This window comes from Tamandua tetradactyla, chromosome X (assembly GCF_023851605.1).
Source record: "Tamandua tetradactyla isolate mTamTet1 chromosome X, mTamTet1.pri, whole genome shotgun sequence".
NCBI lineage: Eukaryota > Metazoa > Chordata > Mammalia > Pilosa > Myrmecophagidae > Tamandua > Tamandua tetradactyla.
In genome coordinates, this window is record NC_135353.1 from 96,680,885 (window position 1) to 96,752,973 (window position 72,089).

At 36.5% G+C, this 72,089-nt stretch overlaps 1 pseudogene; it reads left to right on the top strand.

The window, feature by feature from the left end:
- The first annotated feature begins 2,094 nt into the window (after positions 1-2,094).
- Positions 2,095-43,102, top strand: LOC143670971 (ETS translocation variant 1 pseudogene; annotated as a pseudogene).
- Positions 43,103-72,089: the final 28,987 nt, after the last annotated feature.

Here is a 72,089-nt window from a genome sequence, read left to right on the forward strand (position 1 = left end):
CAGGGTTATGCCTCTACAGATACAAAGAGGAATTGTTCTACGCCTCTTGGTTTCTGATGGTGTATTTTCTTAGTGGCCACATTATGTTCTCCTCATGTCCATGGGGAGTCACTAGTCAGAATTTATTAGGGCCTGCCCAAATACAGTTTATACTCACCTTAGTTAATAATACCTTCAAGTGTCTTATATCCAAATAGAGTCATATTCAAGGGATAAAGGGTTAGGATTTGAACATGTCTTTTGGGGGACGCAAACAATGCATCATAACATTCAACCATTGAGCCTCCCAAAGTGCATGTGGTTTCCATGTGCAAAATACACTCTATACCAACACCCCAAAATTTTAAGCCATCAACCATCACATAAAGCCCTCTGCAATTCCACCATGTTCACATAGTGTGCTGAACTTCCACCCAACATCCAGGAGTATACCTTGAAGGCTCCACCTAGAACCAACTTTAGCACCTCCCGGAGAACAATTAAATCACAGGCCAATTCTTTGAAACAGACATTATAAAAATTGTCATCATTCATTATGAATTGGATATCAAATGCAATATCTCAAAAGATTTAACACTGACATATTAGTCTAAATGTACAGCACTTGGAAAAACAGACTTTGGAGATCAGAAAACAGTATTTGATGAAAGAATCTATGTCCATTTCCAACTGGGAGGGATATCGAGGAGCTAGAAGTCATGCTGCTAGGAGAAAGTAAAGACTGCAGTTTCAGTGTGTCCTCTGTGAGCTCATAGCTCTTTTATGACGCTCTTTCGGGTCAGTTGTCCATCATCCCCTTTGAAATTATCCAGGTCCTGTATATAAGAATGAGACATTCACCACTGACGAGGTACACAAGAGCCACTCCTTCTTTACCAAAGTCTCCTTAAAACATTCTTCAAAGGAGCTGAGAAGTGTGCTTTGGCTTCCCTCAATGCACCTGATTTTATCTTTGCAAAAAGATCCCAACCACCTTACCTCGCATATTTACATGTCACACAGAAACAGAAACATACCTAACCGTCCCATAGTGGCAGGAGACATACAAAGGATCTGACAATTAAACATCAAAGTTAATTCAAAGACACTGCCAGGTCAGCAACTGATCAGCAAAAAGAGAATAGCAAATTGATACAAAGTTCAAGTTCTAATACAAATACATATATTCTTGAGTATCATGATGATCATGGTGAATCAATGAGATGACATTTGTGACAAGCCAGGTTTTCCTGGTGACCTCCATCAGCTGTGAAGGCAGGCATAAAATGGTAGCTACTCCTGTCAAGGGTATGAGACATTAGGAACTAGAAATTTTACATGAACACTGAAAACAATACTTAAGCCATCATGTACTTCACCTCCCAGCACACGTGCATGAAGGTTGTTCACAAAACAGCTGAGAAAGATATTGAGAGATATTTAAAATGGGTGAGGAAGCAGAAAACATAATTCCCATGTTCGGTACCTGAAGAACACATACTCCAACCTGATATTTGGTTGTCATCATCCAGCTGGAAAATCCAACTTATACCGAAGTGTAGTGAATGGGGACACGATGGTGGGGATGGCCATGTAGTGTGCACAGAAGAACATGCAACAGACCATGCTGGAGATACTGCCCAATGACTGCATGAAGATCAGTATCAAGCCCAAGGGCGTCATCAACATCCTGCTGCACCAGGGCAAAATCTGGTGTTTCAGAAATCTGTTTTCTTTGTGGGGAAAATCTTACACATCCACCCGCTGCTGGAGACAGGAAGAAGCCTTTGATTGCCATCATCACAGGCAGAATGGAAGCACTCCCTAATGTCTATTGCAGGATTGACGAAGTTACACCACCATTCATGATCTGGCTACCAAGGTGCATGTACTCCTCATCCAGTTCTACAAATCTAAATGCTTCAGGCTAAACTGTATCATCTTCTACCGTGACGTCTCAGAAGAGCAGATTCATCCAAGAAAATTGCATTGAGCTAGAAAAATACTACCAGACAGGGATTACACTTGTGGCTGTACAGATGAGGCACCACAAAAGACTTTTCTGTAATAACAAGAATAAGCAAGACAAGACAAGTAGAAGCTTTGTAACAAGATATGGTTGTTTCCGGTATCCAAAATTACATTCAAGATTTCCTTCAAAGGCATCCCAAGATTATTTAAAAATCACATTTTAGCAACATTTTCATACTGATTGATGTATTATCTATGACAATATACATTCTCTCTACATCTTTACTTACTTCTGAGTCATCATAAGAATTAATGTATAATGCCCATTTTTATCAAGATTCTTCAAGACAAATTCAGCTTTTACTAAACAGCACTTGAAAATTCTTCCTGCCTGTATTCATTTGTTAAAGCTGTTGGAAAGCAATATAAAAGAAATGGAACAGGGTGGGATACGGTGGCTCAGCAGGCAGAGTTCTCACCTGCAATGTTGGAGACCTGGGTTCGATTCCCAGTGCCTGCCTATGCAGGGAAAAAAAAAAAAAGAAATGGAACAGCTTTTAAAAGGAGAATTTAATAAGCGACAAGTTACAATTCTAAGGCCCTGAAAATGTCCAAATTAAGGCACCAACAAGAAGTAACCTTCATTCAAGAAAGGCTGTCCAGAACACCTGTCAGCTGTGAGGGCATGTGGCTTGATTTGGCTGCTCTCTTGCTCCTGGATTCCATTGCTGTCAGCCTGTTTCCTGTGGATTCCTCTCAAAGAGCCTGTGGGCCTTCACTTAGCCACTCCAGGACACAATTCTGGGTTCTGGCTGACTTAGTATCTCATGTGAAGGCATATGGAGAGGTCTGCTGGGTTCTGCCAGTGTCCAAGCATCTGCTCTCTCTATCAGCACTCCAAGCATCTCCAAACATCCTTATCTCTGTTAGCAATGAAGCAACTGTTCTCTCAGAGTCTGCATCTCCATTTCCAAGCATCTGTATTTGCATCTACATCCGCTCTGAAGTTTCTCCAAAATGTTTACTTTTAAAGAACTTTAGTAAATTAATCAAAACGTCATACACACCCACAACTGTGCACTCCACAACTCTGTGGAGACAATCTAATCAAAAGTTTCAGGCATGTTGGATAAAGGCCCACCCTGATTCAGATTGGCTTCATCTTAATAACACCTAAGAAATTCACATTTACAAATGAGGTGATACCCACAGAACCAGGTACTAGGGTTTGAAAATGTCTTCAAATGGACATGATCCAATTCATAACAATCCACAAGCTAGACCCCCAAAATACATGGTATACAAAATACATGGCAAATTTATGTAAAATCTCAAAAATGTCAAGAAAATCAGTTATCAGTATAGCTTATACCAGGGCAAAACTACTGTCTTTGAATCTGTGAAACCAAAAAAACAAGCATTCATCGTTCAAAATACAATGATGAGACACGAATTGGATAAACACTTCCATCACAAAAGGGAAACACTGGAAGGAAAAACAGGGATCACAGCATCCAAGCTAGTTTGAAGCCCAGCAGGCACAACACTCTTTTCACTTAGAATAAAGCATCCAAAGTACAAAAATATAGTACCATATACACTCTACTTCTTTCCATTTCATTAATTCCATTTTGTTTATCCACTCATCAGTTAACAGACATTTGGGTTGCTTCCACCTATGGACTATCATTAATAGTGCTGCTATGTACATTTATGTACCAGTTTTATTTTGATTACCTGTTTGAATCCTACTGGGTATATATCTTGCTATAGAATTGCTGGGTCATATGGTAATCTTCAAATTTTTCGAGAAAAAAACCTATTTTCTATAATAGTTATATCACTTTACACCCCCAACTATATTCATGGGTGCCAGTATCTCCACATATGTACAACACTTGCAATTGTTCTTTATTTTTATTATCACCATCCTAGAAAATCTGACATGGTATGTCATTGTGATATTGATTTGGCTAATGTTGAACAATTTTTCAACAATGTTTCTTGGCTATTTGCATATCTACTTTGGATAAATAACTGATGTCAGTTCTCTACACGTTTTAAATGGGTCGTCTATCTTTCAATGAGTTATAGGAGGTTAGGTATATTAAGACTCTTTTCAGGTATATAATTTAGAAATATATTCTCCAATTCTGTGGGTAATCTTTGCACTTTCTTGATAAAGTTCTGTGACTCATATTTGCATTTTTAAAATATCCCATCTATATTGGTTGTTGTTGCTTATGTTTTTGTTGCTATAACTAAGAATCCATTGACAAATTAAAGGTCAGAATATTTACACAATGTTTACTTAGGAGAATTGTATGCTTATAGATTTTATATGAGGATGTTGATCTAGATTGACTTACTTTTGTATAACTTGATTTTTTGAATGTACCTAATTAGTTGTCCAAACATTTGTTTAAAAACATCATTCTCTATGCCATTGAATTGTCTTGTCACCCTTGTTAAAAATGAATACACAATACATGTATGAGTTTATTTCTGGACTCTGCATTCTATTCAGTTGATCTATATGCCTACCCTAATGCAAACACAACACTCTTTGTATGATAGTTGCTTTGTACTGTGAGGAACTCACCTTTCCCTTTATGTAGGTTTACTATAATTACTTCCACCAATATTTTGGAGATTGCATTATGGAAGTTCTGCATTTATTTAAAGTATTCCCAACTATGTGACTCTCTTTTATATATATAATTACATATTCAATTTTCTCAATTTTCTGTTCAGATGTTTCATTGCTAGAAACAAAACTGACTTTTGAGTGTAAAATTTATACCCTAAACCTTTCCAGGATTCATTAATTAGCCACAGTGACTTTTTTGTAGATTTTTTTTTTCTGTCTACAAGAACAAGTCACCTTGAAATAGTTGTACATCACCTTTTCCGAGAAAGATGCCTTTTTCTTCATTTATTGAGATTTTTCATATTACTGATTCAACCATTTCACTTGTTATAGATCTCTTGAGATTTTCTATTCAACTTAGAGCCCATTTATGTCATCTGAATGTTCTGAGAATGTGACCATTTCATCTACATTATATACTGTTCATAAGCAAGTGTTAATACTATTAAATTGTAAGCTTTTTATTCCTATAATATCAGTAGCAATGTCTCCATTTTTGTTCGGAAAGCAGTTACCTGGACCTTCTGTACTTTTTTTCCTTACCAGTCAAAATAAAAGTTTTCACTTAAACTTATCTTAGGAAAGATTCACCTTTTAGTTTTATTCTCCCACTTGATTTTCTATTTATGTCTCCTTGAATTTTTCTTCTGTTAACTTTAGGGTTTCTTTCCTCTTCTTTTGGTAGTTCCTCAAGATGGGAAGTCACCTTACTAATTTTGGATCTTTATTCTTTTTAGTTTTGCCATATAGTTATTAATTTCCCTTTGATCGCTGTATTTACCACATCAAATAAATTGTGGAATTTTGCATTTCCATTATCTTTGTCACATAGTATTTCATGATCTCTCTTATGATTTCTTCATTGCCTCCCTAGTTAGTATTTATAATTTCTACATGTTGGGGAATTATTGAGTATTCCTTTTTTGATAAACTTCTAGCATTATTCCATTGTGATTGGAGGTGTTTTCTATTAGAAATACTTTATTTTGACTTTATAACCTGAAATAAGATCTATGCTGAAGAATACAAATGGACTTCTGTAGAAACTTATATTCTGCTATTCTGTGTGATCAATTCTATATTAGGACAAACAGGTTTTAGTGTTGTTTAGTTCCTCTACCTCCTTAACAATCTCTATCTAGATATTCCATCAGCAAGGAACGTGCTTGACGTCTATAACTATTATAGTTGAGCATTAAATTTCACCTTTCATGTCTGTCAGTGATGGCTCTGTGTATACTGGGCATTTTAATGATGCTTATGATTTTCATATTAACTTGATGAACTGATGATATTATCAATATATCCTTTTTTGCTCTGATAACTGTTTAGACACAAACTATTCTGATTAACTGTAATAGAATTACACTAGGTCCTTTTCATTATTATTTTTGTCATTATTTTGATGGAATATTTCTCCCATATTTTCTCTTTCAAACTACTCCTGTCTTTGAATCTAAGACACCTTCCATATAGCATATTATTATATAACATTTTATCTATTATGCCAATCTCTGCCTTTTCATTGGAGAATTGATTTAAAGCAACAATTCCAAGAGAGCTGATGTGTACCACTTTGGTATTTTTGTCTTATAAATGTTATACCATCTATGTCCATGGTTCCCTCTGTTACTACTATGTTTTGCATTTAGTTGATCTTTTCTAATGACCCATTTTGATTCTCTTATCCGTTTCCTAATCTGTACATTTTGTAGATACTTTCTTTGTGTTAACTGGGAATACAAATTAAGCTGTTAAAACTATAACAAACACTTTGACTTATTGGTTTGGTGTATTATATTAATTGATTTTCTTGCACTGAAAGAGCCTTGCATACCTGGAATAAATTTCACTTAGTCATGGTGTATAATTCTTTTAATATGCTACTATATTCGATTTGCAAGCATTTGGTTGAGGATTTTTGCATCTATACTCCTTCAAAATGTTGATCTGTAATCTTCTTTTCTAGCAGTATCTTTGGCTTTAGTATTAGGCTGATGTTGGTTTCAAAGTTAGGTAGCTTTCTCCCATCTTCAATTTTTTTGAAGACTTTGTACAGGATTGCTACTAATTCTTGAATGTTTGGTAGAATTCACAGGTGAAGCAATTGGGTCCTGGATATTTCTTTTACAGGAGTTTCTCTCTCTTTTTTTTTTTTTTTTTTTAACTTTTTTATTGTATAATATAACATATATACAAAGCAAAGAAATAAAAAAAACAATAGTTTTCAAGCACTCACTCTTCAACAAGTAGTTATAGGATAGATGCCAGAGTTTATCATGGGCCACCATACCATTTCAGATTTCTCCTTCTAGCTGCTCCAGAACATTGGAAGCCAGAAGGAATATATATATTTATTTTTTACGATCACTTTTTTTGTCTGAAAAATAACATATATACAAAAAAGCAATAAATTCCAATGCACAGCACAAGAATCACTTGTAGAACAGATTTCAGAGTTTGGTATGGGTTATAATTCCACAATTTCAGGTTTTTACTTCCAGCTGCTTGAAGGTACTGGAGACTAAAAGAAAAATCAGTATGACTCAGCAATGAAACTTGTTTGTTAAACCCTACCTTCTCTGTATAACTCCACCGTGACCTCTGATCTCTAACTCTTTACAGGTACATGGGCTGTGCCCATACTGACTTTCTCATGTTGGAAGAGCTGTAAATAATAAGGGGTAGTGAGATGGAACTAGCCGATATTCTGGAAAGGCTGGCACCTCTAGGTTTCAGGACTTATCTGATCCAGGGACCCATCTGGAGGTTGTAGGTTTCTGGAAAGTTATCCTAGTACATGGAACCTTTGTAGAATCTTATATATTGCCCTAGGTGTTCTTTAGTATTAGCTACAATGATTTTTGGTTGGGGTTTGGAAAGTTATGATAGGTAGTAACGTCTAAGTGAAGCTTGCGAAAGAGTGACCTCCAGAGTAGCCTCTCGACTCTATTTGAACTCTCTGAGCCACTGACACCTTGTTACACTTCTTTTCCCCTTTTTGGTCAGGATGGCATTATTGATCCCATTGTGCCAGGGTGAGACTCATCCCTGGGAGTCATCACCGATGATGCCATTTCCACCCCTAAATGTCATGTCCCATCCAAAAGGAGGGTAATGATTTTATTGGCAGAGTTGGGCTTAGGGAGAGTGAGGTGACATCTGAGCAACAAAAGAGGTCCTCTGGAGGTGACTTAGGCACACCTATAGGTAGGCTAAGGTTTTTCACAACATACATAAGCTTCACAAGAGCAAATCTCAAGAGCTTGGCCTATTGATTTGGGAGTCCCTAATGTTTCACACTGTATCAGGGGATTCACTGGTGGTAAAGATTCATAGTTCCATATTTTCTCTCTATGGGAGCTTCCTCATGACTGATTCAATCTCTTTACTTGTGACTGGTTTCTTGAGGTTGTCTATTTCTTCTCAAGTCAATGTTGGTTGATCATGTCCTTTTAGTAAACTGTCCATTTCAACTACAATGTCTAGTTTATTAGCATATAGTAGCTCATAATATCCTCTCATTACTGTTTTTATTTCTGTGGGGTTAGTGATTATGTCCCCTTCTTCCATTTTTAAATTTTTATTTGCATCTCCTTTTTTTCCTTATCAGTCAAGCTAAATGTCCATCAATTTTATACGCAATTATGTGATGATACTGTGAAATACTGATTATATATGTAGAATGAAATGATCATATGTTAAGAATGTTCGTGTTTCTTTCTTGTCATATTTTTTTTAATTTAAAATTTTTTTAAAATTAAAAAAATAAATGTCCATCAATTTTATTGATTTTCTTAAAGAAACAACTTCTGATTTTGTTGATTTTCTATACTATTTTCATATTCTCAATCTCATTTATTTCTACTCTAATTTCCACTATTTCTTACATATTGTTTGCTTTGGGGTTGGTTTACTGCTCTTTCTCTAGCTTTTCCAAGTGTACCATTAATTCCATAATTCTTATGCTTTTATTTTTGGGGGTTGCATGGTCTGGGAATCAAACCCAGGTCTCCGGCATGGAAGGCAAGCATTCTACCACTGAACCTCCTGTGCACCCTATTTTTGTTTCTTTTTAATACAGGCATTTAAGGCAATAAATTTCCCTCTCAGCACTTCCTTTCCTGCATCCAATAAATTTTGTTATGTTGTGTTTCATTTTCATTTGCCTTGAAATGGTTTACTGATTTTTCTTGTAATTTCTTCCTTGACTCACTGACTTTTTTGAGCGTATTGTTAGCCTCCATATGTTTGTGAATTATCTGACTGATTTCCAACTACATTCCATTACATCCAAAAGTATTGTGAATAACTCCAATCTTTTTAAATTTATTGAGACTTGCTTTGTGACCAGCATATGGTCTATCCTTGAGACTAATCCATGTGTGATTGAGAAAAATGACTCTCTTGTTGTTCTGGGGTGTAATGTTCTGTAAATGTATATTAAGTATGTTTCACTCATCATATTATCCAAAGTTCTCTTTTCTTATTGATTCTCTTACTAGATGTTCTATACATTGATGAGTGGGGAATTTTCATCCTAAACTATTATTGTATAGGTGCCCACTTGTCCCTTTAGTGTTGTCTGTATTTGCCTCATGTATTTTGGAGCACTCTGGCTCAGTGCATAAAATATTTATGATTATCCTAGAAGGATTTAAACACTGAATAAAAAAGTATTTGCAAAGTCCCCTTGGAGTAATGGTGAGAAAGAGGGAAAATTCAACTTCCCCAAGTGGAGAATTCCTGATATTCTCACAAGCAGTGCAGACAACCAAAGCAGTAGGCTGAGCCCCCAATCTTGGGGTTTGTTCATATGAAACTTAACCCTGCAAAGGATACGCTAAGCCTACTTAACAGGCAGGCCGCTTCCCCCCTTCTTCTTCTGGTTCAGCTGCGTTCTCTGGAAAATCCCCAAATCCCCTCTCCTGACCTTCAGGAATGGGTAAAACCGCAGACAAGCGAGAAAAGACATGTTCCTGGGATAGAAACCCCCTCTCCTAGCCTTCAGGACTGGGTAAAACTGCAGGCAAGTGAGATAAGACCTGGGATAGGTACCCTCCCCTAACAGATCATCTGCTTCTGTAACCTGTTTTGCCCCTTAAACCGACCAATTGTTTGTCCTTTAACATTGCCGGTCACCATATTAAGTTTACCTTATCTCTAGCATGTAATACAGTCTATAAAAGCTAAGGTTGCCTTTTGTTCGGGGCTCAGACTTTCAGAGGCTACTCGGATGAGCCCTATGGCCATAGAAAATAAAACCTACTTCCTGAAAAATAAATAAATAAGGCCTAAGAGTCACCTCCAAGAGAACCTCTTTTGCTGCTCAGATGTGGCCTCTCTCTCTCAGCCAACATCACAAGCAAACTCACTACCCTCCACTTCTTTACCTGGGATGATTCCCAGTGGTGTGAACCTTTCTGGCAACTTTTGGACAGAAATCCTAGAATGAGCTAGGACTGAGCACCAAGGGATTGAGAAAAACCTTCTCAACAAAAAGGGGGAAGAGAAAAATGAGGCAAAATAAAGTGTCAATGGCTGAATCAAGGGATTGAGAAAAACCCTAGAATGACGTGAGACACAGCATCAAGGGATTGAGAAAACCTTCTTGACCAAAAGGGGGAAGAGTGAAATGAGACAAAGTATCAATGACTGAGAGATTCCAAACAGAGTCGAGAGGTTATCCTGGAGGTTATTCTTACACATTAAGTAGATATCACCTTGTTATTCAAAATGTAGTGGAGAGGCTGGAGGGAACTGCCTAAAAATGCAGAGCTGTGTTCCAGTAGCCATGTTTCATGATGATTGAATAATGATATAGCTTTCACAATGTGACTGTGTGATTGCGAAAACCTTGTGTCTGATGCTCCTCTTTATCTATCATGTCAACAGATGAGTAGGACATATTGAATAAAAATAAATAACAGGGGGAACAAATGTTAAAATAAATGCAGTTTGAAATGCTACTGATCAATGAAAGGGAGGGGTAAGGGGTATGGTATGTATGAATTTTTTTCCACTGTCTTTTTATTTTTCTGTATTGAGGCAAATGTCCTGAGAAATGATCATGATGATGAATATACAACTATGTGATGAAAAAAAAATGTTCATATTGTATGTTGTTTGGTTTTATTATTAAAAATTAAAATATATTTATTTGATTATGTCTTCTTATTGAACTGTTCCTTTCATTAATATATACTGTCCATCTTTACATCTTGTTTTACATTTGAACTCTAAACTGTAGGATAATTAGTACAGCTTCTCCAACTCTTTTCTGGTTGTTCATGTGAAGTATCTTTCTCCAGCCTTTCACTTTCAACCAATTTTTCCTTGCATATAGATGGACCCTGCTCTTTAATACATTCTGCCAGACTATGTCATTTTTTGGGGGATTAATCCATTAACATTTAATGTTATTACAAGGCAGTACTTTCTTCTACCATTTTGACTTTTGTCAATCACATCATAGTATAAGTATTTTACATATACAGGATTATTTTTTATACCACTGTAAGTGGAACATTTTTCTTAATTCTCATTTCAGATAGCTCTGCTATTGTATTAAAACACAACTGACTTTTGACTATTAATCTTGGAAGCTCCACTTTGTTTACCTTATTAGCTAATAATTATCATGTGGATTTATCATTGAGATTTAATATGTAATGTGTCCTTTCTGAATGGAGATAGTTTTCCTTCCTCCAATCCAAACACAGGTACATTTTATTTTTCTCATCCCTAACTACAATGCACAGAACATCCAGTAAAATGGTGAAAACCCTCATTGTTTATCTTGTTCTTCGGCAGGGGGGCGAGGGGGCGGGGGGGGAGGTTTGAGTCTTTCATCAGAGTATAATGTTGGCTGTGGGTTTTTCAAAAAAGGCTAATCATAAGGATGGTCCCTTGTAGTCCTACTTTCCTGATTGTTTTTGCAATAAAAGGACGTTAAATTTTGTTCAATTCCTTTTCAGCATTCTGGAAATAAACAGGTTTCTACATTATTTATATGTTGAAGCACACCTCCATGACTGGGACAAATCCCATGCAGTTATTGTATAGAAACTTTTTATTATTTGTGGATTCCAGATCATGAGTATTTTCTTGAGAATGCAAGTATTTATATTCAAAAGGGATATTGATCTGTAATTTCCTTGTGCTTTCTTTACATTGTTTTGCTATAAAGGTAATAACGGCTTGACAGAGTGAATTTTAAGAGGTGTTCCTTCATCGATCATCTACTGTTCTTTGATTAGGATTGGATTTATTTCTACTATCAATCTTTGATTGCACTGCACTGGCCAGTGCAGGTTTCTGCTCCTGGTCTTTTCTTTGTAGGCTTCCTTGTATAGTATGTTGAGGCTTTGTATTCTTTTTTTTTTTTTTTTTTTTTTACACATGGGCAGGCACCGGGAATCGAACCCGGGTCCTCAGGCATGGCAGGCAAGCATTCTTACCTGCTGAGCCACCATGGCCCACCCGAGGCTTTGTATTCTTGAATACGTTTTAGTAACTTACATAATTTTTTAAATTATCCATTCATCTATATCACCTAAATTCGATGTGCAATTATCATAGAATTCTTCAAATATGTCATTCATCTGTAAAATCGAGACATTCCCACTTTTTTCAGCTAGTCTAAAAACTTGTCAAAATTTTTAATCATTTCAAACAACCAAGTTGTTACGTCATAATTGTCAACTGTTTCTCTATTATCTATTTCATTCATTTCTGCTGTATTAATATTTCATCCTTCCATGAACTTTAGGGTTTACTTTCACTTTTCGGTCATTCCTCAAGATGTGAAGTTAGTTTATTAATAAATATCTTTCCTTTTTCAACTGTACGATATTACAACTATAAATTCCACAGAGCACTGGCTTTGCTGACTACCAAAAGTTGTGGTATGTTTTCATATTCATTTACTGTAATGGATTATCGAATTTCCTTTGACTCGACAGTGGTTTACATGTGTTAATTTCCACATATTTGTGAAATTCCCACTTTTCTTTAATAGTGATTTCTACCTTCATTCTCTTGTTGTCAAAGATATATTGTATGATGAACACGCAAGTATGTGTTAATACTGTGAGCCTCTGATTGTATACTTTGGATGGGTTGTATGTGCACGAAGGAGCGCAATAAAATATTTTTAAAAATTACTTATGGTACTAAAAATAATATTGTAATTTTTATTTTTAAAATTATGAATTTTTTAATTTCAAAAATTACTTATGGTTAACTGTTTAGAATTCATTGCTTTGTACTTTCTGCTAAAAAAAGAAAAAACATGAAAATGAAATTCATTCACACTTGATTGATAAATTTGTATGTGTGAAAAAAATCGATGTGTACTTCACAGGAATGTGCATTCTGCTTTTCATGAGTAGAGTGCTCTAGTCGACTTAAAAAATTGTTCAACTCCTGTTCCTTTATTGTTTTATCTAGATGGATGCATTATTGTAAATAATTTATTGGAGAAACCTACTGCAAGTGTGAAACTGTACTTATGCCTTCAATATTTCCATGTATTTGGAAGCTCTGTTGTAAGGCACATATATGTATTTGTAACTGCTATATAATCTTGATAGATTGATCCTAATATCATTTTTCCCCATCCTTTCTCTTTCAATCTCTTCCAACTTATTTTTAGCATTGAAGAAAAGTGAGTCTTTTGCAAACTATACAGTTGTATCACATTTTATCCAATCTTCTAACTTGTACCTTCTAAATGGAGTGCTTAAGAGTTAGTACTGTTGATAAGATGGAGGAGTAGAGGGTGATGGAGGGGTAAGGGGTAGTGGAAGTATAAGTTGTCTTTTTTCTTTTTATTTCTTTTTCTTGAATGATACAAACATTCTAGAAACAACAATTGGTGATGAATAAACAAATATGAGATGATACTAGGAGCCATCAATTATATAATATAGGGGGACTGTGTCAGATTTCTCAATAAAAGTATTTTTAATAACATTAGTATTAAAGTAATTAATAAGTGAGGAGTTATTTCGTGAATTCTCACATACATTCTCTGTAATTTTATACACGTTTCATCCTGCATTTTGCTATTGCTGCCGTCTTATGATTCATTAACAGTTTTTTAAATTAGCAATCACCTCTGAATTCCTCCACCCTTCCCGAGCCCTATATAACCACTAATCTATATTTTCTCTATAGATTTCTTTATATATTTATATTTTATATCAATGGAATCATACAATATAGAATACTTTGTGTCTGGTTTCTTTCATGTAACATAATGGTTTTTTTTTGTTGCTGTTGTTGTTGTTCTAGTTTGCTAGCTGCTGGAATGCAACACACCAAATCGGATTGGCTTTTAATAAAAGGGGATTTATTTCGTTAGTTGTTCAGAAGAAAGGCGCTAACTTTCAACTGAGGTTCTTTCTTACATAGGAAGGCACAGGGTGCTCTCTGCTGGCCCTCTCTCCAGGCCTCTGGGTTCCAACAACTTTCCCTGAGGTGTTTTCTTTCTGCATCTCCAAAGGCCTGGGCTGAGCTGCAAGCACTGAGATGAGGTATGCTGAGCTCCATGGGCTGAACTACGTTGAGCTCTCTCATTTAAGCACCAATCAATTAAATCAAATATCATTCATTTCAGTAGGCACGCCTCTTAACTGACTGCAGATGTAATGAGCAACAGATGAGGTTCAGGTACCATTGGCTCATGTCCACAACAACAGAACCTTCACCTGGCCAAGTGTGACAACTGAATCTACCACAGTTGTTTTCTGCTTTTGGAGGGGTACATGGGCCTGGAATTTAACCCATCTCCCACATGGCAGGCAAGCATTCTACCACTGAATCACCCATGTACCCCATAATTATTTTTTTAATTATTTATTTTAATTAGGGGAGTTGTAGGTTTACTGAAAAATCCTGTGAAAAACACACTATTCCTATAGACACCCCTATTTGTTGACACACTGTATGAGTGTGGTACCTTTTTACAATTGATGAAGGAATATTAAAATAGTACTATTAACCATAGTCCATAGTTTACATTAGGTATATTTTCCCCATAAAACACCCTAGTATTAACATCTTGTATTAGTGTTGCACATTTAATTCATTATTTTACTTGATTTTTGTAGCAAATGATTTTGATTCCAATTGCATTTCCTTTTCAGTATATTTTTTAGGTAACTTATTTCTGGTTCCCATGTTACATGACACATCTGTCATGGTCAGTTTCATGTGTCAACTTGACCAAGTGGTGGTACCTGTCTGGTTGGGCAAGTGCTGGCCTGTCTGTTGCAATGAGGACATTTCACAGAATAGATCATGATCAGGTCAGCTGCATCCACAGCTGATTCCATTTGTCATCAGCCAAAGGGAGTGTCTTCTGCAATGAGTGATGCTCAATCTAATCACTGGAAGCCTTTTAAGAAGGATTCAGAAGAGAAAGACTCTCTTCCTGCTTTGGCTGGGGAGCCTTTCCTGTGGAGTTCGTCCAAACCCTCCACTGGAATCGTCAGCTTCACAGCCTGCCCTGAGGATTTTGGACTCTGTGTTCCCGCAATCACGTAAGACACTTTTATAAAATTTTATATTTGCGAGTGTTCCTTACTGATTCTGTTTCTCTAGAGAACCGTAACTATTACAACATCCTAAATCTTTAACACTCTACATTTAATTCATACAAATTCAACTTCAGTATCATATTCAATCTCTTTTCCTATGCCAGTCCATACCCTCTTTTAGGTTAGCCATTGCAAAAAGCATATCCTTCTATGCTTTTTTATAACACATGACCTAGATTTATGATTTTCTTATGCACTTTTACTTTATAGCATATAAGAAATTAAAACCACTTTTACAAACCAAGAATGCAATAATACAGTCATCTTAGTTTTCCCATAAACTTAACTTTATCATAGAATCGTAGGTCTTCATATATTTAAATATCTTTTCCTTTCATACTGTAGGACTCCCATTAGTATCCTCTAGGGCAGGTCTAGTGGTACGGAACTTCCAGAGCTATTATTTCAGAATGTCTTCATGTCTCCCTCATTTTTGAAGGGAATTTTGTTGATATAGAATTCCTGATAGACAATTTTCCTTTCAGCATTTTACATATGACATACCACTGCACTTTGTCATTTACAATTTCCGATATAAAACCAGCACTTATTGAGGTTCTCATGTATGTAACAAGCCACACCTCCCTTCCAACTGTTAGGATTAGTCTTTGGCCTTCAACTGTTTGATTATCACAGGTATAAGAATATCTGTGATTGTATGATGATATAGCTTGTGCAATGTGACTGTGATTGTGAAAACTTTGTGTCTGATACTTCTTTTATCTACAGTATGCACAGATGAGTAAAAAATATGGATAAGAAATAAACAATGGGGGAACAAAGGTTAAAATAAATTGAGTAGATTGAAATACTAGTGGTCAATGAAAGGGAGTGGTAAAGGGTATGGCATGTATGAGTTTTTCCTTTTTTCTTTCTTTTGCTGGAAGAGATGCAAATGTTTAAAAAAATGATCATGCTGATAAATACACAACTATGTGATGATATTGTGAGCCACCGATTGTAACCATGTCAAGAATGTTAATATGTCAAGAATGTCACCCCCAAGAGAGCCTCTTTTGTTGCTCAGATGTGGCCTCTCTCCAGCCAACACAAGCAAACTCACCACTCTCCCCGTCTACATGGGACAGGACTCCCAGGGGTATGGACGTTCCTGGCAACGTGGGACAGAAATCCTAGAATGAGCTGAGACTCAGCATCAAGGGATTGAGAAAACCTTCTCAACCAAAAGGGGGAAGAGTGAAATGAGACAAAGTGTCAATGTCTGAGAGATTCCAGAGTCGAGAGGTTATCCTGGAGGTTATTCTTACACATTAAGTAGATATCACCTTGTTATTCAAGGTGTTAAAATAAATTTAGTTTGAAATGCTAGTGATCAATGAAAGGGAGGGGTAAGGGGTATGGTATGTATGAATTTTTTTCTGTTGTCTTTTTATTTCTTTTTCTGAATTGATGCAAACGTTCTAAGAAATGATCATGATGATGAATATGCAACTATGTGATATTATGAATTACTGATTATACACGTAGAATGGAATGATCATAATAAAAAATTTTTTAAATTAAAATTAAAATTTAAAAAATTCTGGCAATACCAAGAACTGGCAAGGATATAGATTAATAGGAATTTCTGAACAAAGTTACTGGGGCTGCACTGTAAATTGGTACAAGTACTTTGGATACTTATTTGACTTGATCAACTAAAACTGAGCATATGCATACTCCACAACCCAGAAATTCCATTCTTGGCTATGCAGTCTTCAGAAAAGAACACATATCCACTGGGGGTCATGTAAGAGATGGCTCATAGGCAAAAGCTAAAAACAAACCAAATGTTCATTTACTGTAGAATGTGTAAATTATAGCATATTCAGTAGCATGCTGGTAGACATTTAGCAACAGGGGAAAAAGCCCTGATTTATATAGCATTTGGTAATTTTCATAGTGTAAATACTCCCATTGCAGCCAATTTCAAGCTCCCTACATATCAACCAGCTTGCAAAATTCCTGAACATTTCACTATCAGTACTAGTGAGCCTGTGTAAGACAGTTCTCATTTTCCAAAGAAAATATCGTTGAGTGTGTTCATGCTTTGGAAAAGTGAATGAACCACAGCTACATGCAACAGTGTGGATAAATATCACAACTATAACACTGAGACAAACAAATTACCAAAGAATACATAGTATGATTCCATTCACACAAAGTTCAATATAAGAGAAACTAGATGAGAATGTTTAAGGATGCACACTTATGTGGTGAAAGTATTAAAAACAGCAGAGGATAGAATACCATTAAAGTGAGGACAAGGTTGACTCTAATGTAGAAGAAGGGACTTATAATTAGGAAAAGGTGTGTGGGGTCCTTCTGGAGTGCTGGCAATCTTCTATTTCTTGACATTCATAGAGATATGTGGATGTTCTCTTTATAAGTATTTGTTAAAGATACATTTAGGATGGATGTATCTTTTTGTATGTATATCAAAATCAGTGGTGTGCTGGAGGCTGCTGGTAAATGCTCATGCAAACTAGTGAGAAACTATTGTGGAATATCTTCCTAACTCCGCATTCAGTAATGCCATATTAGTAGTTTGAAGCAGCTATGGTGCTTCAAGAAATTGGTAAACATGAAAACTCAAGGTCTTTTCTTTTTTTTCTTTAATCTTTTTTCCCCCCAGAGAACCAGCTTAACAACATAATATTGGCTTATATTAACAATAAATTTTTAAAACTAAAATTAATCAGATTGGCTTATTTAAGCAGCAGTTTTACAAGGTTGAGTGCCATCAACAGTTTTAAGGCAAAACCGCATTTAAAAAAAACAACTAAAAATGACAGGGAGAAAAGTCTTCAGAACTGGATAAAGAGAATTGGTTGTGAGAACTATGTAGCATTTGAGATTCTCAGTTATTTTATATGTAATAAAAATAACTGCATTACAATTATAGGGGTAAAAAGGGTTAAGATAATTGAGTAGATTTAAGTGCTGGTGGTCAATGAGAGGGAGGGGTAGGGTGTGTGGCAAGTACTAGTTTTTTTCTTTTATCTTTCTTTTGCTGGAGAGATGCTAATGTTCAAAGGGATGATCATGGTGATGAATACATAGCTGTATGATGATCTTGTGAGCCATTGATTATATCCATGTCAAGAAGGCTTGTATGTCAAGAATGTTTGTATATTTGTTTGCTGTTTATAATAATAAAAGTAAAAAAAAAGAATGTTTATGTCAAGAATGTTTGTTTCTTCATTGTTTATAATAAAAATATTTTTAAAGTAATAAAAAAAATAAAAAAAAAGAATTATCTGTGAGTTTATCACATTTGGAGTAAATGGAGCTTCTTCGACCTGTATATTCATATATTTTGCTAAATTAAGGAAGTTTTTTAGATATTCTTACTTCAAAATTCTTGGAAGACTTTTTACTTCCTTCTAAAACTCCCATAATGCCTGTGATGGTATATTACTTGGTGCTCCAGTCTCTTAGTCTCTGTGAAGTTTTCTTCTATTCCTCAGACTTATTAATCACACTTGACCTATCTTCAAAATTGCTGATTTTTCTTCCAGATCTTCAAATCTTCTCTTCAACAGCATCAGTGACTTTTTCTATTGCTTATTCTTTCAGCTGCAGAGTGTCTTTAGTCTATTTTTCAAACTTCTGTATCTTTATATAATTCTTCAGGTGTTAAAGTATGCTTTTTCCAATTTCCTTCAGTTCCATTACCTTGATGAACTGATTTGGGAGAATTTATGTCATCTCTTTGATCAGTAATTCCAACATGTAAGCTTACTCATGGTTGCTTTTGTCACATTATATTTTCCTCTGAATGGGCAATCTATTCTAGTTTCTTTATAGGCCTTATGATTTTGTAGTTGAAACTTAACATTTGAAAATTTTGATGTTTTAACCCTGCAATTCAGCTTCTCCTGATACTTCGGGTACTGGCTGTTGTTTTTCAAATTATTATTATTACTACTGAAGGATGTAGTGTAAATTTGCTCTTTGTTGAGGCTTGCCTTCAATGCTTAGACCAGCCTATACTGAGGCTATAAATAAGCCCAGGAGAAACATTCAGGGGCTTTTGAGCCCTCCCTGAGCAGATAACTTTTCCTGAGCATGCAGAGATTTCAAAATGTGCCCAAATACCAACTTTCCCCTGCAACACACCAGAAAATTTGGAAAGAGACTTGAGGCAAAATATTGTATTCTGCAAATGCAATCTTTCACCAGAGGTGCCTGCAATTTAAATTTACTCAGGCAACACCAGACACAAGGCTTTCACAATCAAATGGCCATATTATAAAACCTACATAGTTATACACAGGTTTTTTTTATTTCAAAAACCAAGGCTACTGGAATGCAGTTCAACAGTTTCACATACTTCCTTATAGCCATTCCAAAATACCACAAACTAAAAAGGCATATCTACAAAATGCCTAAGAATAACCTCCAGGATAACCTTTCAATTCTGTTTGAAATCTCTCAGCCACTGAAATTTTACTTTCTCTTATTTTTCTCATCCCTCTTTTGGTCAAGAAGGCTTTCTTTCTCAATTCCATGATGCCAGGACCCAGCTCATACTGGGGGTCCAGTCCCACATTGTCAGGGAGTTTTATACTGGGGGGAGGACAAGTCCAAAACAGAGGGTAGGGAAGTGAGTTCACCGGATGAATTGGCTGAGACAGAGGCCAAATCTGAACAACAGAAGAGGGTCACAGGGGGTGACTCATAGGCATAATTTTAAGTAGGCTTAGCTTCTCTTTTGCAAGAATTAGTTTCGAAGGGGCAAACTCCAAGGACAGAGGGCTCAGCCTATTGAATTGGTTGTACCCACTGCTTTTGAGAATCTCACAAACTGCCTAGATGAGGTTCAATATTTCCTCCTTTCTCTCCAATATGACAATGGATGCAAATATTCTTTTTACTGTCTGCCCAAATTATTCTGGGATATATCAGGGCATCACACTGAACTGTACAGACCAACAGCTCTCATACTCTATACAAGATTCCACGTAATTATGGTGGTCAAATGAACAGACCATACAAGTTAAATTAGATAATGTGCCATCCAAACTATAAATTGTACACCAAAGTAACAGCTCTCCTTTTGGTCTCACACAGAAGCTCAAGTTTTAAAATAAGGACCATACCATCCTTTACCCTGTATTCTGATATACATTATATCTATCCAAATCAGCTTCATTCATATCTTCCTTTTAAGTCTCATCACTTTTTCATCTTTCTAAACAATTCATGTATGCGGTAATGCTGACTTAACACAGCTTCAGTGCTCTAACTCAGTGTCTCAGGACTCACATAAATAATAAAAGTTTCAGGGAATGACCAGATTATACACAAATAGCTCAGTACCTCAGAATTTAGAAAGAATATTTACAACTCCTGAGTAAAGGTGACTGCTGTATGAACTTACAATCTAGGACCCTTTACATTAAGCCCTAACCTGATAGCCCATGTTCTCAATTTCGATTCTCAGTTTGTATATCATAGTTAGTACCATAAGTCAGGCATGATTATATTTCTTTTTAGTTCTGCAATTTCATTCCACACACTGTCCTTAAGGTTCATTCACCTAGTTGTATGACTCACAATTTCATTCTTTCTTGCAGAGACCCAGTAATCCGTTGTATGTATACATGTATAACAGTTATCCCTTCCTCAACTGTTGTACCCATAGGCCTCGTTCATCCACTGCAACTCATGAACACTGCTGACATAAACACTGTTTTGTAAAACTCCATTCATGTCCCCACTATCAGTTCCTCCAAGTATATACCTAAAAATAGAGTTGCAAGATCATATGGCAACCCCAAACTTAGCCTTCTCTGGAACAACCATGCTGCACTCCAGAGGGGCTGAATTTCTCAGCTTCCCGAACAACACTGAGTATGTGCATCTCTTTCTCCACATTTTCTCTAGCAAACTGTGTCTCTCTGTTTATTTTTATACATTTTATTTGCACATCATACAATCCAACCTAAGCAAATAGACATACCTTTGCCTCCATAGTCTATATGAAGACATTTCCTTTTCTACCACAAAGAATACATAATCCTCCTCATACTCCCCATTAATTGAACTATAGTTTTGGTATAATGCCTTTCTTACATTCAGAGGAAGCATATTACAATGGAATTCTTAAGAGGAGACCACAGCTTACACTGATTGAACATTTACCTGTATTTCATCCCATTTTATAAACCTTGCAAAATTGACATTCATTTGTCCATCCTCATGGAAAAAATGTTTTTATACCCCTAAAATTAATCACCATCATTGTCCACTCCAGGCATTTCTACTTTATATCATATAAGTCTTTATCCTCTATATTTCCATTTGGTTTCATATATACTATCATCAGATAGTACTCTGCCATCCGTTGCTGAATTTCTATAATTGGTCATCGTTGCATATTCTGTATTCCTTCAGCACAAAATTCCAAACTCTATAAGCTATTTCCTGATAACAGGTGTTCTTAACTCTCAAAGTTCACTCATTTACGTTAGCTTCTATCAGTGAGACCATATAATATTTGCTCTTTTGTTTCTGGCTAATTTCATTTCATATTCCCACCAACATTGGATAGTGTGCCTTTTCTGCACATCCACTCCACCATTTGTCATTTTGTTTCTTGTTTTAGTTTTTGATAAAGGCAATTATAGTGGGTGTGAAATGATATTTCGTTCTGGTCTTGATTGGCATTTTTCTAGTTGCAGGTTGAAGTATGTTTAAGTCATTTGTATTTTCTCTTCTGAAAGATGTCTATGTCTTTCATTCATTTTTTAATTAAGTTGTCTTTTTGCTGTTGAGTTGTAGAATACCACTGTGGTAGTTAGATTCAGTTATCAACTTGGCCAGGTGAAAATACCTAGTTCTGTTGCTGTGGACATGAGCCAATGGTACATGAACCTCATCTGTAACTGATTACCTCTGCAGTCGGCGAGGAGGCGTGCCTGCTGCAATGAATGGCTTGTGAGTTAATTCGCTGGTGCTTAAATGAGAGAGCTCAACGTAGCACAGCCCAAGCAGCTCAGCACATCTCATCTCAGCACTCACAGCTCAGCCCAGGCCTTTGGAGATGCAGAGGGAGGTCACCCCGGGGAAAGTTGTTGGAACCCAGGGGCCTGGAGAGAAGGCCAGCAGAGACCATCCTGGGCCTTCCCACGTAAGAAAGAACCTCAGTGGAAAGTTAGCTGCCTTTCCTCTGAAGAACTAACAAAATAAATCCCCTTTTATTAAAAGTCAATCCATCTCTGGTATGTTGCATTCCAGCAACTAGTAAACTACAACAACCATTATATATTATGGATACTAAACACTGACCTGATAAGTGTTTTCCAAATATTGTCTCCTATTGCACAGGCTGCCTTTTTCTTTCCTGAACAATTCTTCGATGCACAAAAGTATTTGATTTTGATGAGATCCAATATATCTATTTTTCTTTACATTGCACATGCAATGCGTGTAAGATCTAGGAAACACCTACTACTACAAGCTTTGCAAGATATTTTCCTACATTTTCTTCTAAAAGATTTATGATCTTAACGCTAACTTTTAGGTCTCTGATCCATTTTGAATTTTTGTGTAGAGTGTCAGATATGGATCCTCTTTCATTTTTTTGCATATGGATATCCAGTTTGCCAAACACCATTTATTGAAGAGGCTGCTCTGTCCCTGGAGGACTGGCTTGACTGGCTTCCTTACCAAAGATGAACTGAACATAGATGACAAGGTCTATTTCTGAACATTGAGTTCAATTCCATTGGTCAGAATAGGTTTTTATGCCACCACCATGCTCTTTTCTAGTTTATCTTTTGTTTTTCCACATTGTGAAAGTTACAGTGTTATACAATCATCCTGAATAACAAGATGAAATTGACTTAATGCATAAGGATAACCTCCAGGATAACCTCTTGATTGTTTTTTAATCTCTCAACCACTGACACTTTGTCTCATTTCACTCTTCCCCCTTTTGGTCGAGAAGGTTGTCTAAATCCCTTCATGCTGAGTCTCAGCTCATTCTAGGATTTCTGTCCCACATTGCCAGAAAGGTCGAAAACCCCTGGGAGTCATGTCCCACGTAGACAGGGGGAGGGTGGTGGATTTGCTTGTTGTGTTGGCTAGAGAGGCCACATCTAAGCAACAAAAGAGGTTCTCAGGGGTGACTCTTAGGCCTAATTTTAAGTAGGTTTGACCTATCCTTTCTGGGGTAAAGTTTCATATGGACAAACCCCAAGACTGGGGGCTCAGCCAATAGCTTTGGTAGTTCCACCTTCAATTAAGGTGTCGACATAAGTTATATTGGAAATGCACGAGTCAAAATATAAATTTTCTACGAAATTAACATTTTCTTGCTTTAGTATCACACATAAGTTGGAATTTTAAAATATTAATTACCATCTATTTTCAGCACCCTGCAGTAATCACATTCCTTTGCTCTTCCTCATGCAAAAACATTTTAAAAATTTGGACATTTAGTCACTATCATTATACACTCTAGACATTCCTAGATTATACCATCTCAATCTTTTTTTTTATTAATTAAAAAAATCAACAAACAAAACATTTAGAAATCATTCCATTCTACATATATAATCAGTAATTCTTAATATCATCACATAGTTGCCATCTCAATCTTTATCATCATAGTTTCTGATTTCATTTGCGTCCCCAGCCCTCCTTCCTCTATCATTGTCAAATTCAGCTTCATTCAGTGTTTTTACATAATTTTATTACAATTAAGTAGTATTGTGCTGTCCATTTCTAAGGTTTTACATTCAGTCCTGCTGCACAATCTGTATCCCTTCAGCTCCAGTTACCCAATATCTTACCCTATTTCTATCTCCTGATGGTCTCTGTTACCAACGAAATTCTAGAAGTTTATTCACTAATGTCAGTTCATATCAGTGAAACCATACAGTATTTGTCCTTTACTTTTTGGCTAATCTCAATCAGCATAATGTCCTTAAGGTCCATCCATGTTGTTACATACTTCATAACTTTATTCTGTCTTACACCTGCATAATATTCCATTTTATGTACACACCACAGTTTGTTTAACCACTCATCTGTTGATGAACATTTTGGCTGTTTCCATCTCTTCACAATTGTAAATAATGCTGCTATAAATATTGGTGGGCAAATGTCTGTTTGTGTTCTTGCCCTCATGTCCTCTGAGTAGATACTTAGCAATGGCATTGCCAGGTCATATGGCAATTCTCTATTTAGCTTTTTGAGGAACCGCCAAACTGCCTCCCACAGTGGTTGTACCATCTGACATTCCCACCAAAGGGGGATAAGTGTGCCTCTTTCTCCACATCCTCTCCAGCACTTGTCATTTTTTGTTTTGTTGATAATGGCCATTCTGGTGGGTGTGAGATGATATCTCATTATGGTTTTGATTTGCATTTCTCTAATGGCCAGGGACATTGAGCATCTCTTCATGTGCCTCTTGGCCATCCGTATTTCCTCTTCTGAGAGGTGTCTGTTCAAGTCTTTTTCCCATTTTGTAATTGGGTTGGCTGTCTTTTAGTTGTTGAGATGAACAATCTCTTTATAAATTCTGGATACTAGACCTTTATCTGATATATCATTTCAGACTTTAATTGGGATTGCATTGAACCTGTAAATCAATTTACATAGAACTGACATGTTAACTATATTTAGTTCTCCAATCCATGAACACGGTATGCCTTCCATCTATTTAGGTATTCTGTGATTTCTTTTAATAAATTCCTGTAGTTTTCTTCGTATAGGTCTTTTGTCTCTTTAGCTAAATTTATTCCTAGATATTTTATTCTTTTGGCTGCAACTGTAAATGGAATTCTTTTCTTGATTTCCCCCTCAGATTGTTCACTACTAGTATATAGAAACAGTACAGATTTTTGAGTGTTCATTTTGTAACCTGCCACTTTTCTGTACTCATATATTAGCTGTAATAGTTTTGTTGTGGATTTTTCAGGGTTTTTAACATATAGTATCATATCATCTGCAAACAATGAGAGTTTTACTTCTTCCTTTCCAATTCTGATGCCTTGTATTTCTTTTTCTTGTCTAATTGCTCTGGCTAGAACTTCCAACACAATGTTGAATAACAGTGGGGATAGTGGACATCCTTATCTTGTTCCTGATCTTAGGGGGAAAGTTTTCAGTTTTTCCGCATTGAGAATGATGTTAGTTGTGGGTTTTTCATATATTTCCATTATTATTTTGAGGAAGTTCCCTTCTATTCCTATTATTTGAAGTGTTTTCAACAGGAAAGGATGTTGAATTTTGGCAAATGCTTTTTCTACATCAATCGGGATGATCATGTGGTTTTTCTGCTTTGATTTGATGATCTGGTGTATTACATTAATTGACTTTCTTATGTTGAACAATCCTTACATACCTGGGATGAATCCTACTTGGTCAGGATGAATAATTCTTTTTGTGTTGCTGGATTCGATTTGCTAGAATTTTCTTGAGGAATTTTGCATCTATATTCATTAGAGGGATTGGCCTTTTGTTTTCTTTTTTTGTGATATCTTTGTCTGGCTTTGGTATGAGGGTGATGTTGGCTTCATAGAATGAGTTAGGTAGTTTTTCCTCCTCTTCAATTTTTTTTTGAAGAGATTGGGCAGGATTGGTACTAGATCTTTCTGGAATGTTTGGTAGAATTCACATGTGAAGCTATCTGGTCCTGGACTTTTCTTTTTGGGGAGCTTCTTTATGACTGATTCAATTTCTTTCCTTGTGACTGGTGTGAAGTCGTCAGTTTCTTCTCAAGTCAAAGTTGGTTGTCCATGCCTTTCTAGAAAGTTGAACATTTCATCTCCATTGTTGTATTTATTAGCATAAAGTTGGTCATAGTATCCTGTCATTACTTCCTTTATTTCTGTCGGGTCAGTGATTATGTCTCCTCTGCCATTTCTGATTTTATTTATTTGCATCGTCTCTCTTCTTTTTGTCAATCTTGTTGAGAGTCCATCAATCTTATTGATTTTCTCATAAAACCAGCTTCTGGTTTTGTTGATTTCTCAATTGTTTTTATGTTCTCAATTTCATTTATTTCTGCTCTAATCTTCATTATTTCTTTCCTTTTGCTTGCTTTGGGGTTAGTTTGCTGCTTTTTCTCTACTTCTTCCAAGTGGATATTTACTTCCTTGATTTTTTGCCCTTTCTTCTTCTTTTTTGATATAGGCATTTAGGGCAATAAATTTCCCTCTTAGCACTGCCTTTGCTGCATCCCATAAGGTTTGATAAGTTGTGTTTTCATTTCCCTTGCCTCGAGATATTTACTGACTTCTCTTGTAATTTCTTCCTTGACCCACTGGTTGTTTAAGAGTGTATTGTTGAACCTCCACATATTTGTGAATTTTCCAGCACCCTGCCCGTTGCTGACTTCCAACAAAGGAAGTTACTGACTTCCTTTATGACCTGAGAAAGTGTTTTGTATGATTTCAATCTTTTTAAATTTATTGAGACTTGCTTTCTGACCCAGCATATGGTGTATCCTTGAGAATGATCCATGAGCACTTGAGAAAAAGGTGTATCCTGCTTTTGCAGGGTGTGATGTTCTATAAATGCCTCTTAAGTCTAGCTCATTTATTGTATTATTCAAATTCTGTTTCTTTATTGATCCTCTGTCTAGATGTACTGTCCACTGATGAGAGTGGGGAACTGAAGTCTCCAACTATTACAGTAGATGTGTCTATTTCTCTTTTTAGTGTTTGCCACATGTATTTTGGAGCATTCTAGTTCAGTGCATAAATACTTATGATTGTTATGTCTTCTTTCTGAATTTTATTAATACATAGTGTCCTTCTTTGTCTCTTTAACTGTTTAACATTGAAGTCTAATTTGTTGGATATTAGTATAGCTACTCCTGCTCTTTTCTGATATTTGCATGACATATCTTTTCCCAGCCTTTCACTTTCAACCTATGTTTATCCTTGGGTCTAAGATGTGTTTCCTGTAGACAGCATTTAGATGAGTCCTGTTGTTTAATTCATTCTGCCAGCCTATGTCTTTTGTTTGGGGAGTTTAATCCATTAACATTTAGTGGTATTACTATACAGGTAGGACTCTCTTCTACCATTTTGCCTTTTGGATTTTATATGTCATATCTAATTTTCCTTCTTTTTATCTTTACTCATAGTCTTCCTTTCTACACTCTTCACCACACCTTTCTATTCTGTCATTTCGTATCTGTCTGTAGTGCTCCCTTTAGTATTTCTTGCAGAGCTGGTTTCTTGGCCACAAATTCTCTGTGATTTTTTGCCTGAAAATGTTTTAATTTCTGAGAAATCTACGCATAGTCTTATTGAGCTTCCCTTGTATGTGATGGATTGCTTTTCCTTGGCTGCTTTCAAGATTCTCTCTTTCTCTTTGACCTCTGACATTCTGATTAGTAAGTGTTTGGAGTACGTCTATTTGGAACTATTCTCTTTGGGGTACGCTACACTTCTTGGATCTGTAATTTTAAGTCTTTCATAAGAGATAGGAAATTTTCAATGATAATTTCCTGCATTAGTTTTTCTCCTCCTTTTTCCTTTCTCTTCTCCTTCTGGGACACCCACAACACATATTCAATTCTCTGAGTCCCTGCTCATATTTTTCCATTTTTTCCCCATATTTTCTTTTGCTTGTTGGATTTCAGATGTTCTGACCTCCAGTTCACTAATCCAATCTTCTGCATCTTGAAATCTGACATTGTAGGTTTTCATTGTTTTTTTCAGCTCTTCTATTGTGCCTTTCATTCCCATAAGTTCCCTGATTTGTTGTTTCAGACTTTTGATTTTTTCTGTTTGTTCACTCCTTGCCTTCTTTATATCCTCCCTCAATTCACTGATTTGATTTTTGATCAGGCTTTCCACGTCTGTTTGTATATTGTGAATTAATTGTTTCAACTCCTGTATCTCATTTGAATTGTTGGTTTGTTCCTTTGACTGGGCCATATCTTCAATTTTCCTAGTGTGATGTGTTATTTTTTGCTGGTGTCTAGGCATTTAATTAAATTAATTAGTTTATTCTGGAGATTGTTTTCACTTCTTTTACCTAGGGCTTTCTTGCTGGATGAATTTGTTGTCTGTCTGTTCTTTGACATTCAGTTCAGCTTTTTCTGGACCTCTAGCTTAGGTTTTGTTTAACAGAGGAGAATTTTTCAGTTCTTGTTTTCTTATTTCTTGCCCTACCTGTATGGTGCCTTTTTCCCCCCACCCTTAAGAGGGTCTACTTAGGTATTGCAGACCCCAGCCAGATATTCCCAGATCAAACTAGCCTCCTGTCAGGAGGGCAGGTTGAAAGACTTTCCTGTGAAGTCTCTGGACTCTGTTTTTCTTATCCTGCCCAATATGTGGCACTTGTCTGCCTTCAGGTCCCACCAGCATAAATGATGTGGTACCTTTAACTTTGGCAGAGTCTCAATGCTGGGGGCATGGTGGAGACAGAGGAGAGGTTGTAGACTGGTTTTAATGGCTTCACATTACCAAGCCCTGGTGTCTGAATTCCTTGAGGGCGGGATTCCACCTGAGTTGGGCTTCACCTCTCCCCTGGGGACAGCACAGGCTCCAGACAAACTCGCAAACAAGCTTGGTTTTGCCTATGCCTGGGGCAGCTCCAGCCTGAGATGCCCTGCTGCTGTATCCAAAGGCAGTGAAGCCTTTGTAGAAACACAGACACAAAAACCTGTTTCTTTTTCCAACAGCCTTGCCCCCTTAGTGCCAGGATATAAATCAGCGGCCTCTGCTTTGTCCAGGGTCACCTGAGCTGGGGCCTATTTTTAGTAGTTAGAATTTGTTAAGTAATTCCACAATAGGTGTTTGGTTGTGCTCAGTCTCTTTCCTTTCCCCTCTGGGAAGCAGCCAGTGGGGGAGGGGCACTAGCCACCACCAGTTGGGGAACTCATAGTTCTGAGGGGGCTCACAGCCAGTCCAGCTGGTCCAGACTGGGGTATGCTGTGTGTCCATTCACTGATGTGGCCCCAGAAGCTGTTCTGTACTGTTCCTGGTTATTTAGTAGCTGTTCTGGAGGACGAACTAAATCACGCACCTTGCTAAGCTACCATCTTGGCACCTCCCTCTCCAGCATGCTGTTTTTACCACTGTACCTCCCTTTTGTGTTTTGAAAGTCAGGTATTGTGAGACCTCCCAATTTATTTTTCTTTCTGAAGATATTCTTTGCTATTCAGGGGACCCTGTCCTTTGAAATACATTTGGTTATTGGTTTCTCTATTTCTGCAAAGTTGTTGGGAGATTTTATTGGTATGGCATTGAATCTATGAATCCATTTCTGTAGAACTGACATTTTAACTACATTTAGTCATCCAATCCATGAACACGGGATGTCCTCCCATTTATTTCAGTCTTCCATGATATCTTTTTGTAATTTCTTGAAGTTTTCTCTGTATAGGTCTTTTGTATCCTTAGATAAATATATTCCTAAATATTTTATTATTTTGGTTGCTACTGAAAATGCAATTTTTTTATTCCCTCGTAAAATTGCTTATCACTAGTGTATAGGAAGCACAACTAATTTTTCAGCGTTGATCTTATACCTTGCCACTTTGCTGTAATGATTTATTAGCTCTATTAGCTTTGCTATACTTTTTTGGGGATTTTTGATATATAACACCTTGTCATTTGCAAACAGTGAGAGTTTTACTTTTTCCTTTCCAATTTGGATGCCTTTTATTTCTTTTTCTTTTCTATTTGGTCTAGCTACAATTTCCAGCACAAGGTTGAATAACAATGGTGAGAGTGGCAACCTTATCCTGATCCTGATCTTATAGGGAAAGCTATCAGTCTTTCCCCATGGAGGATGATCTTAGCTGTGGGCTTTTCACATATTTGCTTTATTACGTTGAGCAAGAATTGTTCTAGTTGTATCCTTTGAAGTGTTTTCATCAAGAAAGGATTTTGCCTCTATTGCGGAGCCTGCCTTTTTACATTACTGACAACGTTCTTTGACGTATGGCCCTAGCACCATGGAATCAACAATGCCATCCTGACCAAAAGGGCGAAAAGAAGTGTAACAATTAAGGTATCAGTGGCTGAGAGAGTTCAAATAGAGTAAAGAGGCTACTCCGGAGGTCACTCTTACACAAGCTTCACTTAGACATTGCTACCTATCATAACTTGCCAAATCCCAACCAAAACCATTCCGGCCAATCTTAAAGAACAATTAGGGCAATATATAAGATTCTACAGAGTTTCCATGCACTAGGGTAAGTTTCCAGAAACCATCAACACCCAGATGTGTCCCTGTATCAGATAAGGCCTGAAATCTAAAGGAGCCAGCCTCTCCAGAACATCAGCTAGTTCCATGTCCCTATCTCATATTACAGACAGCTCTTTACAACATGAAAAAGTTAGAATGGGCATTGCCCAAACACCCTAAACATTGGGAGAAAGATCAAAGATGATAGTGCAGTTATATGGAGAAGGTAGGGTTTAACAAATAAGGATAACTGCTGAAGCATTATATTGGTATTTCTTTTAGTCTCCAGTATCTTAGAACAGCTAGAAGTAAAAACCTAAAACTGTGGAATTGTAACCCATACAAAACTCTGAAAAATATTCTACAACTAATTGTTGCACTGTGTTTTGAAATTAATTGCTTTTTTGTATATATGTTGATTTTCACAAGCAAAATAAAGTCGATTTGATAATAAAAAAATATCTATTCCTTCTAGCCTCTGATGTTCTGGAGCAGTTAGAAGGTAAAATCTGAGAGGATGGTATGGTGATCTTTGAAATCCATTGCTTTTCTCTGTCTTTGATTTGCATATATGTTATTTTATACAATAAAAATGTTTAAAGAAAAGTTTTTTGATGCACAAAAGTTTTATTTTGAGGTGATCCCATTCATGTATTTCTTTTTTCAATGCTCATGCTTTGGGTAAAGGTCAAGGAAACCACCTTCTATTATAAGATTTACATTTTCCTACATTTTCTTCTAACAGTTTTATGGTTTGTTTGTGTATATATTTTGCAATTAAAATATTTTTTTAGAAAAAAGGTAGGAAGTTGAATTTTGTCTAAAGACTTTTCTGCATCAATCAAGCTGATCATGTAGTTTTCCTGATTTGTCTTATTGATATGGTGTATTACATTAATTGATTTTCTTGTATTGACCCAGGCTTGAATACCTGGAATAAATCTCACTTAGTCTGGGTGTATAATTCTTTTAATATGCTGCTGGATTTGATTTACAAGTGTTCTGTTGATGCTTGGAAGAGTTCAAATGTGAAGCCATCTGGTCCTGGGCTTTTCTTTCTTGGGACTTTCATGATGACTTATTCAATCTCTTTACTTATGATTGGTTTGTTGCATTCATCTATTCCCGCTTAAATCAATGTTGGTTGTTCATGCCTTTCTAGGAAACTCTCCATTTCATCTACGACTTTTTTTTGCTTGCTGTGCTAGTTTGAAACTATTATATATCATAGAAAATCCATGTTCTTTTTCTAATCCAACCTTGTAGGCGCATACAGATTGTTTAGCCTGCAAAATCTTTGAATAGATTGTTTCCATGGAGACTGACCTACTCAATTGTAGCTGTGACCATTTGTTTAGATTCCTTCCATGGAGATGTGACATACCCAATTGTAGTGTGGCCTTTTGGTTATATATAACTCCAACCATTCAAGATGGGTGTTGATGAGTTTACTGGAGTCTCTTTAAAGGGGAAATATTTTGGAGTTGCTTCAATGCCAACACAAGAGATGTTTGAAGAAAAAGAAACAAAATGCCCGTAGGGAAGGTGTTTGAAACCAGAAGGCAAAGGACCAGCAGACACCAGACATATGCCTTCCCAGCTGACAGAGGTTTTCCAGACGCCATTGGCCTATCTTGATTGAAGGTATCTTTCTTTCAATGCCTTAGTTTGGGCATTTTTATGGCCTTAGGACTGTAAACTTGTAACTTAATACATCTCCTTTATCTCTGGATGCCTTAGATTGGATTTCTATAGGGGCATTTTTATGGCCTTAGAACTATGAACCTGCAACTTATTAATTCCCCCTTTTAACAGCCATTCTGTTTCTGGTATATTGCATTTTGGCAGCTAGCAAACTGGAACATTATGGTAGCCCATGACAAACTCTGGTATCTGTCCTATAACTACTTGTTGAAGAGTACTTTGAAAACTACTGCGTTTTTCTTTCTTTGCTTTGTATATATGTTATATTGTACAATTTAAAAAGTTAATAAATAAATAAATAAATCTCCATTATGAACAAGATCCAATTTCTGGTATATTGTATTTCAGCAGCATTAGCAAACTAAAACAGTAAACTTCTGAAGAGAATTCTAATGTAATCTCTAATGCTGTACACCCATAGACTCTCCTTTGATGTCAATATTTTCTTTCTTTTTCATTTTCTACACTTTCAATATCATATGCTGAATGGAGATGTTTTGGTATTTATTCTTGGAGGTCTCTGAGATGCTGGGATTTGGGGCTTGCTGTCCATCATTAATTTGGGAAAGTTGTCAGCCATAATTATTTTGAACATTTCTTCTGCTTCTTTCTTTCTCATAAAGCCATTACATAGATGCCAAATCTTTTATCATTTTCCCACCATACACGTACAGTTCTGCTTTTTGTCTGTTTCTACTCTTCAGTTGGAGAAGTTTCTATTAATTTACCTTTATGCTCAAAAATTACTTCCTGTTATTGTGTCCATTCTCCTGATAAGGCCTTCAAAGGTTAAGTTTTTCAACAATATTCCATGGTTTCATTTCTAGTAAATCCTTTTGATGCTTTCTTACTTTTCAATTTCTTTGTTTCCATTACCCATATACCCTTACCTTTTGTCTACATTTTCCATTAGAACCTGCAGAATACTAACCACGGTTATTTTTAACCCCATCTATTAATCCCCATTCGTATCATATCAAAATTTCCTTCTGATGCTCACATAGTCTCTCACACACTCTTAACTTATATTTTGCCGTTTTCTCTCGAAAGCCAGATAGGACATGTTAGGTAAAAGGCATCTGAAACAAATAGGCTGTAGTTTGAAGTTTTATGATTATCTCTCAAATTCTTAGACTGTGTTTACTATCTGCTGAAACTATAGTTGTCAGAGGTTAAATTCCTGTTGGTATGCTTGTTTTTGGAACCCCCTATGGTCATCAGGTTTTCCAAGAGGCTCATCCTAAAAACAGAGTCTAATATTTGCTATTCCACTTACATGGAATACACAGTTAATATACAGGAGCCACACTGATGGAATGGTAAGATGTGGGACAAAGTAATGCAGGGCTGGATGCTATGATCAGATATCAGACTGTATTTAACCTTTTCCTACTGTTTCAGTTTCCTAAACTATTCAAACACAATATAATTGGTGAAACAATGGGGATTTGCTCAAGGTTCTAAGGCTGGCATGTCAAATGAGTTTGGAAGTATAGCCTTCTCCTATTTCTTGAAAGAGATACACAGAACTATTATATACTCTTTAAATGTTCAGAATTATGAACTGCGAAACTACAGAGTTGTCTGTTGAAAAGTTACACTTATCTCAATTTCTTAATAGAAATAGAAATATTCATGTTATTTATTTCTTCTGAGGCAATTTTTGATGGTTTCTGTTTTTAAAGGAATGGGCCCATTCCATCTAATTTCTTGAATGTTTGGACATTTAATGGTTCACAGGTTTCCCTTATTATCTTTTTAATGCCTATAAGGTCCATAGTGACAGACCCTCCTCCATTATACCTGGTATTTATAACTTTAGTCTTCTCTTGATTATTTTTTTCCTTGGTCAGTCTAATTAGAAGTTTATCCATATTATTGACCTTATCAAGAAGATAGCCTTTAGTTACAGTGATTTTCTCTGATTTTTCTACTTGAATTTCATTGACTGCTACTCTAGTTCTTTATTTTCTTATTTCTGCTTGTTTTGCAGGGAGCTGTGCTTCACGTCATAGGTTTGTCTTCAAGTAGTGCCTTAGCATAATGATTTGACATTCTCATTTTTACTAATAAGCATTTAATTATATAAATGCCCCCCTAAAGGACGGGCCATGGTGGCTCAGTAGGCAGAGTTCTCACCTACCATGCTGGAGACCCAGGTTCGATTCCCGGTGCCTATCCATGCAAAAAAAAAAGCCTGGAATTATTCTTTGGGAACAAATGTTAAAATAAATTTAGGATTCAACATTGTGTTGGAGGTTCTAGCCAGAGCAATTAGACAAGAAAAAGAAATACAAGGCATCAAAATTGGAAAGGAAGAAGTAAAACTATCACTGTTTGCAGATGATATGATACTATACGTCGAAAACCCGGAAAAATCCACAACAAAACTACTAGAGCTAATAAATGAGTACAGCAAAGTAGCAGGTTACAAGATCAACATTCAAAAATCTGTAGCATTTCTATACACTAGCAATGAACAAGCTGAGAGGGAAATCAAGAAACGAATTCCACTTACAATTGCAACTAAAAGAATAAAATACCTAGGAATAAATTTAACTAAAGAGACAAAAAACCTATACAAAGAAAACCACAAAAAACTGTTAAAAGAAATCACAGAAGACCTAAATAGATGGAAGGGCATACCGTGTTCATGGATTGGAAGACTAAATATAGTTAAGATGTCAATCCTATCTAAATTGATTTACAGATTCAATGCAATACCAATCAAAATCCCAACAACTTATTTTTCAGAAATAGAAAAGCCAATAAGCAAATTTATCTGGAAGGGCAGGGTGCCCCGAATTGCTAAAAACATCTTGAGGAAAAAAAACGAAGCTGGAGGTCTCACGCTGCCGGACTTTAAGGCATATTATGAAGCCACAGTGGTCAAAACAGCATGGCATTGGCATAAAGATAGATATATCGACCAATGCAATCGAATAGAGTGCTCAGATATAGACCCTCTCATCTATGGACATTTGATCTTTGATAAGGCAGTCAAGCCAACTCACCTGGGACAGAACAGTCTCTTCAATAAATGGTACCTAGAGAACTGGATATCCATATGCAAAACAATGAAAGAGGACCCGTATCTCACACCCTATACAAAAGTTAACTCAAAATGGATCAAATATCTAAACATTAGGTCTAAGACCATAAAACAGTTAGAGGAAAATGTAGGGAGATATCTTATGAATCTTACAATTGGAGGCGGTTTTATGGACCTTAAACCTAAAGCAAGAGCACTGAAGAAAGAAAGAAAGAAATGGGAGCTCCTCAAAATTAAACACTTTTGTGCATCAAAGAACTTCATCAAAAAAGTAGAAAGACAGCCTACACAATGGGAGACAATATTTGGAAACCACATATCAGATAAAGGTCTAGTATCCAGAATTTATAAAGAGATTGTTCAACTCAACAACAAAAAGACAACCGATCCAATTACAAAATGGGAAAAAGACTTGAACAGACACCTCTCAGAAGAGGAAATACAAATGGCCAAAAGGCACATGAAGAGATGCTCAATGTCCCTGGCCATTAGAGAAATGCAAATCAAAACCACAATGAGATATCATCTCACACCCACCAGAATGGCCATTATCACCAAAACAGAAAATGACAAGTGCTGGAGAGGATTTGGAGAAAGAGGCACACTTATTCATTGTTGGTGGGAATGTCAAATGGTGCAACCACTATGGAAGGCAGTTTGGCGGTTCCTCAAAAAGCTGAATGTAGAATTGCCATACGACCCAGCAATACCATTGCTAGGTATCTACTCAGAGGACTTAAGGGCAAAGACACAAATGGACATTTGCACACCAATGTTTATAGCAGCATTATTTACAATTGCAAAGAGATAGAAATAGCCAAAATGTCCATCAACAGACGAGTGGCTAAACAAACTGTGGTACATACATACGATGGAATATTATGCAGCTTTAAGACAGAATAAACTTATGAAGCATGTAATAACATGGATGGACCTAGAGAACATTATGCTGAGTGAGACTAGCCAAAAACTAAAGGACAAATACTGTATGGTCCCACTGATATGAACCGACATTCGAGAATAAACTTGGAATATGTCATTGGTAACAGAGACCAGCAGGAGTTAGAAACAGGGTAAGATAATGGGTAATTGGAGCTGAAGGGATACAGACTGTGCAACAGGACTAGATACAAAAACTCAAAAATGGACAGCACAATATTACCTAATTGTAATGTAATTTTGTTAAAACACTGAAGGAAGCTGCATCTGAGCTATAGTTTTTTTGTTTGTTTGTTTGTGTTTTTTTTCTTTTTCCTTTTTATATATATATATATTTTATTTTTTATTATTTTATTTTTTCTCTATATTATCATTCTATATCTTTTTCTGTTGTTTTGCTAGTTCTTTCCCTAAATCGATGCAAATGTACTAAGAAATGATGATCATACATCTATGTGATGATATTAAGAATTACTGATTGCATATGTAGAATGGAATGATTTCTAAATGTTGTGTTAATTTTTTTTAATTAATAAGAAAAAATAAATAAATAATGGGGGAACAAATGTTAAAAATAAATTTAGTTTGAAGTGCTAGTGGTAAATGAAAGCGAGGGGTAAGGTGTATGGCATGTATAATCTTTTTTTTTCTGTTATCGTTTTATTTCTTTTTCTGTTGTCTTTTTTATTTTTTCTAAATCGATGCAAATGTTCTAGAAATGATGAATATGCAACTATGTGATGATATTAAGAATTACTGATTGTATATATAGAATGGAATGATATCTTAATGTTTTGTTTGTTAATTTTTTTTTAATTAATAAAAAAATAAAAATAAATTTATTTATTTATTTAAATAAATTTCAATAAATTGAAATGCTAATGATCAATGAAAGGGAGGGTTAAGGGGTATGGGATGTATGAATATTTTTTCTTTTTCTGAATTGATGCAAATGTTCTAAGAAATGATCATGACAATGACTATTAAAAAAAAATTTCCCCCTAAAGCACTGCATTAGCTATATCCTACATATTTTGATATGTTGGGATTTTATTCCCATGAGGCTTCTTTAATGTATCATGGGTTTTAATTCTCAAATTTTTGTGATTTTTCTGAATTGTCTTTCTGTTATATATTTCTTCTTTAATTGTGTTATGGTCAGAGAACATACCTTGCATGATGTAAATAATTCAGAATTTGTTATGGTCGGTCTTGTGGCCCATCATTTGGCCTATCTTATGAGTATTTCATATGCACATGAAAAGAACGTGTACTCATGTAGATTAAGAAAATTTTTCAAAAATACCAGTGAGGTCAAGATCATTGATAATGTTCTCCAGGTTTCATATATATTTGCTCATTTTCTACTTATTGTGCTGTTCATTACTGAAAAAGATTTATGCCTATAAGTATAATAATTGTAGGTTTGCCTTTATCTGTCTTCAGTTCTATCAGTTTTGCTTCACGTATTTGAGATCTCTTATACTGGGTGTAGACATATTTAAGTTTGTAGTTTATTCTTGGTGAACTGACCCTTTAAACATTAGGTAACATCCATCATTATCTTTGATAATATCCCTTTTTCTCAAGTCTAATTTGCCTGATACTACTATGGCTACTCAAGTTTTCTTTTCATTAGTGTTTGCATGCTATACATAAAGTTGCAATCTTTTATTTTAACCTTTTGGTTAAAAGTTAATAACTTCAGGTTATATTACTTTCGGGATTTTTACTGGCCAATTTAGAAATTAGAACTATACATATACAGCTTTCAACAGTCTACTGAGAGTTAATAGCTTGCCATCAAAATTAAACCCTTATGTGTTATATCTACATACACTGAAACCTTCCCTCAGACTTGTTGATAGTATCTGCTTTCAAGAGCCATACATAATTTAAGCAAATAGGGCCAAAAATACATTTTATGTAGATATTTGCTATTTCTTTCAAAATTCCCTCTTCAGCAGATGTCACCATGTTCGCCATGTGCTTTTCCAGTTGAGAAAGAAACCCTGAATGTCATCAGCCTTCTTGAGGTATTTTTCCCTGGATGCCTTAGATTGGACATTTCTATAGCCTTGCTTTAATTTGGATACTTTCATAGTCTTGCATTACTTAGAACATTTTCATGGCCTTAGAACTGTAAACTTGCAACTTACTAAATTTCCCTTTTTAAAAAGCCATTCGGTATATTGCATTCTGGCAACTTGCAAACTAGAACAGATGTTTCAGGTTTTCTTTTTGTTTTTCCTTTCTTTGGTGGTAATGAAAACGTTCTAAAATTGATTGTGGTGATGAATGCACAAGTAAGTGATGATACTGCAAGCCACTGTTTATATATTTTGGGTGGATTGTATGGTGTGTGGCTATATCTCAATAAAATTGCAATAAAAATGTACTTTTTGGAAAAAGGAGTGATAGAAATGTTCTAAAACTGGATTGTAGTTATGATTCCAGAACCATAAATCTGTTAAAAAAAATCACTGAATTTTTTGGTACATAAATTATACCTCAACAAAGCTATTTTAAAATTTTTACTTGTAAGAAAAAAAAAATCCCTCATTTGTGAGGTTCCAAGTTTCCCTCTGGAATCATTTCCATTCATTCTGCATAACTTTTTTTAATCACTTCTTTTAGAAAAAGTCTGTTGAATAAGAACTATCATAGAACTCCTGGTTCTTTAAATACATCTATCTCACCTTAATACCCGAAGGGTATTTTTTCTACACACAGAATTCTGAATTTGCATTTCTTTGCTCTCAGCACTTTAAAGATGTTTCACTGTCTTCTCAGTTCCATTTCCAGTAATGATAAATACAGTAATTTGAATAACAATTCCCCTATATAAAGTGGATGATTCATTTCATGATAATTTTAAGATTTTTCTTTTCCATCTTTGACTTTCACCAATTTGACCATGTTATTATTGAGTGCTTTACTTTATTCTGTCTGAGGCTCACTGAACTTTTAGAATCCATAAATTCACATCATTTACCAAAGGTGGGAAGTTTTTTTTTTTAATTTATTAAAAAAAATTTAACAAACCAAATAAAACATTAACATATATAATCATAATTCACAGTATCATCACCTAGTTGCATATTCATCATTTCTTAGAACATTTGCATCAATTCAGAAAAAGAAATAAAAAGACATTAGAAAAAGAAATAAAACGAAAACAGAAAAGAAAAAAAAGATAAAGGTGGGAAGTTTTTAACCATTTTGTTTAACTTTTTATTTTTTTTAACTTTTTTTATTGTATAGTATTAACATATATACAAAGTGAAGAAATAAAAAAGCAATAGTTTTCAAAACACTCTTCAACAAATAGTTACAGGACAGATTCCAGAGTTTGTCATGGGCTACCGTACAATCCTCTCAGATTTTTCCTTCTACCTGCTCCAGAATATAGGCAGTAGAGGGTATAAATACTTTTTTTATCATCACGATCGACTTTTTTTCCTTTTTTTGTGAAAATTAATATATATACAAAAAAGCTATAAATTTCAAAGCACAGCACCAAAATTAGTTGTAGAACATATTTCAGACTTTGACATGGGTTACAAGTTCACAATTTTAGGTTTTTACTTCTAGCACTCTAAAATACTGGAGACGAAAAGAGATATCAATTTAATGATTCAGCATTCATATTCATTTGTTAAGTCCTATCTTCTATGTATAATTCCACCATCACCTCTGATCTTTTCATACCTCTCTTTAGGGTTGTTTGGGCTATGGCAATTCTAAATTTTTGTATTGTAAGGGTCTGTCACTAATATGGGGTAGGGAGATGGAACTATCTGATGTTCTGGAGAGGCTGGGCTAGGTTTCAGGACTTATCTGAACCAGGGACCCATTTGGAGGTGGTAGTTTTCTGGAAAGTTACTATACTGCTGGAATAGCCACTATTTCTTTAAATATTTTCCTGCAACAACCTCTTCTTTTTTTTTGAGACTTCAAAGAAAGAAATATTAGACCATTGCCACTATTTTGCATATTTCAGAGAGTCATAATTTTTTACCATTTTTTTTTCACTGCTATCATTTAGTTTTCAGTCCTTGCATAGTTTTTTTCACCAGAGTTTCTATCCTAGTAAACAAAAACAGAAATAAGTTCCAATGGCTTTATGACAATTTGGCTAACGCTGGAAGTTTGGAAGATATATTTAATCTCAAAAACTATTTTGTCCTCTGATTTTCATTTAACATTGAATTCTTTATATTTTGGAAAATGATCATACTAATCAGCCCAAAGAGGAAATTACCTCTTCTGACGTTATTTTTGTTTCTGGAAGTGAAATCATGGGCAGGTCAAAACCGGTCTGTACTGATTTTCTGTTACCATAACCTGTTCTTCTGAGCTTGTTTCACAGGCAGCCAAGCTTAACCACAGATCAAATAACCTGAGCAGGCTCTTGTCCTTTAGACAACCTTTGAAACAAAAGGAGCAAAGATTACCTCCCTTGGAAACTAGATTATGAGGACAAAGAGACATAGGATGCAAATAAAATGCAAGAGGTTCATTAATGATGAAGATCTAGCCTAAACTCCACACTGCAACAAACAGACAAGTCTATAATTAACCAATTGGACCATGTAAACTCAAACATCCCCACTTCTGTTCCAACCTCCCACCCCTGGTTCCCATAAAATCTCCCTAAACTTTCAGATCAAGGAGATAGATTTGAGCCTTGCCTCCTGTCTTCTTGCTGGTCAACATTATCACAAAAATTTCTTTTTCAAGATGTAGTGGAGAGGCTGGAGGGAACTGCCTGAAAATGTGGAGCTGTGTTCCAGTAGCCATGTTTCTTGAAGATGACTGTATAATGACATACCTTTCACAATGTGGCTGTATGATTATGAAAACCTTGTGTCTGATGCTCCTTTTATCTACCTTATCAACAGATGATTAAAACATTTGGAATAAAGATGAATAGGGGGAACAAATGTTAAAATAAATTTAGATTGAAATGCTGGTGATCAGTGAGGGTGAGGGGTATGGTATGTATGAATTTTTTTCTGTTTTCTTTTTATTTCTTTTTTTGAATAGATGTAAATGTTCCAAGAAATGATCATGATGATGAATATGCAACTATGTGATGACATTGTGAATTACTGATTATATATGTAGAATGGAATAATCAAAAGTTGGAACGTTTTCCTTTGGTGTTTTTTTTTTTGTATTTAAAAATAAAATATATTAAAAAAAAAAAAAAAACACAACAAACCCCAGAGTAATTTGGGCAGAGAATTAAAAAATGTATTTGCAAAGTGAAAAACAAAAAAATTTCTTTTCTCAAAATCCTAATATTATACTATTGGCCCCAGGCAGTGAGCTGTTGCTTAATAACAGAAAGTTACAAATCCATAAATTACAGATGTTCTTCAATCCTCAAGTATAAGTGATTTTTTAAAACTTTTCCCAAAATCCATTCATATTATTCTGATTCTATATAAAATGACAATAAAGATATAATGAGCTCTCTGCTTCTAGAAGCCCAGTCTTCAAAATGAGCTTACCTTTCAGTGGTTTGGATGAGGCATAGTTTTGTTTTTAAGACCCCTTTTTCTGATTAAAGTGCCCAAGAAGAGTGGAAGAGGAGATGGAGGGCAGCAGAGGCTGCTGCACTCAAAGTTTCTGGCTGGAGTCAGCGTAGGAGAAATTGTAACGAGAAACCAACAAATGTCAGGAAAAGAAAATTCATTAACAGAGATCTGGCTCATGATTCAGAAGAACTCTTTCAAGATCTAAGTCAATTACAGGAAACATGGCTTGCAGAAGCTCAGGTACCTGACAATGATGAGCAGTTTGTACCAGACTATCAGGCTGAAAGTTTGGCTTTTCATGGCCTGCCACTGAAAATCAAGAAAGAACCCCACAGTCCACATTCGGAACTCGGTTCAGCCTGCAGTCAGGGGCAGCCCTTTAAATTCAGCTATGGAGAAAAGTGCCTGTACAATGTCAGTGCCTATGATCAGAAGCCACAGATGGCAATGAGGGCGTCCGACCCCCCCACGCCCCCCAGCTCCCGGTTTCCCCGCCGCACCATGCATCCCCACACTCGGCTCCCACCCCCAGACCTGACCGCGCCTTCCCTGCCTGCCTCCCGCCCTCGCAGCCCCCGCACAGGACAGCAGCTACCCCATGGATCACAGATTTCGCCGCCAGCTTTCTGAACCCTGCAATTCCTTCCCTCCTCTGCCGACGATGCCAAGGGAAGGGCGTCCCATGTACCAGCGCCAGATGTCTGAGCCAAACATCCCCTTCCCGCCCCAAGGCTTTAAGCAGGAGTACCACGACCTGGAGTATGAGCACAGCGCCCTGGCTGGCGGTGCGGCCGCCCACAGCTTCCCCTCGCCTCTGATGATTAAACAGGAGCCCAGAGATTTTGCATATGATTCAGAAGTGCCTAGCTGCCACTCCATTTATATGAGGCAGGAAAGTTTCCTGGCTCATCCCAGCAGAACAGAAGGCTGTATGTTTGAAAAGGGTCCTAGGCCATTTTATGATGACACCTGCGTTGTCCCTGAGAAGTTTGATGGAGACATCAAACAAGAGCCAGGAATGTATCGGGAAGGACCCACATACCAGCGGCGGGGCTCCCTCCAGCTTTGGCAGTTTTTGGTAGCTCTTCTGGATGACCTTTCCAATTCCCATTTCATTGCCTGGACTGGTCGAGGCATGGAATTTAAACTGATTGAGCCTGAAGAGGTGGCTAGGCGTTGGGGCATTCAGAAAAACAGGCCGGCCATGAACTATGATAAGCTTAGCCATTCACTCCGCTATTATTATGAAAAGGGAATCATGCAAAAGGTGGCTGGAGAGAGATATGTCTACAAGTTCGTGTGCGACCCCGAGGCCCTCTTCTCCATGGCCTTTCCCAACAACCAGCGCCCACTGCTGAAGACGGACGTGGAGCACCACGTCAACGAGGAGGACACGGTGCCCCTGTCCCACTTCGAAGAGAGCATGGCCTACCTGCCGGAGGGCAGCTGCTGCGCCCCCCACCCGTGCAGTGAGGGCTATGTGTACTGACACAGGCCCCACGCCCGGACGCCTCACGCCTCTTGTGCATGTGCGGGGAGCCCGCTGGATTCTCCTCCATCTCTGTTCATTTGGGTTGTTTGTATTTTATTTTTGAATAGTAATAATACACAAAATGGGCTTTTCCTGTTGCATTGCTCTCTGGTCTGCCATGGCCTGCACACTTTATTTGAGGGTGGGTGGGAGTAAACCAAGCATTTATGATGTGTGACAGGAGGACAGTAGGTGAAGGGTGGGGCACTGTGGGGACTGGTTTTTACCCAGGCCTGGGGTGGCGTCCTACGGGTTTTAAGTATAATGAAGCTCAATCAATGTCTGCCTGACTTCATAACAGCATAAGATAATGTTCCTTTTCTCCGGGTATCTAAGGTACAATTATTTCCCGTTGTGTAAATATCCACTTGGAAACTACCAAGCGATACACATTGGGCATTCCCTCCCCCTCCCCCAACCCCACCCCATCATTTCTGAGTCTCTGCAGGTGTACAAAAAAAAAAATACTGTAAATGGCAGTTTAATAATTAGAAGTGATTGTTTTTGCACCTCTTGCAAAAGGTATTCAGAGATTGCATTTGCTGTTTTTTTGTTCTGTTCTGCTTTGTATATGACTCTCAGAGGCTGACCATAAAATGGGCAGTCCCCTCTGAGGCTGGGCAATCACCTTGACTGTAAACGAGGGGCACCGCTTTGGACTCTGGCTCCAAACCGAGAAGTCAGTCACATTACATGTATCTGGTGCCGCCTTACCATTCCGACACAAATCATACCGTTTGTTAAATATTTTGAGCCCATTTCAGTTTAATAATGACATGTCGTGGTCCTTTGGGATCTTCATTTAAATGTTAAATCTGGGATCACAATGAAGCAAAAAATATCTGTCTCCTTTCACTTCCTTCAGTACATGAAATATTATTTAATCAGTAAGAATTAACTGTACTAAATCACATACTATGCTGTTCTAGATACAGGAAGCACTCTGTAAGAAAAATATCCAGTACACTAAATAGGTACTATAGTAATTTTTAGATATGGTACCCATTGATATGCATTTAAACCTTTTACTGCTGTGTTATGTTGATAACATATATAAATACTAGATAATGCTAATGCTTCTGCTGCTGTCTTTTCTGTAATATTCTCTTTCATGCTGAATTTACTATGACCGTTTATAAGCAATGCAGTTAACAACAGATAGCATTTCAGGACAAAATAGATGACCTGAACCATTTATTGCTTAAAAATAGCTTATGCTATGCTATGCTATAAGCAGCTTTTATGCACATTGACAGATGAAGAGTAGGCTTCGGCTTACTAAGGGAAACTGTGGAAACTTTTGTAACTTGGTGAAATGGAAAATTATTTGCAAATTGTCAAAAAATATGATGAAGTTGCTGTATGACATGGTGCTGGCACTGATATTATCCACCTTCTTGTTTTGGACACATGTACATGTGATTGGATCGTCTGAAAGATTTAAAGATTTAAAGTTTCAAAGTTTTTTGTTTTGGTTTTGTTTTGCATTTGATGAAAATATCGAAAGCAGGACATGTTCCATTCATCGTGAAAATCCAATGAGCAAAAACGGTATTGCAGTATCTTTGAATAACTTGCTAAAAGATTTCAAGGGAGAAACATGAATTTTCTTCAGTCCGTCAATATCCCAGAGGAATGACTGTTTGTCTTTTTCAGATTCTATAGCAATTTTTTTTAAGTCCTAACCACAAAGCCAAAATAAACCTATAAAAGTCTTTCATGAAGAGCACAGGAAAGATGTTTAAAAATGACTTGAGCTAATTTTTTTCCCAACAGCATTCTCTAAAGAAAAGCAGTTATTGGAAGCCCCACATACCCAAATCCATACTATTCGCATTTAATCCTATAAAAAATTCTAATTTCAACATATGTATATATCCTGTGATTTCAATGATTGTTACTATATTATACATCATGTATCATCATATGGCCTAAGTATGCCTTAAAAGTTAGAACTTTCGTTATTTTTCTCCTACTGTGCTCATGTGGCCATTTCTGGCACTAATATAAAAAATAGATTTGAAAATATTCAGTGAAAGTTTTATTAGAAAGTGATTTGAGATATTTCGATAAATTGAAGTAGCAAATTTTAAGTGGATCATTAAAATAAGGTCTAAATAAAAAAAAAGATATAATGAAAAGTTTAAAAGTATTGAACTCCAGTTAATGAGGTCATTTTTCACAACAGTATGATTAAACATTCCTAAAGTACTTACTGTACATCCTAGGACAGAACATAAATATAAATATAAACATAAATATAAATATATATAGTGGATAATGGAGGCCATGTTTCTCACAGTAAGAAAAAGGACTTAGACATGGAAAAAGAAAAGGCTACATTTAACCATATACATTAGTTTAGAATTGGAGGTATCAATATGAATTATGCCTTATAACATATAAGCAGATTTAGAAACATGTATGGATGTGTTTCTTCCTCTCTGTTTCTCAGCTCTGTCATCTCATAAGCTCTACAAGCAATGTAGGCCAAGACATTAATTTGTAAGTAACACTCTCCATGAAAAGGTATTCAAGGCTCACTGGAAAAATGACTGATTTCTGGAACATGACAGGGAAAATATAAGATGAATGTGGAATGTCTTGTAGGGCCAAAAAGTAAGTACTCAAAAATATTTCTAAATTCTGAGATATTGAGCTATTTGTATATAACTTGGTTTTCCCTGAAATTTGGGGAATTTATGTGACACCTGAGACTCAAGAGTTACAGTACTAAAGCAATAAAAGTCAGCATTACCCCATTCAGCAACTGTTAAAAAAGCTGAAACAGTGATCATTGTCTAGAAATATGAATGAAGCTGATCTAGATAGGACTAAGGTAAATCAGAATACAAGGTAAAGGATGATATGGTCCATATTTGCAAATTCCAACCTCTGTGCAAGACCAAAAGGAGAGATGTCTATTTGGTGCAAAATTTATATTTTGGGTAGTTAGCACATTACCTAATTTAACTTGTATGGTCGGGTTACTTGAACCTTATAATTATGTGGAATCTTCAATAGGGCATGTGATTTTGTTGGTTGTTCAGGTTAGTATAATGCCCTGATATATCCCAGAGTAATCTGGGCAGAGAATTAAAAATATTTGCAAACTCCCTTGGGGAATTGGGGAGAAAAGAAGAAATATTCAACTTCCCCATCTGAGGAATTCCTGATATTCTTGCAAGCAGTGGGGACAACCAATTGAATCTTGGGGTTCACCCCTCTGAAGCTTATTCCTGCAAAGGAGAAGCTACGCCTACTGATAATTATGGCTAAGAGTCACCCCCAGTGAACCACTTTTGTTGATCAGATGTGGCCTCTCTTTCTAAGCCAAATTGGCAGGTAAACACACTGCCCTAACCCTACATGGGACATGACTCCCAGAGGGGTTAATCTCCCTGGCAACATGGGATGAGACTCCTGGTCCTGAGCCAGGACCCGTATCATGGAATGAGAAAGCCTTCTAGACCAAAAGGGGGAAGAGAGAAATGAGATAAAATAAATTTTCAGTGGCTGAGAGATTTCAAACAGAGTCAAGAGATTACCCCTGAGGTTATTCTTATGCATTATATAGATATTCCTTTTTAGTTTATGGAGCATTGAAGTGGCTAGAGGGAAGTACCTGAAACTGCTGAGCTGTGTTCTGGGAACCCTGATTCTTGAAGAAGACTATATAAGCATACAGCTTTTACAATGTGACTGCATGATTGTGAAAACCTTGTGTGTGATGCTCTTTTATCCAGATTATGGACAGATGAGAAAAGAAAAAAAAAAAAAAAAAGAAAGAAATAATAGGTAGAGATAAAGGGTAAAAACAAGGAAGACTGAAATACTGGGGGTCAATAAGAGGGAGGAGTAAGGGTATGGGATGTATGAATTCTTTTCTCTTTATATTTTTTGGGGTTGCTGCAAATGTTCTAAAAAAGATCACGGTGAAGAATACACAACTATTTAATGATATTATGAGCCAGTGATTGTTCAATATTGTTGAACTATATGTGTGTGGATATTTCTTAATAAAAATATTAAAATAATAACAATGATAATGATAATGATATGCCAAAAGGACCTAGCACCCAGCTGGAATAGTGTCCCACTGGATAATTATAGGATAATTTAAATAAGAAAATAAATATTGATGGTAATATATTATAGACAATAGGATACAATATAAATCAGGCATCCACACTGATACACATATATAAATGAATTGTGAAAAAGGAAAGCTTTGTCTTACAATGGAGTGTCAATTAACAAGTATAGAAGGAATGCTGGAATTAGAAAATCATAATTCACAACTACCATATTAGTAATTATATAAGGAAAGACTCTCACTAGATGCTAAAACAGTAGTTGAAATTTGATGAGAAACTGGATAGTTAAAAGTCTCAATTTATTTCCAAAAATGGAAAAGACAGAAACTTTATAGTAGAAAAGTGGGAGACATAAACAAGTGATCCAAGTTAATATGAAAAGAAACAGAATAAAAAAAGAATATGCGCTTCCTGATGTAATGACTGAGAAGAATATGACACCAATTCTGTGGTATTCTTAATAAAATGCATAGCCTGGAAAAGAGTCTTCCAGTCTAACAAGAGACAGGGTACGACACCCCAGGGTGATATCGCCCCACAGAATCTTGGGACAACTAGCAAATATTGGCAAAAAATCTTCCTCAAAACTCAAGAAAACATTCAAAGGACTGTAGTAACTGAGGAAGTGCCAAATTAAGAAAACAGCTTTAAAAACAGTAAGTGAAGCTTCAGGTACCCTTGATTAGCACCTCCCCCACAGCCAACAAGGTAAGGTGGAGAGCTAGTCTGGTCTTCCACTATGGGTACCTCACCCTATTCCAGAAGGAACAAAGCAAGCCCTATGAGCATACCTGGGGTGTCTGTATGTCAGAACCAATCTATCTGGTGGAAACCTTAAAGGCTAAACCAGGAAACCTGATGCAGGCTTGCTCTCTCAGAAATTATCCTGCAAGAGAAAGCTGTTAGAGAAATAATTAAGTCAAAGTGACCTGGGGCAAAAGATCACCTGCATTAACTCATACAACAGAACACCCGGGAAGGGGTGAAAGATTAATTAACAGGGAGTGGAGGGGGGCATTTAAATTGCAGTAAATAAGAATGCCTCAGGTCAGTAACAAACAAAAGACAAGGAAAAGGAACAGGCTCTTTCCATAATTAGACAAGAAACAAGAAGACCTTACATTTCCATTAGCCTCAGGCTGATCTCAATAAAAGGGTTAAGGACCAGCCAAAGCAGAGCCAATCTGACTTTGAAAGAAGATTTTTGCTTGAGTTTGTTTTTGTTAGCTCCTGGCACTCAAGGAAATCTTCACTAGTAGAGAGACACATTAGTATGAGATAAAATAGATTTCCAGAAAGATGATCACTAAGGGTAGATAGTTTCCATACATAATGATAAAATGTTCAATCCACGAAGAAGAAACAGCAGTCCTAAATGTGCAGATACCAAACAGAACTCAACGAAGATTAAAGACACAACCAGAATATCTATCTCGCAACTATTAAGGGAATTGAATTTTTTTAAATTGAAAACTCTGGAAATCACAATGGCTAAAAAAGGTGACATAAGTACTGCAATTACAAAAATAACACTGACTGTTAATGGGTTAAACTCCCCAATCGAAGACACAGGTTGGCAGAATGGATAAAAAGCATGACCCATCTATATGCTATTTACAAGAGACTCACCTTAGACTCAAACACACAAATAGGCTGAAAATGAAAGGTTGGAAAAAGATATTTCATGCAAATACTAACCAAAAAAGAGCTGGGGTAGCTATACTAATATCAGACAAAATAGACATTAAATGTAAAACTTTCATAGGAGACAAAGAAGGACACTATATATTAATAAAAGGGGCAATGCACCAAGTAGAAATAACAATCATAATATTTATGTACCTAACCAGTGTGCCCCAAAATACATGAGGCAAACACTGGCAAAACTAAAGAAAGAAAAAAACGTCTCTATAGTAATACTCAGGGACTTCAATGCACCACTCTCATCAACAGAAAAACATCTAAGAGAATCAATAAGGAAATAGAGATCTCAAATAATATGATAAATGAACTAGACCAAACAAACATATATTTAACATTACACCCCAAAAGAGCAGGATATACATTCTTCTCAAGTGCACATGAATTGTTCTAAGAGATACACAATATACTGGATCACAAAACAAATCATAATAAACTTTACAAGACTGAAAATATACAAAGTACTTTTTCTGATGTTAACAGAATAAAACTACCTATCAACAACAGTTGGAGAACTGGAAGTTGAACAGCACACTCAAAATAACCAACAGGTCAAAGAAGACATAGCAAGAGTATTCAGTAAGTAGCTCAAGACAAATGAAAACGAGAACACAACATATCAGAACTTAAGGGATGCAATGAAGGCAGTGCTGAGAATACAGGGTATTCTCAGCTTTGTATTCTCAGCACTGAATACAGGGTAAAGAATTATATGGTCCATATTTTAAAACTTCAACTTCTCTGTGAGACAAAAGGGAGAGAGATTTATTTGGTGCAAAATTTATATTTTGGGTACCACATTACAAAAAAATGGAGAAAGTATGGGGGAAAGGTATGGATTCTTTGCAGAAGAAAATGAAATGAGTTCATATAGACTATGGTGGCAAAGGCATGTCTATTTACTTAAGTTGGATTATATGATGTGTGAATAAAACTTTTAAAATGAACAGAGAGAAACAAGTGCTAGAGAATATGCAGAAAAAGAGATGTAACTATTCACTACTGGTAAGGAAACTGAGAGGTGCAGCCCCTCTTGAAGGCAGTATAGTGATTCCACAGGAAGCTGGGGGAAGGGGGATTGCCATATGATCTTGTAACCCCATTACTAGGTATACACCTGGAGGAAATGAGAGTGGGGACATGAATGCACATTTATAGACTTTTGTATTCTTAAGGTTCCTTCACTTAGTTGCATGGCTCACAACTATCTTCTTGCAGCTACTCAGTATTCTATGTATACACAACAGTTTCCCCTTCCATTCTTCAGTCTTTGTACACTTAAGCCACCTCCATCCATTCCGAATCATGAACAAAGAATAGTATGTTGACTAAAATGGCAGAAACAAAAAGACCAGTATTATCAGGCCTCACTTACATGGATTAACTATAATACACAAATTTAAAGAATTGAACTTGGAGCATGGGTTATCAGGTTGGGGCCTATTATACAGGTTCCTAGATTGTAAGCACTTACAACAGTCACATATTTTTAAGAGTTGTAAAACAGGGCCTAAAGAATAGAAAAGTATTTGCAAAGTCCTCTTGAGGAGCTGGGGAGAAAGGAGGAAATATTCAACTTCCCTATCTGGAGAGTTCCTGATATTCTCGCAAGCAGTGCGCAGAACCAATTCAATAGGCTGAGCCCTCAATCTTGGGGCTCATGCCTATGAAGCTTATTCCTGCAAGAAGAAGCTAAGCCAACTGATAATTATGCCTGAGTCACCCCCAAAGAACCTCTTTTCTGCTCAGATGTGGCTTCTCTCACTAGGCCAACTTAGCAGGAGAACTCATTGCCCAGCCTGCCCTACGTGGGACATGACCCCCAGGGTGCGCATCTCCTGGGCAACATGGGACATGACTTTCAGGAATGAGCCAGGACCAGGCATCATGGGAATGAGAAAACCTTCTTGACCAAAAGGGGGAAGAGACAAATGACACAAAATAAAGTCTCAGTGCCTGAGAGAGTTCAAACAAATTAAGAGATCTGAATGAAGCTGATATGGATAGGACTAAGATAAATCAAACTAAAAGGTAAAGGATGGGGCGGGCAACAGTGGCTCAGTGGCAGAGTTCTCACCAGCCATGCTGAGACCCAGCTTCAGTTCTCAGTGCTTGCTCATGTAAAAAAAAATAATAAAAAATAATATTAAAAAATTAACTAATATTAAAAAAAGGTAAATGATGATATTGACTGTAATAGACTATAATTTTAAAACTCAACTTCTGTGTGAGACCAAGGAAGAGATGTTTATTTGTTGCGAAATCAATATTTTCAGTAGCACACTATCTAATCTAACTTGTATGGCCAGCATACTTGAACACCATAATTACATGGAACCTTGAGTAGGGAATGAGACCTTGTTGGACTGCACAGGTTGGTGAGATGCTCTGATACATCCCAGAGTAATCTGGGCAGAAGATTAAAAATTATTTGCAAAGTCCCCATGAGGGACTTGGGGGAAAAGTTGAAATATTAAACTTCCCCATCTGGGGAAGACCTGAGATTCTCACAATCATCAGGGACTGTCAATTTGATGGGCCAGGCCCTCATCTTGGGGTTTTCCCTTGTGAAACTTATTCCTGCGCAGAAAAACCTAAGTCTGCTTATGATTATGCCTAAGTGTCACCCCCAGAGAACCTCTTTTGTTGCTCAGATGGGGCCTGTCTCTAAGCCAACTCTGCAGGGGAGCTCACTGCCCTCTACCCTATGTGGGACATGACTCCCAGAGAGGGAAATCTCCCTGACAATGTGGGACATCACTCCCTGGGATGAACCTGGCCCTGGCATCATGGGAATGAGAAAGCCTTCTTGACTCAAAAGGGAAAGACAAATAAAATAAAATTTCAGTGGCTGAGAGCTTTCAAATAGAGTCAAGAGGTCTTTCTGGAGGTTATTCTTATGTAGATATAGATATCACTTTTTAGTTTGGGGGGTACTGGAGTAGCTAGAGAGAAATACCTGAAACTGCTGAACAGTATTCCAATAGCCTTGATTCATGAAGATGACTGAATAACTACAGAGCTTTTAAGATGTGAATGTGGGAGTGTGAAAACCTTGTGGCTGACACTCCCTTTATCCAGACTAAGGATGAATAAAGAAAAAAAGACAAAAACATAAATAAACAGTAGTGGGGGGTGATGACATAACTTGTTTTGGGTGTTCCTTTTTACTTTTATTTTTATTCTCATTTTTATTGTTTTTGGAGTAATGAAAATGTTGAAACATCGATTATAAGGATGAATGCACAGCTACATGATACTGAGAATGACTGTACACATTGGATGATTATATCTCAACAAATAATCATTGAGGAAAAAACTGTTCTTGCAAATGTTATTTGTAACAAAAGATTCTTTCAAGATTCCTGAATTCTAGATATTATGACTATGCTCTGGAGAATACAGTAAAACTTTCCATTTCTAAAGTTTCTGCTTTCTATTGATTTTCCTACATGATAATGATGGTACTGGTAATGATATTTGAATAAACATGTTGTCAAAATGTAAAAGAAAAAAAGAAAAACTTGAAGATAGAGCAATATAAATTATCCAGTCTGAATAATAGAGAGAAGAAAACAAACTGAAACAAAACAAACAGAGCCTCAGGTATCCATGAGGGCAATATCAAAATATCTAACATAGATATGTATGTGTTCTAGTTTGCTAGCTGCCGGAATGCAATATACCGGAAACAGAATGGCTTTTAAAAAGGGGAATTTACTAAGTCGCTAGTTTACAATTCTAAGACTGAGAAAATGTCCCAATTAAAGCAAGTCTATAGAAATGTCCAGTCAAAGGCATCCACCCAGGGAAAGATACCTTGGTTCAAGAAGGCCAATGAAGTTCAGGGTTTCTCAAGTGAGAAGGCACATGGCGAACACAGTCAGGGCTTCTCTCTCTTTTAGCTGGAAGGGCACACGGCATCATCTGCTAGCTTTCTCTCCTGGTTTCCTGTTTCATGAAGCTCCCTGGGAGGCATTTTCCTTCTTCATCCCTAAAGGTCACTGGTTAGTGGACTCTCTGTTTCTCGTGGTTATGTCATTTTTCTCTGCTCTCTCCGAACCTCTCTCTGAATCTCCCCAAATGTTTCCTTTTTTATAGGACTTCAGACACTAATCAAGACCCACCCAAATGAGTGGACACACGCCTCTACCTAATCCAGCTTAACAACCACTCTTGATTAAATCATATCTCCAGGGAAATGATCTAATTACAGTTTCAAAGATACAACACTGAATAGAGATTAGAAGAAACGGCTGCCTTTACCAAATAGGATTAGGATTAAAACATGGTTTTTCTAGGGTCCATCATCATTCCAAGCCAGCACAGTATGTATGTATGTATTGTATGTGCCAGAATGAGAAAATGCAACACTTCCCATATTTGAGGAAAGACAAATTCACATGTTCAAGAAACTCAACAGTATCAAAACAAGTTAAACTGAAAGAAAACCCCTCAAAGAAATCACAGTCATACTTCCAAAACACAAAGGAAAAACTGTGAAAGCAGCTAAAAAATAAAACCACAAAGACATTACATATGGAAAAATAATGATTCAAATAACTGCAAATTTCTTATCAGAAACCACTTGGGCAGAAAATAGTAAAATGATGTATTTGAGGTACTGACTAAAGAATTGTTAATTACAACTATACATAGAGTAAATGTCCTTCAGATGGAAGGTGAACTTAACTCATTCTTAAATGAAGGAAAATGCAAATAATTAATACCAAACAGTGCTGAAATGAAATGATAAAGAAAGTTCTTTAGTGTGAAGAAGGGACACTATATCCAAGGGAAGCTAGGAAATTTATAAACACCATCTCAAAATGTATTCAGAGAACTAGCTGTAAAAGCTAAAGCTTTCATAAGAAACATAAAAGAAAATTTTTGAGAATAACATTTACTAGATATGAGACAAATCATAAAATTTACCAAATTCAAAATTTTCTGCTTAAGACAATTTGAAGGAAATATTACAAATTCTTACCTGATAAATGATTTTCATCCAACATATAGAAATAACAATGACAATTCATTAAGACAAAAAGTTCAATTTAAAAAACTAGGCACTATCTCTTAGCCAACACAGCAAGCAAACTCACTGCCCTCTTCCTCTCTACGTGGGACATGACTCCCAGGGGTGTAAATCTCCCTGGAAACGTGGGACAGAAATCCTAGAATGAGCTGGGACCGAGCATCAAGGGACTGAGAAAACTTTCTCGACTGAAAGGGGGAGAGAGAAATAAGACAAAATAAAGTATCAGTGGCTGAGAGATTCAAATAGAGTTGAGAGGTTATCCTGGAGGTTATTCTTACACATGATATACAGATTTCTCCTTTTCAGTTTAAGGGTGTATTAGAGAGGCTAGAGGGAAGTGCCTGAAATTGTACAATGTTCCAGTAGCCATGTTTCTTGAAGATGATTGTATAATGATATAGTTTTTCACAAATTGACTGTGTGATTGTGAAAACCTTGTGTCTGATGTTCCTTTTATCTACAGTATGGACAGATGAGTAAAACATACGGATTAAAAATAAATAAACATTAGGGGGAAATAAATGTTAAAATTAATTGGGTAGAGGGAAATAGTAAGGGGTATGGTATGTATGAGTTTTTTCTTTTTTCTTTTTATTTCTTTTTCTGGAGTGATACAAATGTTCTAAGAAATGATCAGGGTGATGAATATACAACTACGTGATGATATTGTGAGTCACTGATTAAATACCAAGAATGGAATGTTCATATGTTTAGAATGTTCGTGTTTGTATGTTATGTTTAAAAAAAAATTTTTTTAATTTTAAAAAAACAAAAAATAAAAAACTGTAATTTGGGTGGACAATGGTGGTACAGTGGCAGAGTTCTTGCCTGCCATGCTGGAGACCCGGGTTTGGTTCCTGGTGCCTGCCTACGCAAAAATAAATAAATAAATATTTGTAATTTCAAGATAGTATGAAAACAAAGATTTTTTTTTCAACTTCTGACAACAGGAATTTTATGATAAATTTTGAATTGACGAAATGTGATTTTATTCTGCTTGGGTATGTTCTCCCTAAATTTATATAAACTTAGTGATAAAACAAGCTAATATTATGAATATGTTCTCAAAATTCCTCAGAAAATAGTCTAATTAGTGGATCAACAATGCTATCCTATGATTCCTGAATTATTATATTGATATTTCTTTTAGTCTCCAGAACCTTAGAGCAGTTAGAAATAAAAACTTAAAATTATGGAATTGTAACATAAACTCTGAAATCTGTTCTGCAACTGTTGTGCTGTACTTTGAAATTTATTACTGTTTTGTATATATATTCTTTTCACACACACACATACACACACAGTCTATTGTGATGATAAATAATATATATTCCTTTTAGCCTCCAATGTAGTGGAACAGCTACAAGGAAAAATCTGATATGATGGAATGGGGTAGCCCATGACAAACTCTAGGGTCGGTCTTGTAACTACCTGTTGAAGAGCACTTTGAAAATTATTGCTGTTTTCTTTCTGTGCTTTGTATATATGTTATATTATAATAAAAAAAGTTTCAAAAAATGAAAAAAAAAAACAAAAAAAACAGTGCTATCCTGACCAAAAGGGGAAAAGTATAAAAAATAAGGTATCAGTCGGTGGGCCACGGTGGCTCAGCAGGCAAGAATGCTTGCCTGCGATGCCAGAGGACCTGGGTTCGATTCCCGGTGCCTGCCCATATAAAAAAATAAAATAAAAATAAAAAATAAGGTATCAGTGGCTGAGAAAGTTCAAATAGTCAAGAGGCTACTCTGGAAGTCACTCTAATGCAAGCTTCAGTTAGACATTGCTATCAAATATAATTTGTCAAACCCCAAATGAGAATCATTCCAGCCAGTCCTAAAGAATATCTAGGTGATACATAATATTCTACAAAGGTTCCACGCACTGGGATAACTTTCCAGAAACCTACAACCTCCAGATGGTTCCACAGACCAGACAAGTCCTAAAACCTAGAGGGGCCAGCCTCTCCAGAACATCAAGTACTTCCATGCCCCTATCCCACATTATCAAAGCCCCTTCTAACATGAAAAAGCTAGAATGGCCATAGCCCAAATACCTCTAAAGAGTAGGATAGAAAGATCAAAGGTGATGGTAGGGTTTAATAAATCAGTATGATTGCTGAATCATTAAATTGATATTTCTTTTAGTCTCCAGTATCTTAGAACTAGAAGTAAAAACTTAAAATTGTAGAATTGTAACTCATACTAAACTCTGAAATTTGTTCTACAACAAATTGTTGCAATATACTTCAAAATTTATTGCTTTTTTTCACAAAAAAGAAAAAAAAAGTCAATTGTGATGGTAAAAATTATATATTGCTCCAAGCCTCCAGTGTTCTGGATCAGCTAGAAGGAAAAATTTGAGATGATGGAATGGTAGCCCATGACAAATTCTGCGATCTGTTCTGTAACTAATTGTTGAAGAATGTCTGAAAATTATTGCTTTTTTTCTTTTGTTGTTTTTATATATTTCATATTATACAATTTAAAAAGTTTCAAAAACTAGCCTGATAGGTTAAGTTACATAAAGTAAGCAATGTACCTAGTAATAATAATACCTATATAACGCATAATAAAATTTAAAATATACTAATGCTTCAAACATATTCTATTAAAGAAAGCAGTTAAATTTAGTAAGAAATATAAATGGATTTTCTTTAAACCTTGATTACCTGGATTTCAAAGAACCTGATTTTTGGTTATGTGGTTATTTATTACCTTAGTATGTGAAAGAATTGGAGTTTGTAGTAGCATTATTAATGTCAATCAGTATACTGTTGTTAGTAAATGCTGTCATAGAGAAGACATGATTCTTAGCTTCAAAGGGTTTATATTCTCTTTAGAATACACATGTACTAGGGCATAGTATAAGACAATAGTAATAAAAGAATAATAATGCTGCATGAATTTAAAAAGCAGATAAAGAATGACCTAAGAAGAATTCATAGAAGAGACGATACTTAAGACCTTTAAATAAGAAAGTAGCATTTAAATAAATAGAGCTATGAACTAGTCTTTTTTAGAAGCCATAACTTGATTTTGTGAAGTAACATATTCCTGGCATTATTTAGCATTTTGGAATAATGTTGATAAGAATTAGAGCTTTTTTCCTGGATATAAATCCCTTAGATATCAAAAAAGCTGACTATTATTTCAAATGTGAGGCTTTTGTGACCTTTGAAAGTAGTGCTGACTTAGACTGAGAGATGTTAGGCATACGTAAAGTAATCATTTGTGTGTTCTGGGTATAAAGCATATAGATGCCTGGTTGTCTTCCAAACCCAAACATAAATTTCTTCCTTCTTCCATTATTTTATAGTATCACTGTCTCTTCTCCCTGTCACAAATACTGTTATTGGAAGAGAGTATGCAGGTTCAAAAAACTTTGTGAATTTATTTCTGATTATGTACAGTCTGGACAAATAAAAACTATACGTGGAATGGGTATGGATGGTGATACAATGTTTCATAAAATGCATTTTGTTATAGTCACTGTTGACTACAAGACCTGAATGGATACACAAAGTAGTAGAGTTGGAAGAGGTAAATTTTGTTACACTCATTGTTGACTATGAAATGTGAAAAAACCTAGACTTGTAAAACAGGAATACATGAAAGTGAATTGTGTATGTCATAGTCAGTGTTCTAGTTTGCTAGCTGCTGGAATGCAATATACCAGAAACGGAATGGCTTTTAAAAAGGGGAATTTAATGAGTTGCTAGTTTACAGTTCCAAGGCCGAGAAAACGTCCCAATTAAAACAAGTCCATAGACATATCCAATTTAAGGCATCCGGGGAACGATACCTTGGTTCAAGAAGGCCAACAATGTTCAACGTTTCTCTCTCAGCTGGAAGGGCACATGGCGAACATGGTGGCGTCTGCTGGCTTTCACATGGCTCTACCAAAAGGGACTGTCTCCAAAATGTTTCCTCTTTTAAAGGATTCCAGTAAGCAACTCCACCTTCAGCGGGTGGAGACACACCTCCATGAAAATCATCTAATCAGAAGTTACCACCCACAATTGGGTGGGTCACATCTTCATGGAAACAATCAAAATGCTCCCACCCAGCAATACTGAATGAGGATCAAAGGGAATGGCTTTTCTGGGGTCCACCACAGATTCAGACCAGGACAGTTAGTGTTGACCAAAATTTAATAAGCCTGTTTTATTATATACTTGAAAGAAAGTTTTTGCATCAAACCACATATTCAAACAAAACTTAAGTTTAGTTTTATCCCTGATAAATAATGTAGGTTCATATATTTAGGAGTTATAACTGAAATTTCTAAATTCTGAGATACTGAGCTATGTATATATAACCTGGTCATTTCCTGAAAATTCGGGTATTTATATGATACCTGAGACTCAGAGTTACACACTGAAGCTATGAAGGTCAGTATTATTCCATTCAGCAACTGTTGAAAAAGCCGAAAAAGTGATCAGAAACTGAGTAGAGATATGAAAGAAGCTGATCTGGATATGACTAAAGTAAACCAGAAAACTGGGTAAGGATGATATGGCCCATATTTTCAAACTACAGCCTCTGTAGGAGAGATGTTTACTTGGTGCAAAAGTTATATTTTGGTAGCACATGATCTAATTTAACTTATATGGCCAATTTACTTGAACACCATAATTACATGAAATCTTGTATAAGCATGAGATCCTGTTGCTTTGTACAGGTTAGTTTGATGCCCCGATATATCACAGAGTAATTTGGGCAGTGAATAAAGATGTACCTGCAAAGCCCCCCTGGAGGACTGGGGAGAAAAGAAGTATTCAACATCCCCATCTGGGGAATTCCTGATATTATCACAAGCAGTGGGGACAACCAGTTCAATAGGCTGAGCCCTCAATCTCAAGGCTCACCCCTATGAAGCTTATTCCTGCAAAGGAGAAGCTCTAAGCCTACTGATAATTATGTCTAAGAGTCACCCCAAGAGAATCTCTTCTGCTGCTCAGATGTGGCCTCTCTAGGCCAACTTGGAAGGAGAACCTGCTGCCCTCCACCCTACATGGGACATGACTCCCAAGGTATAAATCTCCCTGGCAACATGGGCTCTGACTCCCGGAGATGAGCCAGGACCCTGGATAAAAATTAAATAAATAAATAATAGGGGGATAAAAGGTTAAAACTGGGTAGATTAAAATACTGACATTCAATGGGAGGGATGGGTAAGGGGTATGGGATGTAGGAGTTCTTTTTTATTCTATTTCTTTTTTTTGGAGCGATGTAAATGTTCTAAAAGTAATCACAGTGAAGAATACATAAGTATATGATGACACTATGAGCCACTGATTGTATAATATGACTGGACTGTATATATGTGGATATTTCTCAATAAAAATGTTGTTTTTTTTTTTAAAAAAAGGATATTCTCACAACCTGAAAAAAAAATTCCTTGTTATATACAACAGAAAAACCATGTTCTTTTTATCCTAATGCAATTTTGTAGAGGCAGATCTATTATTTGGGTGGGACCTTTTGATTAGGTTGTTTCCATGGAGATGCCACATACCCAATTGTGGGAGCTTCTTTAAAAAAAAAAAACAAAAAAAAAACCTTCTTTTTATTGTATAGTATAAAATATATACAAAGCAAAGAAATAAAAAAGCAATAGTTTTCAAAGCACTCTTCAACAAGTAGTAACAGGACAGATACCAGAGTCTGTCATGGGCTACCATATGATCCTCTCATATTTTTCCCTCTAGCTGTTCCAGAATATAGGAGGCTAGAGGGATTAAACATTTTTTATCATCACAATCGACTTTCTTTCCTTTTTTTTCTGAAAAATAAAAAATATATCCAAAAAAGTTATAAATTTCAAAGCACACCAAAACAATTAGTTGTAGAACATATTTCAGAGTTTGACATGGGTTACAATTCCACAATTTTAGGTTTTTTCTTCTAGCTGCTCCAATATACTAGAGACTAAAATAGATATCAATTTAATGATTCAGCATTGATATTCATTTGTTAAGCCCTATCTTCTCCGTATAACTCCACCATCACCTCTGATCTTTCCATCACCCACTTTAGTGGTGTCTAGGCTATGGCAATTCTAAATTTTTCATATTGGAAGTGTCTGTCACTAATATAGGGTAGGGAGATGGAATTCTCTGATATTCTGGAGAGACTGGGCTAGGTTTCAGGACTTATCTGGACCAGGGACCATTCTGGAGGTTGATAGTTTCTAGAAAGTTAGTCTAGTGCATGGAACCCTTGTGGAATCTTATATATTGCCCTCGGTGTTCATTAAGATTGGCTGGAATGGTCCTGGTAGGGGGTTGGCAGGTTATGATGGCAAGGTCTATCTGAAGCTTGCAAAAGAACAACCTCCAGAGTAGACTCTCAACTCTATTTGAACTCTCACTTCCACTAATTCTTTATTAATTACACTTCTTTCCCCCCTTTTGGTTAGAATGGAATTGTTGATCTGTGGGGACGTCTTCTGATTAGAAAGAGGTGTGACACCCACCTATTCAAGGTAGGTCTTAATTAGCGTACTGGAGTCCTTAAAAGAGCTCATGCAGAGAGAGCTCAGAGTTGATACAGAGAGTCGACACCTAGACACAGACGTTTAGAGATACAGAAGGAAACTGTCCAAGGAGACGCAAGAAGGCCCAAAGGAGTGAGAGAGCTGCCTGAAATCAGAAGTGGGAGAGGACAACAGATGTTCCCATGTGCCTTCCCTGTGCAACACAGAAACCCTGGACAAGACCGGCCTTTCTTAAAGTATCCTCTTGTTGATGCCTTAATTTGGATATATTCATGGCCTTAGAACTGTAAACTCGTAACTTAATCTCCTTTGTAAAAGTCAAAGAAAAGATCAAATTCCGATTTGATCAGTGACTGGAAAAGTATTTGCAAGCCCTCTTCAGGGAATGGTGAGAGTGGGGAGAAATTCAACTTCCCCAAGTTGAATTCTTGATAGTCTCACAAGCAGTGTGGACAACCAAAGCTATAGGCTGAGCCCCCAGGCTTGGGGTTTGTTCACATGAAACTTAACCCCACAAAGGATAGGTCAAGTCTACTTAAAATTTAGGCCTAAGAGTCACCCCCAAGAGAGCCTCTTTTGTTGCTCAGATGTGGCCCCTCTCTCCAGCCAACACAACGAGCAGTCTCACCACCCTCCCCCTCTCCGCGTGGAACATGACTCCCAGGGGTGTGGACCTTCCTGGCAATGTGGGACAGAGATCCTGGAATGAGCTGAGACTCAGCATCAAGGGACTGAGAAAAACCCTAGAATGAGCTGAGATTGGGCGAAACTTCTCGAACAAAAGGGGGAAGAGTAAAATGAGACAAAGTGTCAATGGCTGAGAGATTCCAAACAGAGTCGAGAGGTTATCCTGAAGGTTATTCTTACGCATTAAGTAGATATTACCTTATTGTTCAAGATGCAGTGGAGAGGCTGGAGGGAACTGTGTGAAAATGTAGTGCTGTGTTCCAGTAGCCATGTTTCTTGATGATGATTGAACAATGATATAGCTTTCACAGTGTGACTCTGTGAATGTGAAAACCTTATGTCTGATGCTCCTTTTAGCTATTATATCAACAGAAGAGTAGAACATATGGAATAAAAATAAGTAATAGGGGGAACAAATGTTAAAATAAATTCAGTTTGAAATAGTGGTAAATGAAAGCAAGGGGTAAGGGGTTTGGTATGTATAGTCTTTTTTTTCTCTATTATCATTTTATTTCTTTTTCTGTTGTCTTTTTATTTCTTTTTCTAAATCGATGCAAATGTACTCAGAAATGATGAATATGCAACTATGTGATGATATTAAGAATTATTGATTGTATATGTAGAATGGAATGATATCTAAATGTTTTGTTTGTTAATTTTTTTAATTTATAAAATAAGTTAAAAAAAAGATCAAATTCCAATTACAATATGATAAACTTGATCTGGTTAAAACTAAGGCAAGTCAATATACAAGGTAAAAAAATAATATTGTCTGTATTTTAAAGTTTTAAATTTTGTGTGAGAAATAAGGGAAAATACTTTATTTTGTCCAAAATTTAAATATTTGTAGCAAACTATCTAATTTAATCTATATAGTCAGTTAGTATAAGAACCTTTATTTGACATTGAACCTGGAATAAGGAATAAAATCTTAATATTCTGTACCAGTTAAAGTTATACCATAATGCATTTCAGAGCATTTTGTGCAGAAAATGGAGGAGTGTTTGCAAAGTCCCTTGAGGGACTGGGAAAAACAGAACTATTGAACTTCCCCATCCTGAAATTCCTGATATTTCTTTAAACAAGAGGGGCACTTAACTTAATAGGTTAAGGCCTCAATCTCGAGGCTTGCCCTTATGAAATTTAGTTCTGTAATCGCAAACTAAATCTACTTAGGATTAATGTCTAAGAGCCCTCTCCAGAAAATCTCTGCTATTGTTCAAATGTAGCTCATGCTAAGCCAAACTCTGAGCTGACACCCAACATGGGACCTAACTTCCAGGTGTGTAAGCCTGGCCCTGACATCAAGAAACATAACTGGCCCTGGCATCACAGGACATAACTGTCCCCAGCATCATGAGACATAACGTCCAAAGATGAGCCTGGCCCTGGTATGGATTAGTTAACCAAAAGGGGGGAAAAGAAATAGAATTTCAATGGCTAAGAGACTTCAAATGAAGTCAAGAGGTCATTCTGGAGGTTAAACTCAGTTTCAGCCAGATATTGCAAACTGCCACAGTACGGCAAACCCCAACCAACAGTATTCCTGGAAAACCTGAAAGATATACTGGGCTCTATACAATTCAGCTTATTAAGTTTGTTTTCCAGAGACTTAAAACCTACAGATTTTTCCAGTGCCAGAGAAGTTCTGAAACTCAGAAATACTGGACTCTCCAAGAACAACAATGTTAGGCAGAACCCCTTCCTCCATGATATAACCAACCCCTAGTAAATATTCCTAGAAGCTTCCCCTACCCATGACTTCCAGGAAACACATCGCAGCCCATGTGCCCTCTGGTAGCTGTAACCTTGTGGATAAGCACCCCTTTACCCAAGATCTGCCCTACGGCAGTTACAACCCTGCATGACTAAGGTGGCATTTAAATTTTAAACCTCACCAATGAAAAGCTGCCAACTCCCTGCTTAGCCATAAACTTCTAAACCAACCAATGAGCGCACGCCAATTTCCCATGTTCAAACTAGACAATGAAGGTCCACCAACTCCCTTTCCCTATTTCCTGCCAACCATCCTATATAACCTGTACCCCTTCCCCTGCTCAGGGCTATCATCATCTTAGGCTTCAGCCCGCCCGCACATAACCTCGCAATAAAGCTCCTCTGACCGAGTTTTGGTTCTTCTCTTCTGTCTTCATCGAAAAATCTATCAAACAACTAGGCTCACCTCTTTTGTTGCTCAGATGTGGCCTCTCTCTCTCAGCCAACATGACAAGCAAACTCACTGCCCTCCCCCTGCCTATGTGGCACATGATTCCCAGGGGTGTGGACCTTCCTAGCAATGTGAGACAGAAATACTAGAATGAGCTGGGAGTCAGCACCAAGGGATTGAGAAAACCTTCTTGACTGAAAACGGAAAGAGAGAAATGAGGCAAAATCAGGTGTCAATGGCTGAGAGATTCCAAACAGAGTTGAGAGGTTATCCTGGAGGTTATTCTTATGCATTAAATAGATATCACCTTTTTAGTTAAAACATAACAGAGAGGCTGGAGGGAACTGCCTGAAAATGTAGAGCTGTGTTCCAGTAGCCATGTTTCTTGAAAATGATTGCATAATGATACAGCTTTTACAGTGTGACTGTGTGATTGTGAAAGCCTTGTGTCTGATGCTTCTTTTATCTACCTTATAGACAGATGAGTAAAACATATGGATTAAAAATAAATAAGTAATAAGGGAAACAAATGTTAAAATAAATTTAGTAGATTGAAATGCTAGTGATCAATGAAAGGGAGGGGAAGGGGTATGGTATGTATGAATTTTTTTTCTGTTGTCTTTTTATTTCTTTTTCTGAATTGATGCAAATGTTCTAAGAAATGATCATGATGATGAATATACAACTATGTCATAAAAAATCATATTGTATGTTGATTGGTTTTATTAATAAAAACTTTTTTAAAAAAGTCTTGAACCTCCTAAACTCCAAGAGACAGATTTTGAGCAGACAGGCCATCTGCTCTCCTCCTACATGCCTAGTAAAATAAACTCTTTCTCTCTTTGGAAAAAAAGAAAGAAGATAATGAGGAAATGCTACAAACAACTCTGTCTCCATGAATTTGATAAGTTAGTTGAAATGGAACAATTTCTTAAAAGACAGAGACTAACAAAACTCTCTTAAGAAAACCTAAACATCCCTGCATCTGGTAAATAATTTGAATTGATAGCTATAAACCTCCCAAAGATAAAACTTCCAAGCCTTGATGAGTTGGTTCACTGGCAAATTCTACCAAACCATCAAAGATATAATAGCAATCCAACACAAGCAATTCCATTAAACAGATGAGGAGGGAACACTTTTCAATCATGAAGCCAGCATTAATTACTCTGATCTCAAAACCAGAGGAACTTCTCTCTCTAAACTAACTCAGCAAGTGAACTCACTGCCTTCCCCCACTACATGGGACATGACTCCTAGGGGTATAAATCTCCCTGGCAACATGGGACAGAACTCCTGGGATGAACTGGGACCCAGCATCATGGGATTAAGAAATCCTTCTTGGCCAAAGGGGGAAGAGAGAAATGAAACAAAATATAGTCTCAGTGGTTGAGAGATTTCAATCAGAATTGAGAAGATATCCTGGAGGTTATTCTTAGGCATACTGCTATGGTAGTTAGATTCAATTGTCAACTTGTCCAGGTGAACATGCTTAGTTCTGCTGCTGTGGACATGAGCCAATGATACGTGAACCTCACCTGTTACTGATTTACATATGAAGTCGGCTAGGAGGCATGCCTGCTGCAATGAATGACGTTTGACTTAATTGGCTGGTGCTTAAATGACAGAGCGCAACATAGCACAGCCGAAGCAGCTCAGCATTCCTCATCTCAGCACTCGCAGCTTAGCCCAGGCCTTTGGAGATACAGAAAGAAGTCACCTGGGGGAAAGTTGTTGGAACCCAGAGACCTGGAGAGAAGGCCAGCAGAGACCATCCTGCGCCTTCTCATATAAGAAAGAACCTCAGTTGAAAGTTGGCTGCCTTTCCTCTGTAGAACTAACAAAATAAATCCCCTTTTATTAAAAGCCAATCTGTCTCTGGTGTATTGCATTCCAGCAGGTAGCAAACTAAAACAATGCAGATATCCCTTTTTAATTTATGGTATATTAGAGCAGCTAAAGGGAAGTGCCTGAAACTGCTGAACTGTGTCCAATAGCCTTGATTCTTGAAGACGATTGTATAATGATAGAGTTTTAACGTGTGATTGTGAATACCTTGTGTCTGATGCTCCTTTTATCCAAGGTATGGACAGATGAGTAAAAAAAGTTAGGGAAAGCTGGATGAAGTGTTTACCAGGACATTCTAAACTATCTTGACAATACTTCTGTAAACCTAAAAACAGTCCAAACTACACAGATGAAATAGGGATACAAATCCAAGAATATAAATAATCACATTAAAGATAAATGGGATTCATATGTCCATAAAAAGAAAAATATAGCCAAACTAGATTAAATAATAAGATATTATTAAGTAAGTAGAGCTAGAAAGAATGCCACTCCCATTCTTACACTAAAATAAAAGCAACAAGTTCACAACTTTACTTGTATTCCTCGGCCACGTGAGTTCTAACGGCAACAAGTGGATCAAAATCAAAACTGAGACAGACACCTGAAAGGAGACACAAGAGGAAACCACTGGCATATCTGTGGTAGTAGATACAACCTGATGTCAGTAAAGAAGAGTTCAGTGAAGTTGATTAACCAAGGACTAGAGTTTACTAGTAAGAATGTGAAGTCCACAAGATCCACAGATATTGAGGGGGTCCATTTATTCTTTATGGATTTTCTCCACTAAGCCATCCATGAAATCACATGAAAGACTGATGAGCTTCCTAAGAAATTACCCTTGAAGCACATACTTGAGGAGAGGAAAAAACTGCAACTTTGGGAGGGGCAACAAAATCTGCCCAGATCCTATACCTATATCTTGCCTACAAAACAAAATCTTTATTCAGTCGGGGTAAGGGCAACAAACACACCTTCAACATTAGGGCAGTTTTGAAAGTCCACTGACCCTGGGGAAACGTAAGGAAAGAAACAAAACAAAACAACCCTAGCCCTGGAGAAAGAGCAGGAACACACATTAAACCTAAAATTATAGCCAGGGGGAGGGGCAGGGTACTTAGTTGGATACCACCATGAGACTTAAAGACATGATCCCTTCCTAAGACTGTACTTTATTTAGAACAACAGATAATGTACACCCTCTGCCAACCATCACCAGGGTAACACATGTCATATAAAAAGCAACAAAGGAATACTAGGAGAGAGGCAGGAGAGGGACGAGAACATGGAAAGAGACCCTTCCTGAGCCATCACGCCAAAGGAAAACTTAACTTGAGAGTGACATAGTCACTTAGGAAAACCAGAAACTACCACCCCTCCCTACCACCCTTTCCTGAAGCCAGGGTGTAACAACTCAGATAAGTGAAACACTTCTCTGAATTGCCCTTACCTTCAAAGCAGGTGTGCAGAGGTTTGGCCCAAGGGGAGAGGTAGGCTGTAGAAATACACAGCTCGGAAGGTATAGACAAGGGGACTGACTTAATTTAGAACATACTGCATGGTGCTCTCAAAAACAATAGAGATTCTGGTGGGGAACAATTTGGAGGAGACTGATAACTCCATACAAGCAGGTAAACCTTATACCAGCAAAAAGTTTACCAGAGAACATAGGAAAGACACAGCTAAGAGTTTTCCTGTGGCTGGAATAAATCTAAAACATAACCTCTAGACTAACCAAAAACAAAAGGACAAATACTGTATGGTCTCACTGATATGAACCGACAGTAATGAATAAACTTGGAATATTTCGTTGGTAACAGAGACCATCAGGAGATAGAAATAGGGTAAGATATTGGGTAATTGGAGCTGAAGGGATACAGGTTGTGCAACAGGACTGAATGTAAAAACTCAGAAATGGACAGCACAATACTACCTAACTGTAATACAATTATGCTAAAACACTGAATGAAGCTGCATGTGAGGATGATGGAGGAGGGCTGGGGACATAAATGAAATCAGAAAGAAAGATAGATGTTAAAGATTGAGATGGTATAATCTAGGAATGTCTAGAGTGTATAATAATATTGACTAAATGTGCAAATTTTAAAAATGTTTTTGCATGAGGAAGAACAAAGGAACGTCATTATTGCAGGGTGCTGAAAATAGGTGGTAATTAATATTCTAAAATGTCACCTTATGTGTGAGACTAAAGCAAAAATTGTTTGTTACAAAATTTATATTTTGACTAGTGTATTTCCTAATATAACTTATGTAGATAGTTTGCTTGAACATCGTAAGTACTTGGAATCTCAGGTAGGACATGAGATTTTGTTGGTTTGTCCAGAGTGACGCCCCGATGAATCCCAGAGTGATTCGATCAGTGAGTGGAAAAGTATTTGCAAAGCCCCCTTCGGAGAATGGTGAGAATGGGGAGAAATTCAACTTCCCCAAGTTGAATTCTTGATATTCTCACAAGCAGTGTGGACAACCAAAGCTATGGGCTAAGCCCCCAGTCTTGGGGTTTGTTCATATGGAACTTAACCCCAAAAAAGGATAGGTCAAGTCTACTTAAAATTTAGGCCTAAGAGTCACCCCCAAGAGAGCCTCTTTTGTTGCTCAGATGTGGCCTCTCTCTCCAGCCAACACAATAAGCAATTTCACCACCCTCCCCCTGTCTACGTGGGACATGACTCCCAGGGGTGTAGACCTTCCTGGCAACGTGGGACAGAGATCCTAGAGTGAGCTGAGACTCAGCATCAAGGGACTGAGAAAAACCCAAGAATGAGCTGGGACTCAGCAGCAAGGGATTGAGAAAACCTTCTCAACCAAAAGGGGGAAGAGTGAAATGAGACAAAGTGTCAATGGTTGAGAGATTCCAAACAGAGTGGAGAGGTTATCCTGGAGGTTATTCTTATGCATCAAGTAGATATAGTCTTGTTAGTCAAGATGTAATGGAGACTCAAAAATGGACAGCACAATAATACCTAATTGTAAAGTAATCATGTTAAAACACTGAATGAAGCTGCATCTGAGCTATAGGTTTTTGTTTTGTTTTGTTTTGTTTTGTTTTGATTTTACTATTATTACTTTTATTTTTTTCTCTATATTAACATTCTATATCTTTTTCGGTTATGTTGCTAGTTCTTCTAAACCGATGCAAATATACTAAGAAATGATGATCATGCATCTATGTGATGATGTTAAGAATTACTGATTGCATATGTAGAATGGTATGATTTCTAAATGTTGGGTTAATCTCTTTTTTTTCCGTTAATTAAAAAAAAAAAAAGAGAAGGGGTAATTGGAGCTGAAGGGATACAGACCGTACAACGGGACTGGATATAAAAACTCAGAAATGGACAGCACAATACTACCCAATTGTAATGCAATTATGTTAAAACACTGAATGAAACTGCATGTGAGGTATAGGTTTTTTGTTTGTTTTTTTTTTCTCTTTCTGTTATTGTTTTAATTCTTATTCTGTTGTCTTTTTATTTCTTTTTCTAAATCGATGCAAATGTACTAAGAAATGATGAATATGCAACTATGTGATGTTATTAAGAATTACTGATTGTACATGTAGAATGGAATGATTTCTAATTGTTTTGTTAATTCTTTTTTTAATTAATAAAAAAAAAAAGATGTAATGGAGAGGCTGGAGGGAACTGCCTGAAAATGCAGAGCTGTGTCCCAGTAGCCATGTTTCTTGAGGATGACTGAATAATGATATAGCTTTCACAATGTGACTGTGTGATTGTGAAAACCTTGTGTCTGATGTTCCTTTTATCTACCTTGTCAACAAATGAGTGGAACATATGGAATAAAAATAAATAATAGGGGGAACAAATGCTAAAATAAATTTAGTTTGAAATGCTAGTGATCAATGAAAGCGAGGGGTAAGGGGTATGGTATGTATAATCTTTTTTTTCTTTTTCTATTGTCTTTTTATTTCTTTTTCTGAATTAATCCAAATGTTCTAAGAAATGATGAATATGCAACTAAGTGATGATATTGTGAATTACTGATTATATATGTTGATGTTTTATTTGGTTTGTTAATTTTTTAAATTAATAAATAAATTTTAAAATAATAATAATAAATAAAAAATAAAACATAGCTTCTAGAAATATCCCTGTAAAAAGGTCCCAACGACACTGGATTAGATTATGGAGCAATTTATGCCCCAGGACAGGTCAATAACAATAGAGCAAACAACCAGCAACTAATACAGCCTAATAGCTGCATGATAACAAAAGAATCAGTTATCTTAACAGAAAGATCAAGGAAAAATGATGGTGATTATGCCCATCATCAAGGATGTCTCTATGGAAAGACATCAATGGTTGCACACTGTGGGGAGAAAACATTTCATGGAATGTTCTACCATTGAACAAAACAAATAACCAAGCAAGCAATAACTACAAGCCCTAGAGAGGACGGGAGTAGTAGTATCCAGAATTGCTATAACATAATTATCCAAAATTTCCAGTTTTGAACAGAAAGTAGGAGACATACAAAGAAACAAAGTGGGAATAATACATATGGAAAATAGAAAATGCCTTTGAAAGGCCTGTGCAGAACAAACTTTATATAACAGAGCTGAGGCTATTATCCTTAGAAAGTCCTGTTTACAAGGCTGGACCATGGCTGGTGTTTGTGAATTTGGATTTTAAGAGGTTTTCCATTTTCTTTTTTTTTTTTTTTTTTTTATTTCCACAAACACTTTTTGGTTTTCCATTTTCTGATGATAATGGTTCACTGTGTCCAAACAGACTGTATAAACAATATGGTTATACTGAACATGTATGTGCTTTCGTTCTAGGAGTTTGGAATTTTGGTACAAGCTAAGCAAAAGTGCCTACATGATCATCGCCCAAGAAAAGCCTTAGGCAATGAGCTTTCCTGGTATAGTTAACACTACACACATACTGTCACAATCCATGCTGGAGGAATAAATCATGTCCTGTGTAACCGCATGGGAGAGAACGCAAGGAAGACTGCAACTGGATTCCCTTTCCTGAATCTGCCTTGTATCCTTTTGCTGCAGTGAATCAAAACTGTGAGTATAATTATATGCTGGGTCCTGTGGATCCTCCCTACCAAACCACTGAAACTGGGAGGTTAGCATGAGGAACACTGACAATATGAAACAGATGTCAGATTTAGCAATGACCTCAAAGAAACTATCATAAATACATTCAAGAAAACTTTAAAAAGTAAATATAAGTATTGAAACTGAACAGCACAATAACTGCAATGAAAAATTCAAAAGTCGAACTCAACATTACTTTTACTCTAGCAGAAAAAACAATCAGTGAACCTCACAGATCAGGAGTGATTATGCAATCTGAAGAACAGAAAAACAAAGAAAAACACACAAAGCCTCAAAGATATGTGGAACATCATTAAGAACACCAACATATATGTAACTGGAATACAGAAAGAAAAAAGGAAGGAGCAAAGAAACATTTGAATAAATAATGGCTAAAAATATGCCAAATTTGGTGAAAGCGTTAATGTACCCATCCTAGAAACTGAACAAACTCCAAGTAAAATAATTGCAGAGATCCACACACAGGCACACTTTAGCAAAAATGTTGATTCCAAAGTCAAAGAGGAAATCTTGAAAACAGGAAAACAAATGATCTGTCACATGCAAGTGAATTCCAATAACAGCTGACTTCTTATCAGAGAAACAAGGAAGGCCAGAAGGCAAAGAGATGACACTTGAAGTGATAAAGAAAATTATTCAACCAAGAGTTTTACATCCTGCAAACTAAAATTGTCTTTCAAATATGAAGGTGCAACACATTACCAGGTCACATAAAATTTTAGAACTGGTAGAAATTTGTTGCTACCAAATCTGAACTATAAGAAATACAAATGGAAATTCTTTAGGCTGAAAGTCAGCAGGCCAAGACTGTGATTCATAATCACATGAAGAAAGAAAGAGAACCAGGAAAGATAATTACATGAGGATAAATGACAGTATGGTTGCATATTTCTTTTCCTTTCTAGAATTCTAGAATTCTAACTACAAAACAACTGAATTTTAAAATATCTCTGTAATAGCATTGCTGCAGCTACAACACAAATAAATATTAAATACTTGATGATAACAGAACAAAATAGGAAGTTGGAAGCAAAGCTGTATTGAGCTAAGGAAATGACACTATGGGACCATAAATCCACAAAACAAATCAGAAAAGATTAATAAAAAAAGATAATATATCATCTAAGACACCAGTGTTGAAAAAAAAGAAAACACATCGTTGAGGCAGAATGGGCATGGAAGACTTACTACCCAAAGAATATATATGTATAGTTGGAGATGGATTCAGAGCAGTTTTAATTGAAAGAGAAATACTATGTTTATTTTAATTAGTTTAACAATTTGCGTTTCCGCTTTCTAATCAAATCAGGTACAGCCTGCCGACTGGTCATCCTCATATGAAGTGAAGACATTCTAGAAAAGCAAATTAATTCCTTCATGTTCCATTTTTCCCATCAGAAAACTCTCCATTTATTTCTCATTTCTTTATTTTTTTTCCTTTACATGGGCAGGTACCAGGAATCAAATCCAGGTCTCCGGCATAGCAGGAAAGAACTCTGCCTGCTGAGCCACCATGGCCTGCCCTCCATTTATTTTTAAGCCCACTATTATTTCTTTAACTGAGACTACAAATAAATGTTCACAGATTCAGGCTCTTTTAGAAAAGTGTGTGTACAAATGAAGATAAATGGGACTTACAAATTCACCCTGTCAGGGAAGATGGCTGAACAGAGTAGCTCGAGATTAGCCCAGCTCCATGGTAAAGTTAGACAAGGGACAGGACAGCGACTGAGGCAGCAATTCGGGAGTGCACCTAACCTGGGAGAGCCTGCTGCACCACACAAGGCATCTCT